The sequence below is a fragment of the Moschus berezovskii genome, chromosome 4 (assembly GCF_049115385.1).
Source record: "Moschus berezovskii isolate FMDL1 chromosome 4, NW_MosBer_1.0, whole genome shotgun sequence".
Classification (NCBI taxonomy): Eukaryota; Metazoa; Chordata; class Mammalia; order Artiodactyla; family Moschidae; genus Moschus; species Moschus berezovskii.
The window spans coordinates 77,189,229-77,261,317 of record NC_142463.1 but is presented as its reverse complement, the minus strand read 5'-3'; positions in this window follow the sequence as shown (position 1 = coordinate 77,261,317).

Here is a 72,089-nt window from a genome sequence, read left to right as displayed (position 1 = left end):
ATTCTGTCCTTTGGGCTCCCACTGTGGCTCCATTCCATGATGGATCACACCCAGTGACATTTGTGGAAATGTCTGTCTCTGGTTTTAGACTGAATTCCTGGTGATCAGAAACGAATCTTATTCATCTGTGTGTCTCCATTACCTAGCATATGCCTGGCACACCATAGATACTCAATAAATGAATTGTCAGAAATTATTGATTATTACCTAGAATACAGAGCACGGATTATAAAGCTAGGTTACAAGGCATGAATCTGTAATTCAAATAGATGCTACATTCTTTCTTTTGTATTTGCTCTCTCCCCAAACTCAACAACTCATTCATAATGTAAGCAATTATGTCATGAAGCAGCCAGCATTTTAGTATTTTCCATAGAAATTGCATCCTTTCATTGAAAAAAATATGCAACTGGGATAAAAGTGAATTCCAAGTCTGAGGGATAGAAATTAGCAAAATATTGTCTGGGGCACTGCCTGTGTATAATTGGGCTCATGGACTATTGCCTGTAACAACTGCAATAATGATACCTAACATTTGCCTTGCTCAAGCTGCTTTGTGCAAAATAATCCATTAGAGCAGGCTCACAGATCCAACAGCAACACACCACACCCCTAAGTCAACTGTGAGTTGTTGCCCGTGCTGAATTTTATTGCTCCTGATGGACTGCACTTTTCAATATCCTGCTTCCCACATCTGTGGCCCTATCGCTAAGAACAGAAAGGATATGCAATGCTTACTTTCCTAGTCAGAAATGTGATTTATTTTCAGCATAGTCAGTCTTACAAATTTTAGGACCCTGTGTCTGTGAGAAAGCATCTTTTCTATTAGTTTTTTCTTAAGCACTGATGAGAAATCATAGTGCAATTCTGTCTGAGCCTAAATTATGGAAATAAAGTGGGTTTTGAAAGCTGTGCTAAGTACTAGAAGCTTAGCACTATTAGGAGAAGATCTAGAAGGATCTTTCATGTTTGATTTAAGCCAACACACACCTCTGAACTCCTCAGAAATGGTGTTTGTTTCTAGTTTCTACTAAACTTACTTTTGGATGACTCAATCTATGTGTTAAGTCCTAATTACTCTCTGAGCACTAGACCTTAAATTTCAACAATATCATAAAGGAACTAAACCAGAGCTGATTTAATCTTCTCTTTTCTGAAGTCTGACATCTTTAAGATGTTCCTGGAAAAAAAAGCCAATTTTGCCTCTCAAATTACAAGCTAACTTTATCACTCCCTGGCTACAAAACACCTTCTGTGTTCTATAAGACTCCCCATTTCTGTTAAAAATAAGCGTTCCCTTGTAAGAGAAAGTCAGAATGTTAAGGGCAGACTCTGAGGCCAGTTGGATTGGGTTAGAGTTGCCAGGTAAAACACAGGACACTCAAAAATATTTGCATTTTAGAGAATCAATAAATAATTTCACTGTATGTCTAAAATATGGCATGGAACATACTTATACTAAGAAAATTTTCATTATTTGTATGAAATTCAAATTATACTAGATGTCCTGTATTTTAATTTGCTAAATTTGGCAATTGTAGATTCTGCCACTAATATCTACCCTTGGAAAGTTACCTAGCCTTTCTGTTAGGGTTGTTCAAGGACTTAAATTATGTAACATGTTAGACCAGTGCCTGGCATATTGTGTTTTATAAATGTTAGTTACTTTCATTATTCTGATCATCTATAGCAGGGATCAGCAAATTTTTCTATAAGGAGCAATATAGTAAATATTTTAGACTTTGCAGGCCATATGGTCTCTGTTGCAACTATGTGATTCTTCCATTGTAGGATGAAACCAGAAGACCTGGACAATCCCTAAACAAATGGCTGTGGTCATATTTTCATAAAAATTTATTAACAAAAGTAAGCAATGGGTCAATTTGACCCATGGACTATATAGTTTGCCCCAATTCAGACTAACTATGTAGTAATCTACTGCTCCTACTGCATCTATCTCCTTTTAAAAATTCTTATTATTGTACCCTCTTTCATTATAACATTTCCTATTTTAAAGGAACTTTTGATGGATCATTACAGACTACCTACTTAAAAATCCTAATGCTACCTAATATTTATAGAGTATATCTCATTTTTAAAGTGTTTCATATAAATACATATCAGTTCAGTTCAGTCGCTCAGTCGTGTCTGACTCTTTGCGACCCCATGAATCACAGCACGCCAGGCCTCCCTGTCCATCACCAACTCCCGGAGTTCACTCAAACTCATGTCCATCGAGTCGGTGATACCATCCAGCCATCTCATTCTCTGTCGTCCCCGTCTCCTCCCACCCCCAGTCCCTCCTAGCATCAGAGTCTTTTCCAGTGAGTCAACTCGTCGCATGAGGTAGCCAAAGTATTGGAGTTTCAGCTTTAGCATTAGTCCTTCCAATGAACACCCAGGATTGATCTCCTTTAGAATGCACTGGTTGGATCTCCTTGCAGTCCAAGGGACTCTCGAGAGTCTTCTCCAACACCACAGTTCAAAAGCATCAATTCTTCGGTGATCAGCTTTCTTCACAGTCCAACTCTCACATCCATACATGACCACGGGAAAAACCATTGCCTTGACTAGACGGACCTTGGTTGGCAAAGTAATGTCTCTGCTTTTTAATATGCTATCTAGGTTGGTCATAACTTTCCTTTCAAGGAGTAAGCGTCTTTTAATTTCCTGGCTACAATCAGCATCTGCAGTGATTTTGGAGCCCAAAAAAATAAAGTCTGACACTGTTTCCACTGTTTCCCCATCTATTTCCCATGAAGTGATGGGACCAGATGCCATGATCTTCATTTCCTGAATGTTGAGCTTCAAGCCAACCTTTTCACTCTCCTCTTTCACTTTACATATAGTGATACTTTAATTATATGTATAATTATACATACACACATACATAAATCTTCACAACAGCACCATGAAATAGGTTAATAAAAATTTCTCTTTGGTATTGCTTGGTTCTTTTCTTTAATAGATTCCACTTTTGTCCTATGCATCATCTTTCACTTTCTCCCATAATTCCCTTCAAGTTTCCTATATTACAATTTACCTGGACAAATTTCTATTCCCTAAATTTTACCCTGATTTTCATCTTTATGGGTTTCTACATGTTCTTCCCTTATTATAATATGCTTTCTATCCCCTCTCCTTGCCAACAGATTATATAGTCATAGAATGAGTAAAACTTAGAAAGATCGAATTGTTTAAAAAAAATACCTAGAGGTTGTCTCTGTTTTGCTTATTTTATAATTGTGTGAATGTATGTATATGTATGTTTACGTGTGTTTCTGTGTGTGTTCCAAATAGTCTGTACCTTTATCCATTTTAGAGTTACATCACTTCTTTCTCCAGCGCTTGAAAAGTAAGATACTAATGTTACTAAGACCCAATTTGGTATCGGGTTTCTTGATCCCAATCTGATTGCTGTTGTCAATGAGTGACTTGTTGCTCAGCACACTAATAGCTCTTCAATAAAGCAGGTTGAAAACCGGAGAGAGGTGGGTTCTTTAAAGGAAAAATTTATAACAGTTGAGAAATTAGAAGCCCTCTCTTATTACTATATTGCTGTCCTTTCATCTTTAGCCTTCTGATGTTTTCTTTTTATTTCTTCCCTGATGCCCTGAATGTATTACCAGGCATTTTAATGAAATGTGGCTAGGTCCAGCCCTGGCCAATAATTAACTCCTTCCCCTCTGTCAGACTGTTAGCATTTTATGGCATTTCCGGTCTCTGGGTGCTTAAGTGTAGGGCCTAAATAAGAAAGAATCTCTGACACCGTTTCCAGGATAAGCTGCTTCTAAATCGTCAGTGAAGAATTACACTTAAGAAGTCAAATTCAGATAGATTTTGGGGATGGGAAAGCAGAAAGAGCAGGAAGACAGAAGCTCAAATACAAAGGCCAGAAGCTCAAATTTTTGGCCAGCCTGGAAGAAGTACAATATGACTTAAACAGAAGATGAGGCTGAAGAGAAAACTGCCACAGTGATCACCACAAAGAGTGAGACATATGGCTCCAGAGTCTCAGGTGTGACAAGGATTGCAAATACTAATCTATAATCCTTCTCATCAGAAAGGAAATTTCACAAAGTGGGCTATGGAGTAGATAAAGTTCAAACTTCCAATATAGAAACCCTATTTTTCCTCCCGAAATATAGGTTGAGATTTTGACAAATTTTGCCACATGGGTGCCCATGTTCTGCACCCCACACAATTCAGAAAACATCGAAGACATCACATTTTAAATTGGCTCAATTAGGCAGCTCAAAATGTCTGCAACATAAATTAAGCAACAAATACCGCTGAGAGTCTCCATTTTGGTTTTAAAGTCTTGCCAATCATATTCCTTTTTTGTCTTCAAATGTCTATACTTTTGCATGAAGAGCACACTATTGTTTCTCCTAAGCACACTTTAATGAAATCTTTATAGCATTTTGCCATTAACTACAGTTTTAAAAACTAGGGTTTCAGAATATTTCAGAAGTAGGGAGCCCAACTGTCTTCATCTGCTCAAGAAAAGGTTTAGAAGAGGAGTCATTGTGCAATCAGTTTCTGCCACCTTATCTACCTTATCTGCCTTTCCTTGGAGAAGGAAATGGCAACCCACTCCAGTACTCTTGCCTGGAAAGTCCCATGGACAGAGAGGCCTGGTAGACTACAGTCCATGGGATCACAAAGAGTCGGACACGACTGAGCGACTTCACAAGACCCTTCTCTGTAAGGTGACAGCCAAGGAAGGCTCCACAGAATGCACAGACTGCTTGGTGGAAAGGCTCAGAGCAATGGAACGAAAAGCTGAGTAGTTCATCAGAGTCCCAAATAAAAGGTGTCCCTCCAAGCTACACAGAGAGAGCAACTCACCCCAGCAGCATGAATGGCATCTGAGGAGACGTGGCATCCCTCATGGTGGTTTGGTCCCTGATTCCCTGCTCCTGTTTCCTCCTTGTTGCAGTGTGTTGGAGTAGCACTGATTTTTGGTTTCCTGGCTTTCCTTTCTCCTTCCTATCAGCACTTCCATTTCCTTGCTGGAGAATAACCTCTTTGTACAGATTACAGTGCAGATGAAATCAGGTGTTCTGTCCAGTCATATCTTAACCTAGAGGCAATCACTTTATCCCAGCTGGGTCAATCAAATGGTTCTGGCTTAGAATGTGAAACGTGAGTACATGATACATGAATAGAAATGATGGTTCAGTTCAGTTCAGTCGCTCAGTCGTGTCCGACTCTTTGCGACCCCATGAATCACGGCACGCCAGGCCTCCCTGTCCATCACCAACTCCCGGAGTTCACTCAAACTCATGTCCATCGAGTCGGTGATGCCATCCAGCCATCTCATTCTCTGTCGTCCCCATCTCCTCCCGCCCCCAATCCCTCCCAGCATCAGACTCTTTTCCAGTGAGTCAACTTGTCGCATGAGGTGGCCAAAGTATTGGAGTTTCTGATGGTGGAGTCCTTTTATTCCAACATTCCAGCCGCAGGTTTGGTTGTAGTTTTGCTATGAGACCATTTCTAATACAATCTCAGTTTTACAGTTACCAAAAGCATCATGTGTTCATCTACTCCCAAGCTTGGTTTCTAGCCATTCTTTAAATCCCAGAGGCTTCTAGTATTTCTCAAGAATATCCCCTTTTGTGTACCTTAGTGAAAGTCAGTTTCTCCTGCAGCAACTAAAACCAACTGGCAGATTTTAGTTGGTGATTAGAATTTGCGAAGAAGTATCTACCATGTTCTCAGGAAAACTGTGTGCATGCATGTATGTGGGTGGGTGTGTGCTTGTGATGAAGAAAAATAACACTGATACTTTCACCTGGAAGTTGAAGAAACTAGCACATAGAGGTGAAATTTTTTTCATGCTATTCTCTACTTGGGCAGCTGGTTACTTCTCTACATTTCTATGCTTCCCCAGCAAATAATAAGGGAAAAGATCTATGGGAGATGCACTCTACTATGCAAATATTTCTTCTTCTCTTTTGAATCACCACCAGAGCCTGTTAGCAACATATTCTTGGTTCTTAATAAGGCATAGAACAGTAATAACTTGGGCAAACTTTGGGAGATGGTGAGGGACAGGTAGGCCTGGCGTGCTGCAGTCCATGGGGTTACAAAGAGTTGGACATGACTGGGTGTCCAAAGAAGTAATAACTTGCAACAAAATATTAGCTTGTTGCTTGCCACTAAGACCAAAAGAAGGTGAAATCTTACTAGTGGTTACTTCTTTGGCCACATTCACCCCCATTTCAATAACTCTTTCCTTATTCCTGTCTTCCAAACATTTCTCTAGTATTGGAGAATTGGTGTTCCACTGGAGGAGATATTTTCTGCAAAGCTTCAACTTTTCAAGCCAAACTGAGTCTTCATAAGACAGCCCAATACACAAAAGAAAATTAAATTCTAAACTTAATCATATTCTTCTGATTGTATTCTCCATCTCTTCCTCCCTAATAGTTTGATTAGGCAAAGTTTTCTACTCTAAATGGCATTTTTTATTTCTAGAAAAAGAAATTACTTAAAGAAGGAAAATATTTAGAAGTTCTAGATTCCTTTTAACCATACCACTAATTGCTAAGTGACGTAATACTTCTAGAACACAGGGAGTGAAAATATTGAAGAGAAATGAAAGTTCCTTAATGGGGCATTGACTTGCGATTAAACGAATACTTAGAAAACTCAAGCCCATCTTTGATTTAAAGTGAAAAATGGGAAGTGGGGAGGGGCTAACCATGAAGATATTTATGTAAAAAAAAAATCTTCGCTCAGTTAGCATAAAAAACAACTTAGGAAATCACCTTAATATCATTTGTAGAAGCATATAATAAACACATTGCTCTCCAGGGAAATCCCTAGAGGATACTAGCAAAACTGGGCACTGAGCCACATGTCAAAGCTTTCTGCAGGTATTTTAAGGAAGAAAGAGCAATAGGCCACTCCTTGCACTTCTAATTCCTAAATGCATCCCTATTTAGTTTTTGACATATAAGTTATTTTAGTCTCACTCTGAATTCTTCAATACAGAGCATGCAGTTGTATTATGCTTATAGGTTGAGTGTAATAATTCAATAATAATGACCTTAAGTGAACAATAACAAATTTGTAAATATAAATTATACTTTTCTTAAAAAGGAATTTTGAGATGTTTCACTCATCATGTTTCCTCCTAATTTTTAAAATATGTTTGGAGGTGTTCTGAAGACCCAAATTCCAGGTAAGCCCTAAGTTTTAACCTCTATGAGTTGTGGTAGAAGCTAAGGGAAGGGGGTGTGTGGGGATTACTGACTGTAAGGAGAGGGGTGATCACTCTCTAGATCACCATTCCTCTGACCCCAGTTGGTGTAAGAAAGCACCCACTGTGTTAATGGGAGACTGGCTGCCCTGGTCAGAAAAAAAGCACATGTGCTTACAGGAGCCTCAGTTAGCACAATGATTATTGTTTCAAGGGAAAAGAAGGAAGATTACACAAGCAAAACTTTTTCCAGGATGTTCTGATAAGTACGATAGGGAAATTCATTTGGGACATTAATCACTCTGTTCAGTTCGGTTCAGTTCAGTTGCTCAATCGTGTCTGACTCTTTGCCGCCCCATGGACTGAAGCAAGCCAGGCCTCCCTGTCCAGCACCAACTCCCAGTTTACTCAAACTCATCTCCATTGAGTCAGTGATGCCATACAACAATCTCATCCTCTGTCATCCCCTTCTCCTCCAGCCTTCAATCTTGCCCAGCATCAGGGTCTTTTCAAATGAGTCAGTTCTTCACATCAAGTGGCCAGAGTATTGGAGTTTCAGCTTCAACATCAGTCCTTCCAGTGACTATTCAGGACTGATATCCTTTAGGATGGATTAGTTGGATCTCCTTGCAGTCCAAGGGACTCTCAAGAGTCTTCTCCAACACCACAGTTCAAAAGCATAAATTCTTTGGCGCTCAGCTTTCTTTATAGTCCAACACTCACATCCATACATGACTACTGGAAAAACAATATCCTTGACTAGATGGACCTTCGTTGGTAAAGTAATGCCTCTGCTTTTTAATATGCTGTCTAGTTTGGTCATAGCTTTTCTTCCAGGGAGCAAGTGTCTTTTAATTTCATGGCTGAAATCACCATCTGCAGTGATTTTGGAGCCCCCCAAAATAAAGTCTGCCACTGTTTCCAGTGTTTCCCCATCTATTTGCCATGAAATGATGGGACCAGATGCCTGAATGTTGAGCTTTAAGCCAACTTTTTCACTCTCCTCTTTCACTTTCATCAAGAGGTTCTTTAGATCTTCTTCATTTACTGCATATCTGAGATTATTGATATTTCTCCCAGCAATCTTGATTCCAGCTTGTGCTTCTTCCAGCCCAGAGTTTCTCATGATGTACTCTGCATATAAGTTAAATAAGCAGAGTGACAGCATACAGCCTTGACGTACTCCTTTTCCTATTTGGAACCAGTCTGTTGTTCCATGTCCAGTTTTAACTGTTGCTTCCTGACATGCACACAGATTTCTCAAGAGGCAAGTCATGTGGTCTGGTATTCCCATCTCTTTCAGAATTTTCCACAGTTTATTGTGATCCACACAGTCAAAGGCTTTGGCATAGTCAATAAAGCAGAAACAGGTGTTTTCCTGGAACTCTCTTGCTTTTTTGATGATCCAACAGATGTTGGCAATTTGATCTCTGATCCCTCTGCTTTTTCTAAAACCTGCTTGAACATCTGGAAGTTCACGGTTCACATGTTGCTGAAGCCTGGCTTTGAGAATTTTGAGCATGACTTTACTAGCGTGTGAGATGAGTGCAACTGTTTGGTAGTTTGAGCATTCTTTGGCATTGCCTTTCTTTGGGATTGGAATGAAAACTGACCTTTTCCAGTCCTGTGGCCACTGCTGAGTTTTCCTAATTTGCTGGCATATTGAGTGCAGCACTTTCACAGCATCATTTTTTAGGATTTGAAATAGCTCAACTCGAATCCCATTACCTCCACTAGCACTGTTCATAGTGATGCTTCCTAAGGCCTCATCTTCCTCCCCTCATTTTTGTTCTCCCTTCTTCTCTGTTAATAATTCTTTATAAGAGCACATTCTGCAAATCTGAATTAGCAATGCCTATATAACCCCTCTGCTTCCTCCTCCTCCTACTGCTTCTTTCTCTTACTCTTTGATTCTCCCTCCCTACTTGAACATAGTATAATTAACAAATAAACTTGAAGCTGATGGTATGAATAAAAGGGAGTAAGGTAACTGGTATTGAAGAGGAAAAGTTAAAATTTTACATAATCTACTTCTCCTCTGCCTCTGTAACTCAGCTTGCCCCTTGCAAAGTCTAGGTCACGTAGTCTCAGAAAGTGGGGACTTGCAATACTAGGAACTGGAGTTTATCCCACTCACCCTTGTCCTGCTGTTTGCAATTACCCAGTCCCTGCAAACTTGCTTAATTATGCTTTTCCAAGCCAGGCATCCCTCTCCCCATCTTGACTGCTGTTCCCTCCTGCACAAAACCCCTTAGTTTAAACCAACCGATTAACAGCTAGTGTTGCCCACTGCAGTCTGTCTATAAAAACTCTGTAATCCCTTTGTTCAGGGCTCAGAGATAAGAGTGTTAACTCCTCTGGGCCTGCTGGCATAATAAACCTGAGTTCTCCAACTCTCCGAGTGTGGTGCTTGGTTTCTCGAGCACTGGTTTCTACAACAATATAAGATAAAATTAGAGTCTTTGGGGGAAAACAGTAGCCTCTTCATTTGAATCTTGTGAGGATCATTGTTTTTACAGTGAGCTCCACATCTTTTATTGTTGCTGTTCAATCACTAAGTAGTGTTCAGCTCCTTGCAACTCCATGGACAGGAGCACGCCAGGTTTCCCTACCCTTCACTATCTCCTGGACTTTGCCAAACATATCCATTGAATCGGTAATGCTATCCAACCATCTCACCCTCTGTTTCCCCCTTCTCCTCCTGACCTCAATCTTTGTCAGCATCAGTCTCTTTTCCAATGAGTCGATTCTTCACATCAGGAGGCCAAATTACCTTTTATACCCAGTATCACTTTCTAATACACCTTTTATGTATGGGGTCGCAAAGAGTCGGACACGACTGAGCGACTGAAGTGAACTGAACTGTGCTAAATAACACCAGTCCTGTCAGATTCTTTGTGACCCCATGGACTGTAGCCTGCCAGGCTCCTCTGTCCATGGGATTCTCCAGGTAAGAATACTGGAGTGGGTTGCCATGCCCTCCTCCAGGGAAGCTTCCTAACTCAGGCACTGAACCCACATCTCCTATGTCTCTTGCATTGACAGGTGGGTTCTTTATCACTAGCGCCACCTGGGAAACCAGAGTGGCTTGCCATTGCCTTCTCTGACATTTTTTATACATAGCATCATTTTTAAACTGTCTTTTCTGTTAGTCTTGGTTGCCAAGTTAAACCGTAAATTAATTATGCTAGTAAACCACTGCATAGGCATTATCTGCATTTTTTAAAATAGCTATAAAATTGATACTAAAAAGCACACACAGAGCATATACTTAATGATTAACTGATGGTTGATTGGTTTTATCAGTGGACCAGACAAAGGCTAATAAATTATAGATGAAAAAAAAATATCATTATAGAAGGTCAGAATTCAGGAAGATTGTATTTTAGAACAAGCTTTCTATTCATTCATTCATTTATTCAACAAAGAGCTGTTGAATTTATTGCATTCCATCTGAGTTGTATTTCTATTGAATTTATTGTATTCCACTTAAAGTATTTGATCAGAGAGTAACATAAAGATGAAGGATAGTTGGGGTATTATTTGTATTGGGGTAAATCCCAGAGACTTACCCTCAGGAGCTGAATTAAATGGGATTCTAATATAGAAAGTGACTTTCCAGGACACTAAGAAGCTGTCATGTATATGAGGACCACCATTCAAATGAGAAGCAGTGGCCATCTCAAGAATCACAACTGGGGAGGGAACAATAGCAGCTTCTAGTGAAACCACAAAAGCTTCCATAAGAGAAAGAGGTAGTATTAAACATCCACAAGCTCAGAGGCTATGAAGTCATCTTAGGATAGTAGCTCTCAAAACTATTTTACTGATTGCCATTTTAAAATCAAGTTGGAGGAGAGAGCAGACAGTGAGAAGGGCTGAGCAGAGTGAAAACAAATGAGGAGGCCAACCATACCCTCTTCCCAGAAGGCTTGCAGCCTACCTTAGCCAGTTCCAAGTGGGGGAGAAGGTGTTAGGTTTGAAGTACTGACTAATGTATTGGACTAGACAATTTATAATCGCTGAATTGAGATTATACTTAGAGAGTAGTGCCTTTTATTACCCAGACATTATTAATACAAGAAAACTTATGAGATTTCCCAAATTTCTGCCTTGTGGAAAGGACAGAACAACTTACACCAAGGACATTTACAGGGCTACCCATAGAGAAGGCTGAAGATGCTTTTCTGATGACTCCTTAAAAATTCTGTTTCGTTTTCTTCTTCCCTGATTTATTATTCATACCCTCTCAGTTGTATCCATGCTATAGACACCATAACAGTGTTTTTTTCTACACTAAGAACATCACTCAGTTTCATAGCTTACAGACTTATCACAGGTGTTAATTATGAAGCCACACAAAATTACAATCACAAGTTTATACAGTCCCAGATCTCACAGGACCTGGCTCGAATGCTCAATATTCTCTATGATGCATATAAAACTGGCTGGGAAATGTTCCATGAGCAAGAACTTTGAACAATTTCTGGAAATGTTTCCTAAAAAAGAATTTTGCTTGACCTTCTTCTAAATGCTTCTATTCATCTCCATGAATTAGAATTTTCTTTTTAAAAAAATTAGAAAAAAAGTATCTCTAATTACTCTGCTTTAGTAAGTAATTAAAAAATGAAATATAGTGTATACAACCAGGATTGGCTATAGGTTAGGCTGCTCCACTGTGACTAAAATAACTATAATTTAAGCAAACTGAAAGTTTCTTTTTTTCCCTTAGCAGTTTGAGCTTTGACAGTTCCGGTCTGATTGATGGCTCACTGCATGGAATTGACACCATGTTCCTTTTACCTTGCTTTACCATCCTAAACACAGGACTTCCCTTTCCTGATCTAAGAGAACTGATCCAACTCAGTGTTCATATTCAGATTTCAGCCAATGGGAAGGGGGAGAAAAGGAGGCAGGGACAGACTCTTTTCCTTTTAAGTATAGGAACCAATAGTTATAAATATCATGTTTTTGTTCACATTCCATTGGATAAAACCTTCTCACATGGCCACTGCTAGTTGAAGAGGAATCTGGGAAATGTGTTCAGCTGAAGTCTTATTAGCCTAGAGGAGGGAGAACAGATAATGAGAGAATGCCTGGCAGTCCCTAATTTATATAATGAGGATAGGAAGAAATCTATCATAAATTTCATTTCAAATCACATGCCTGGTTTAGAATAGCTCCTACAGAAAGTAAAGCCTGGACAAGGATTAAAATGCTGGTGCTTAGATTGGAAGCTATGGACCAAGGGTGTTGAGTGAAGATAAAATGGGGAAATGAGGCAAAGAAAACATCAAAGCAATAAGGTGCTTTGATGCATCACTATGGTTTGACAAGCATTGTTTCTTCATTATATGAGACTTCTCTAAAGAGTTGACCAGGGGAAAATGCATCTCAGAGCAGTCTACAAACAGGAGAATGGGAAGAAAGGAAAGAAGCACCTGCCTGTTTCCTGACTACTTTTCACTTTCTAATAGTTAAGATTTAACTCACTAGGAGCTAATTCTCCTGAACTTCTACATTGTCTCATCTGGCCTCTTGAAGTTTGAGAGTCAATTTGGTGTAGGTGAAGCCTTAAAAAAGAGAAAAAACAGGCAGTTGAGGAACCTTAAAAAGGTGTCTGACTTTTGTATCTAATATAATACATTAAAGGAAGATATCTAATGCTTAGTCTCCATTCCCGATGCCTCTTTTTATATGGAAGGGTTTCCATTAGAGTCACAGCATCCACTAGAGTTATTTTCACCTTTCTCCCACCTTTCTCACTTACTCAGCTTCATGGAAAGAAGTGTGACTTATCTGACAGGTAAATCGGATGTAAGAACTGGGCATATATAGTTCAGCCACATCCCCATGTGTTTTTTGGTGATTTGCAGTCTACAGATTGTATGTTCTCTGGTGTACTTAGTGCCATGCAGGTAACTCGGTGGTAGAGACCTTACCCCTGGGGAAGCTGGATAGCTTGCAGTTATCTGATTGGGGATGTCAGCCTCATTCTGAGGTGGAATATTGGGAGGTCTATTATTGCCTTGGATTAAACTGCATTCTCCAATATCTGTTTTATTCATAAAGGTAATAATTTTATTTCCACTTGCCTTTCCTTCTGAATTACCTCAGAACCTGTACAATAGAAGGGAGTTGATCTATTAGTTCACTGAAAATCCAACAGAAAGGAAAACAGCAATCATTTTCTCTACAATCTGACTTTTTGCTGCATTTTAAGAGAGGAGGAAATTATATATGGACTTCTTGTTTTTATATTATTGTAGTTTTAATTTATTGAGATCCTGAGTATTCCAGGCACTGTGTTAAGCACTTTATGAAGAGTATTTCATTTAATCCTTACAATAGACTTGAGGGGTTTGCAGATAGGCAAGCTGAAACTTATTTCCAAAGATTCATTAATTCATTCAATGCATATTTATTGCCTACCTACTACGTGCCAGGACTAAATAAAAAAGCAGGCAACAATTATCCTCATGTAATAGAGAGTTTAATTGAGGGTTTAAAAAATATGTTGTGATGCAATGATACTATTTTCAACTATAATTTGGAGAGCAGATCAGAGGAAATCTGAATGGATATTTTTTAATCACTCAGTGAAATTCTTCCAGGATCCAGGTGAGACAAGCTTGTAATTATTTGGTACAAAGATGTGTATAAAGCTGAAAAATATGTAAGGAAAGAACAGATTATATTTGAGGCATGATGGAGAACAAAGTGTCAATGATGGCACGGAGATGTCAAGATAGGGTAACTAACCAAGAGTCAAGAAGCTGGTGCATCTGTTTACAAATCCAAACTCTTTCCATTATAAAAAAAATAACCAGAAATATTTCACCTTCAGAACAGAGCTTTACTATGAGAATCCAGTAATGTGCTTGACCAGGTTTACAAGGAGAGGTTCTTTCTCTCCTTCTTGTTTGCAATAAATGTCTACCTTTTAAAAGCATATCCAGACCATTTTCCTTTAAGAGTTTTCTAAAATATATGTTACTGAGATAAAAATCAATACAAAATTGCCCTGAGATACAGTCAGGCACCTTGTCAAAAATCATATAATGGCTCTGAGTTTCAGGTATATCCCTTTCTATGGTAATTAAATAGTTCTATGAAAGCCAGAATATATTTTGTGGACTCAAGAGGACAGAACTATTTAATGTGACTATAGCTTTGAATATTTGGTGGGGTTTTTCATATTGACCAAAGTCCTAGTAGCTTATTAGTGGCTTATTAGTAAAAGGTAAGACAGAAAGAAAGGTGTAGTTAACCAAAGGCTGGTTTTGATTTAGTGGATCCTATTTTCGCATCTCCTTTTCTCATACTGCAGATCCCCAAGACAGATATAACTTGACCAAAATACCTATTGTGCTCTGCAGCTGTGTGATGGATGCTTTCCTAGTTACGGATTCACAAACACTACATCTTAGCTAAGCTAACAAGGATTTTTTTTTTCTTAAATGAGGCAGAATAGTTAAGTGAAAGTCCCTTAATTTGAGCATGAGTGCTCCATTCCAATTAAGCTTGAAGAATCAAAGAAAAAAAGACTTGATTTCATTTTTTTTTCCAAAGTGAAAAGCAGTCAGCACACTAAAAGACGAAAATGGTACAGTAGCATCTGTAAATCACACATTTTTATTTAGAACGTAGGTCAAATATGAAAAATTTTAAAGGATGCTATGAAAAAATGAAGCTAATATAAAATATAATAAATTAACAAGCAGTTGGGACAGACACTAGCCAATGCAAGTGCTCTTTACCTTAAAACAGAAAATGTTCAAAGGCCATCAGCAGTGCCATTTTATTATTGGCAATAATGTACTGTTCATGGAAGTGTAAAATCAGAAATTTGTGTACAATTGCATGTGTACTTCTGTGTGTGTTCAGTCATGTCTGATTCTTTGTGACCCCATGGACTGTAGCCCGCCAGGCTCCTCTGTCCATGGGATTCTCCAGGCAAGAATACTAGAGTGGGTTGCCATGACCTCCTATAGGGGATCTTCCCAACCCAGGGGTTGAACCGGCATCTCTTGCATCTCCTGCTTTGGCAGGTGGATTCCTCACCATTGTGCCACCTGGGAATTCCGTGTATAATTACCATTACTTTTATTAATGTTTTTTCTGATTCTGTTAATAAAAAAGTCAACATTTCTGGAAACAATTTTACTATCTGAGAAATACAAGACTATAGCAAGTTAATCCATGCTACCTGTATTGCTGGCTTAGTCTTATTGAGTTAATTACCACTGGGCTTTCCTGGTGGCTTAGGCAGTAAAGAATCTACTTGTAATGCAGGAAATGTAGGTTTAATCCATGGGTTAGGAAGATCTCCTGGAGAAGGGAATGGGAACGCACTCCAGTATTCTTGCCTGGAAAATCTCACGGACAGATGATCCTGGCAGGCTGCAGGCCCTGGGGCTGCAAAGAGTTGGACATCACTGAAGCAATTTAACACGCATGCATGCATTAATCAAGGTAGGCTAGAATATGCTGGGGAAAGTTTTACTCAGAAATCTTAGCCACTTAACACAAAAGGCATACGTTCGTCACTAAAACTGTATGTGCAGCTCTGGTTGGGAGTGGGCGCACAGTTCAGTTCAGTTGCTCAGTCATGTCTGACTCTTTGCAACCTTACGGACTGCAGCACGCCAGGCCTCCCTGTCCATCATCAACTCCCGGAGTTTGCTCAAACTCATGTCCATCAAGTTGGTGATGCCATCCAACCATCTCCCCCTCTGTCATTCCCTTCTCCTGCCTTCAAACTTTCTCAGCATCAGGATCTTTTCCAATCAGTCAGTTCTTCAAATCAGGTGACCAAAGCATTGGTGCACAGGGGGCCACTAAGGGACTCAGGATCACACGGATGCAGCCTATCTTGTGATGCTGCTACCTCCAACGCGTGGATTCTAGTGCCTGCCTCTCACTTTTCCAGACCTACATCATTTCCACTCCCAGCCAGCGCTCATCATCCAACCTCAACAAGGGATGCCAGTAAAAGCAGAGAGCACACGGATTATTTAGTAAGCACTACTGTATTTGTTACACTACAGTAGTCAGGTTTGTGCAATATAAGATTGACCAGATGTCAAACTTTGATTGATTTTTTTTAAAGAATTTGAGCATGATTTTACAAGAGGAGTGTTACGAAGGTTCAGCATTAAAAAGAGATTCTGTCTAGGCTGGCAAGGAGGTGCAATGAGCATGGTTATCACAGAAGACTAATGCAAAGTAGTGGATGAAAATGAAGCAGTTAAGGGAGGAAAGAAAAATTAGCAGTCTAAGATTTCACACTCATGGAAGCAAGCTAAATAGACCAATTAACCAAGATGACCTTGAAAGAATAAGACAAAATGAAAACTAAATACAACATCTTGAGAGCCTTGGTGTCCTCATGAGAAGTTCTGACTTCCCTTGATGAATCACTGGATGATTTTGAATAAAAGAATGACATATCTGTAGGGAAACCAAGGCTATTCCAACTATGGATTTTAAAGTGAGTAAAATCAAGATTTTATGAAGGAGATGCAATAGTCTGGAAATGTGTTAAGAATTTGAAAACAGAAACAAAGGTATGAAAAAGATGAAATATAATTTTGGCAATTTAGTGAATATGTATGTAATTCAAAGAGTAGGAATGAACTGTGATGTCCCTGAGAGTTGTATAATCACAGACTTGAGGAGTTTGAAAGGAAAAAAAAAAGGAGGAAGAGTGCAGAATGTTACAGGGAAAGAAGAGTGTGGAGGAAAGAGTCTTCTGCTCCTTGCCTATTTAAAATCTAAAATTTAAACTTGCATCTAAATATGAATGGTGAAAAATATTTTTCTCCTTTTCACTTTTCATCACAATAATAGTGAAAATAGCAATAGCTTAAACTGGTTGCAGAGCTCTATAACAAGTGCTTAACATGCATTATAGTTTTATAATCACAGTATATTATAATCCAGTTCATTACAATAAAGTATGGCTTACATGTGGCAAGTAACTTATCAAAATCAATCAACTCATAAGCTGGATTTGATAAACCAGATAAACTTCAGGTTTATCTGAAATCAGACTATCAATGAAAACTTTCTTTTCAACCTCTCTGCTTTTCTATTTTTATTTTTTCCCCATTTTCTTTTTTCCCCAATTTTTTCCATCTGTATATGTCTCATGCCTCACTATATAGTTCCAAAAGCATCCCCTCCCCCCACAAAAAAATCAGGATATTTTGCACAAATCGATTTGAGAGAGATGACTTAATTAACTAGGGAGTAAATGTGCAGGTCCTAATTTTTCCTATTGTAAAGGTTACTGGGGTTTACTAGGGAAATGAAACAAAGAACGAATGGAGGACATGAAGGTCTCCACATTTAATTTAGACATCAAACTGTGTCTTCACAATTCCTAAGCAACTAGCTGGGAAACAAAAAGGGCAACTTATTAATTGAGTTGAAATGGCTGGGGATGCATAATCCTTATACAAGTTATAAATTCTGGGAAATAAAAAAATAATTGGTGATCTTGGAATTGGAATTGTAGAGAAATTACGTAGTACTTATTCTTTTTTTCTAGTCTTGTCCAGGCTTTCATATTTTCAGACATTTGCCTTGTACATTGAGTTTTTATTTCATAAATTAATTAAACTCTATGGAATAAGATTTCATTCATTTTGTTGCTTATTGTTATAAAATATAATATTACCCAGAGTATTTCAACTGCTTGATCAATTTCCACTTGGTGTCTCCTGGATATTACTTTAAAATGACTAAAAATGACTTAAAAGACAGTTCAAATTCTTTTTCCCACTCCCCAAACCCCAACTTGTGCTTTTTACTTCCCTCATTTATTAGACTTCAAAATCTATAATAACCTTCACAAATATTACGGCATAGGCAGTGGACAAAATATGATGAAGATGGCAGAAACATCATTGTCAATGCACTTCACAATACCCAGGTGGTATTATGCTGTTTGGAAACCCAAAGAGGAACAGCGATTTTAAAAGTAGGTTACCATTTTTATTGACCTCTATCCTGAGTGCAATATTTTTGTTCTAAACAGTAGAACTAGCCCTTATAAAAGAAAATCTCTTCATGTTAGGAATCCCAGCTGCCTTGTTTTCCCCAACTAAGTTATGTGTAAAACATAAAGAGAATTCTTAGATCTGCTGGGAAATAGGGTTGCTAGGGTGACTGTTAAAGAAAGTGAGCCAGAAACTATCAGAGATCAATAAGAAAAGGAAGGCACTAGGGCTCAAGTTAGAAATATTAAATCTTTGGACAAGACCTTTTTCTCTAAAGCTTAGAGATCTAATTGGTTTTCTTGGTTTTATCTCTCAGCAATGGTTACCTAACACACGGACATCTCTTTTCAAATCATACACGTATTATCTCTCTTCCTTTTTGTGCATTTCTTCAAGACAGACATGAAATGAGTAACTGGGAAAGAGGAGCCACCTTTGGTGGTTGTGTTCCATACCTCCTTTTATCTCATCATTGGTCCTAAAATTTCTCTCCTTTGCTTATTTCTTTTCTATCACCCCTTCAAGAAGATCAACGCCCCTAAGCTTCAAACTAAAACCTCTTCGTACTACACAAAACCAACCCCAAACATATAAAAAATAGTACAATGAAATTGGAAATACCCTAACATTGTTGGAAAAGTGTATTTCTCACTCTCCACCATGGTCCAGTGGAGGAGTAAAGAAACAAGGGAACGGGGTGAGGAGAAGGAATACCGCCTCGTAAAATCCCTGACTAGAAGTGATACATGTAAATTCCATTCAGAAGAACTCATCATTTGGCCATACCCAGACAGAGGGAGCTGGGACTTATATCCCTGGTTGGGCAGCTGCATTTCAGTAATAATATTATAGTATAGATTCTATACCATGAAAAGGAAAACAGATTCTGATGGATGGCTGACTTTCTACAGTATTATTTAAATAGTAACAATAGTATAATATAATAAATGTATGATTCTCTGGGCTTCCCTGGTGGCTCAGTTGGTAAAGAATCTGCCTGCTGTGTGGGAGACTTGGGTTTGATCCCTGGATCAGAAAGATCCCCTGGAAAAAGCAATGGCAACACACTCCAGTATTCTTGCCTGGAGAATCCCATTGACAGAGGAGCCTGGCGGTCTACAGTCCGTGGGGTCACAAAGAGTTGAACGCTGACTGAGAAACTAACACTTTCACTTTTCATGATTAAATTGTGATGTTATACTACAGCTTGACTGATTTCTTTTGCCTGGTTAATAAATGAAAAGTATATGTATTGTATACTTATAATGTGAGTAGACATGATTCTCAGTTTTGGAGATACAGTAATGAATAAAACAGACAAAAATCACACCCCTCATAAAGTTTATAAACTTAGTGAAGGTATGTCAGAAGCTAGGTAAAATTTATACTAAATTCTGTAGTTTAATTAAAAGAGGTTAAGTGCCATGAAGAAAAATAAAATTTAGAGAAAGGGATAGCAGATGTGGTAGGTGCTTTCAATAGGATGGTCAGGTAAGACTATTGAAAAGAGCTATTTGAAAGTGATTACGGAGAGAGTCACATGCTACCCAGGCAAGAGTATTTCAGGTGATGGTGTAAGAACAGCTGGTAGGACAAGAAGCAAAGAGGCTAAAGCAGGGTAAATAAGAAGGAGGGTTCTAGGGGACATGCTCATGAATGAAAGGAGGGTAGCTCAAAGCCCTTTACCTATAGAAAGGCTTTGGCTTTAACTCTACAGTAAAAAGTTCATTTGAAGGTTCTGAGTGGAAATATGCTGTGTTCTGCCTTGCATTTTAACAGAATCACTCTGATAGCAGAGTTGAAAATACAGTAAAGCAAGACAAGGTGGAAGCTTATAGACCAGTGAGGAAGTTATTAAAATGAAGCAGGCAGGCAATATTAGTAGCACAGATCAGGTTGCCAGCATAGGTGGTGGTGAGATATAGCTGGATTCTGGATACATTTTAAAAGTAGACTCAGAACAATTTGCTGAGAGTTTAGATACAGGCATGAAGGAAACTGAAGAGTGAAAATAACTCACAGGTTTTGGTCTCAGCAACTAGAAGATGGTGTTGGCATTGGGACATTGAGGAAAGCTATGTTTCAATCAGGTTTGAGGGATGATATAAAAAGTTCTATCTGGAACACAGTCAGTTGACATGCTTATTAGTCGTCAAAGTAGAGAGTAGGCCTACAAATGGGGTATACAAATATGAAGTTCAAGGGAGAACAACTGGAGCTTAAAATTTGGAATCTCCAAGTTATGAAAGGCATTTGCACCCATGAGACTGAATGAGACCACCATGTGTGTGAGTGTTCATGGAGGGTGTCCCAGGTCTCAGCAGTGGAGAGCACCAGTGTTGATTCACTGGGGCAGATAGGGAGCTATGCGTCTTACTGTATCCTGCACATCTGAAAAAGTGAACCTCAAGTCAACTAAGGTTGTCAGCAGCCGATGATAGTCCCAACCCTGAAATGTCATTAAGAAATGTCATTAAGAAAAATCAATGAATTATTTGCACTATTTCAGCAAACCCAGAAGTGCTGGAGTACACTTCTCCCAGTGTCATTCCAGCCTCACTCACGGGCCAAAGGCCAGAGACACAGAGACTGCAGCTGTCTGAGAGGGCCAGCAGCCACAGAACTGAGACCTGTGGCCACACGTCCTCCACTGCCTCTGTGTCCAATGCAGGCTTGTGCTCGTGCTCAGTCAATCAGAAGCATCCAACTCTTTCTGACCCCATGTACTGTAGCCCACTAGGCTCCTCTGTCCATGGGGGTTCTCAGGTAAGAATACTGGAGTGGGTTGCCATTTCCTCCTCCAGGGGACCTTCCCAACCCAGGGATCGAACCCAGGTCTCCTGCATTAGCAAGCAGATTCTTTACCACTGAGCTACATGGGAAGCCCTAAGTTCTAGTGTCATACAATTAATTATAGATACATATTTTCTTGAAATTCATTTCGTCTAAGAAATTCAGATTTCTGACAAGTTATGATTTTCAGTGAACTTACTTTTGATTCATTCTTATATAGAATAATGGAGAACTTCCCAACACTAGCTTCTCATCATAAAAGTGCAAATTTCCACAAGGCAGGAGTAATAGTACAGTCATTTTCTATGAAGCCATTATCTGGATCAGGAAGAGAATAAAAAGAGAACAGATTTTCCAGGCAGAGACAAAATCACTGTCTGCAAAATTTAGTGGATTCCAGTCTAAAAACCTCAAGCTTAAATAATTCAATTAACTATTCAGCAAGTCAGATTCCATCTTCCCTTCCGAAATTTCACATATCTCTTGAGTTTCCTCTCTCTCTCTAATTAATGGAATTTTAAGCCAGTAATGTCCATGTGGAAAACACTGTGGAAATTAAATCACAAACAAGGATACTCATGATGACTAAACAAATTTTTGAAAGGAGACTGGGAAGAGTATATAATGATAATTTATTATAGCCAGTACTTACATGATGCCTCCTATTTGTTAGGCACTTTACTACTGGGAAGGGTATTTATTTTTATTTTATTTTTATTATTGCTAGTACTCACAAAATTTTTTCTATATTAGGCCTTTTCATCAATTTAACATAATATTCGTAATAATTGACCAAAGCAGGTAAGATTATAATCTACATTTTATAGATGAAGAAACTCAGACACAAAGAGGTTTAGTAACCTGCCTAAGACCACACAGATAGGAAGAAATCAGGATTTGGACCCAGGGTATACTGCTCCCAGCTTTTATCCATCATGCAATGCTGCCTCTGAAAGTCAAAAATTTGAATCACTCAGTCATATCCAACTCTTTGCAATGCCATGGACTATAGCCCGCCACAATCCTCTGTACATGGAATTCTCCTGGTGAGAATATTGGAGTGGGTAGCCATTCCCTTCTCCAGGGAATCTTCCCAACCCAGGAATCAAACCCTGGCCTCCCACATTGCAAGCAGATTCTTGGCTGTCTGAGCCACCAGTCTGACACATGATTAGCCTCGGGTTTTTCATTCTTTCATTCACTGCCCATTTATCATGCTATTCTTTGACCTTTGTCTTTCTACATGTTGATTAAAAAGATTTCCTTGAAAGAGTTCTAGCGTTTTTGTCATTCATTGTCACAATAGATGGGTACAGTGGCAGTGACTCATTAATGGTCATTCATTCACTTATTCAATTAAAAAATACTGATTATCCAGTTTGTGGCAGAAATTAAATTAGGTGCTAGGTTTTGTCCATCGAAAGACTGAAAAGAGGCATTAGACATGTAAACTTGATTAGAATTTAGTTTGATAAATGACAAAATCTGCACTGGATCCTTTGGGAGCAAAGAGAGGAGGGACAGGAACAAATCATACTAATCCCAGGTCCTTGAACAACTATGGGAGTCAGCCAGCTGATGGAGAAGGAAACATAAAGTACAGGCAGAGGGCATGTAGGAGCAAATACAGGAGGCATAAACAAGTACAGTAAATAGGAAAAATTCCAAGTAGTTCAGCTTTACTCATATTTCAAAATTATTGAGCACTCACTAGGTGTCATGCACTGTGTTAAATCCTGGGGACTCAAAGAAAAATAGAACATAGTCCCCACACTGGATGAACCTATTTGCTGGGAAGCAATGGAGATGCAGACATAGATAAACGGACTTGTAGACACAGCAAGGGAAGGTAAGGGTAGGATGGACTGAGTAAGTAGCATCAACATATATACACTATAATGTTTAAAACAGACAGCAAGTGGGAAGTTGCTGTATAACACAGGGAGCCCAGCCTGGCACTCTGTGATGACCTAGAGGAGTGGGATGGAGCGGACAGGAGGGAGGCTGAAGAGCAAGGGAATATATGTATGATTATGGCTGATTCACCCTGTTGTAAGGCAGAAAGCAATTATCCTCCAATAAAATTGTAAAGCAATTATCCTCCAATTAAAAAAAAAGAAATTTAAAAGCAAGTCATGGTAACTCTTGGAAGAGGCAAGGTGTTTTTCGGCAGATAGTGTTTAAAACAGTTGCCCTTGTTTAATTCTAGCTTCTCATGAACAGCAAAAAGTCAGTACACTCTAACACTTGGGGACACAGTTCTTGTTTGGAGGATATACCAATTTCCACCTTGTGTTGTCTTCCTATCACAAGAGGAGTCAGGGACTTAACTGGTGGGGCACTGTGACCCTGGCTATGGGGCTTTGATCTCATTCTAATGGCAAGGGGAGGCTTTGAAGGGACTTAAATCTGAAACTGACATGAGATGGAAATATCCCATGCTTTATGTGTTTTAATGTGCTACTCCTTTAGCTCTAATGTCTGTTTTAAAAAGAGTTTAAAATATGCAAAATGAATATCAGAATCATAAAACAGTAAACTTCATATAGCAATTTACTATAAAACAGAAGCTTAGATATAAAATGATGAGAGGAAGATAAAACAGATATATAAGTTACCCTTAACATCTGTGCTGAACAAATTTAAAATATCAGAATTTCAGATGCTGAGAATAACAATCATGTTTGCTAGTCAGAGTCTGCTTTGGTCCATTTGAGAAAAACATGTCAGTCATTCTTAATGGGCTCTGCAAAACCCTATCCTTGTCTTTGCAAGACTCTCATAATAGTTACATGATAAGCCCCACTGTGCTTCACAGTAAATCAGAGAGTTCTACAGCTAAGTTACATGATAGGCCTTGCTATATTGAACAGTAAATCATGGAATTCCTCAATAAAGTTACACACTAAAACTCCCTAGCTTATTTATTTTTCCCTTTATGGTATTATCTCCCAGTGGCAGATGAAGGTCAGCAATATGGCTTCTGCTCACCTCCATCCCTTATTCCCTTTGTCATTCACATTTCTGGAGACAACTCCAAGCACCTCCTGTCACACCCAGAGAATGGTGAATGGAGAATGGTGACTTGCCAGAAACCCAAAAGACCTCAGAACTGGAATCCTCTTTGATGGAATGGTAAGGGTGGGAAACAGGTATGAAGAAGAGGTATGTGAAGTTAAACCCTTTGTTGTTGTTTTGTGCCTAAGATGCGTTCAACTCTTTGTGACCCCATGGACTGCCCACCAGGCTCCTCTGTCGATGAGATTTTAAGTGCAAGAATACTGGAGTGGGTTGCCATTCTCTTCTCCAGGGGATCTTCCCAACCCAGGGATTAAACCTGAGGCACCTGCATTGCAGGTGACTGCTTTACCTGCAATTTTTTATAAGCTGAGCCATCAGGAAAGCCCTAGAACCCATTAGAAGGAGTAAAAACTATGAAGCTTTAACCTTCCTTTTGTTCATGAGAAATTAATGGAATAAAGTAATAGTAACATCAGTAAGGGCTCCCCAGGTGGGGCAATGATTAAAAAAAGTATCTGCCTGTCAATGCAGGAGACACAGGAGACTCATGTTCATTACCTGTATCAGGAAGATCCCCTGGAGGAAGAAATGGCAACCCACTCCAGTATTCTTGCCTGAAAAAATTCCATGGACAGAGGAGCCAGACGGGCTACAGTCCATGGGGTCTCAAAGAGTCACACATGACTGAGTGACTGAGCACCCACCCAACATCAGTAAACATTCTCTAATGGTAACTTAATGATTATAAACTGTTACATTATCAAGATAAAGTTTCATTTCCCTAATGATATTATGAATATTATTTAATGCATACCTACAGATATTGAGCATTTTATCCAAATTTGAAAGGGTACTAATGGAGTCTGGGAGAAAGAATAATCATAGTCTGTCTACCCTCCCCTCATCCTCCTCAGGACACCGAGTGATCATAGAAATAATAAACTATGCTACTCAGTAACGGGAAACATAGGCACCAACATGAATCTGTGGACTAGCAAGAACTTTTATCAAAGGGTCTACATCTTGAGATGGATTCATTTTGTCTAGTTATATATAACTCACATACACAAATATGGTAGCATAAAATAAACACAGCCTACTGAGATATTAAAAAGGCAAACTAGTGTGCATTCAAACCCTCAGTTCAGTTCAGTTCAGTCGCTCAGTCGTGTCTGACTCTTTGCGACCCCATGAATCACAGCACGCCAGGCCTCCCTGTCCATCACCAACTCCCGGAGTTCACTCAAACTCATGTCCATCGAGTCGGGGATGCCATCCAGCCATCTCATTCTCTGTCGTCCCCATCTCCTCCCGCCCCCAATCCCTCCCAGCATCAGAGTCCTTTAAATCTCAAATACAATTATCAGTTTTAAAACATTAGATGTCACATCTAGCTTCTCAGAAAAGATATGCAAGCAGAGTAATGCCCTGCCCGCTCATATTACTAAAACTTCATTACTCCACAAAATAGCTACAGTACATTTGTAAGTATATTATTATCATAAATAATGAAGCCCAAACAACGCTGGTCAAAATAAATAAGCACAGTACATTTTGTACTTTAATAATCTTGTTTTGACTGTGGGTTTGGGGGGAATTTTGTTGTTGTTGTTGTTTGTTTTGTTTGATTCTTATTTAGTTAATGGCCAATTTCCTCAAATTGGTAACCCACATTTTTTTTTCTCAGTTGTCAATTAAATTTAATAAGAACATATTGTGTAGTCAAATGATCTTATGTAAAATACTGTCAGTGCAGCATTATAAGGAAGAAACTTAATAGGAATTGCAAGCTTGATAAATTCAACATTCAGTATTTTACCTAGAATGCATGTGTGTATTTTTTCTTATTATTTATCAACACGTTTCTCAAAAACTCAGTCAATTTAAGTGAAGGTCTTAAGGCTTACACTTAAGCTTTTAAAAGACATACTATATTTTTATTACAGAAAGAAAAATAATGTGCTTAATTTCAGTGATCCATATATAGGAAGTAGTGATTAGGAAAAAATGCAGCAGGACAAAGATTCAGTATTTATATGTACGCTTCTCCAAGCTTTTGGATGGATAGATATACAGATAGACATACAGAAATACAGATACTCATAACTGACAAAAACAAAAAATAATCCACAATAAAAGAAATAACTACCATTTGTTAGGCATTTCATGGATCAAGATCTGAGCTATGTGTATTTAATATATATAATCTTTAATCTTAATAACTACACACTAGGCACATTTTTGTACATGGTCAAACTGAGGTTCAGGGTAATTAAGTAATTTTTCTAATCTTGCACAGCTCTTAAGAATCAGAACCAATAAGCTATAATGGAAAATAATTTTAAAAAAGGATACAGATATATACATATATATATTATGTAACAATCAAATTGGCTGTATGCTTGAAACTGACACAATATTCTAAATCAACTATCAGTTCAGTTCAGTTCAGTCGCTCAGTCGTGTCTGACTCTTTGAGACCCCATGAACCACAGCACGCCAGGCCTCTCTGTCCCACACCAACTCCCGGAGTTCACTCAAACTCATGTCCATCAAGTCGGTGATGCCATCCAGCCATCTCATTCTGTCGTCTCCGTCTCCTCCTACCCCCAATCCCTCCCAGCATCAGACTCTTTTCCAGTGAGTCAACTCGTTGCATGAGGTGGCCAAAGTATTGGAGTTTCAGCTTCAGCATCAGTCCTTCCAATGAACACCCAGGATTGATCTCCTTTAGAATGGACTGGTACTTCAATTAAAAAAAAAAAGAGCCAGGATTTAAATTTAGATTTACCTAGCTATGAAGTCTGTGTCTTATGCCTAAACTATACTTTGCATCCAGAGGGGGAAACAATGACAACAATGAGAAACTTTATTTTGGGGAGCTCCAAAATCACTGCAGATGGTGACTGCACCCATGAAATTAAAAGATGCTGGCTCCTTGGAAGAAAAGCTATGATCAACCTAGACAGCATATTAAAAAGCAGAGACATTACTTTGCTGACAAAGGTCCACATAGTCAAAGCTATGGTTTTTTCCAGTAGTCATGTATGGATGTGAGAGTTGGACTATAAAGAAGGCTGAGCATCAAAGAATTGATGCTTTTGAACTGTGGTGTTGGAGAAGACTCTTGAGAGTCCCTTGGACTGCAAAGAGATCCAACCAGTCCATCCTAAAGGAAATCAGTCCTGAATATTCATTGGAAGGACTGATGCTGAAGATGAAACTCCAATACTTTGGCCACCTGATGCAAAGAACTGACTCCTTGGGAAAGACCCTGATGCTGGGAAAGATTGAAGGTGGGAGGAGAAGGGGATGACAGAGGATGAGATGGTTGGATGGCATCACCAACTCGATGGACATGAGTTTGAGTAAGCTCTGGCAGTTGGTGAAGGACAGGGAAGCCTGGTGTGCTGCAGTCCATGGGGTCGCAAAGAGCCAGACACTACTGAGTGACCGAACTGAACTGAACTCATTACCTGCCTCGTCCTAGGCAGAGCAGTGGGAAGACAAAGCTCTTTAGCGCGTGCCTTTATGTGATGGGCTAGTTGTTTCAAATTATGTTAAAAAAAAGAGAGGGTAGAATGGTTACTTAATCCTACTACTTAAAAGTTTTTCTGCACACAGGGAGCTTGTGGTGCCTGAGGAAAACAAAACCAAAATAAGCAACAAACCTTATGAAATTTCCTAATTTGGAGAAAGAATTTCTAGTTAAAGTATCATTTAAAAAATCCTTTTTCTTTCTTTTTGGTATGTGTATACAGTATTAGGGCTTCCCTGGTGGCTCACACGATAAAGAATCTGCCTGCCAGGCAGAAGACCCAGGTTTGATCCCTGGGTCTGGAAGATCCCTGGGAGAAGGGAATGGCAATCCACTCCAGTATTCTTGAGAATCCTGGAGAATACCATGGACAGAGGAGCCTGGTGGGCAATAGTCTGTGGGGTGGCAAAGAGTCAGACAGGACTGACTGACTAACACTTTCACTTTCATCCAGTATTTAGCTTATCTGTATTCAGATTCAGATTGTTTTCTTAACTATGTGGCTTGGGGTGAGAATGTGGGAGGAAAAGTGAAACATGTAGAAACTGTTTCTTTAGTAATTCAAATTTCTATATATTGAGTTGTTTACTCATCCACATTCAAAGCAGATTTTTCCTTTTTCATGCACCACTAGTTCAAAAATAGCCATCATCAGGACACTCCTGGGACTGGCTTAGAATACAGTGGGGTGTTTTTCAAGGCTCTTAGCCATCTCTGGAATTTGAAAAAGATGGCTAGTAGATGCCTTTTTTATTTTAAATCTAATCATTTTCCTCATTGCAACCTCATCAGCTTGGAGGAAGTCTCAGCCTCTGATAATGTCTGGGCTAGGGAGATGTTACACCACTTCCAAATCTTGGCAATGCAGTAAGAACCCTTCCTCCAGGAGGGGTAGCAGGAGGGGAAAGGAGGATATGACCCTATCTTCTCCAATTTTAAGAATTAGGTCCCGGGAGTAGCATTTGGTGGTCTGTGTTTCAAAATGAGCAGGGTCTCAAAGGATAGGTGGTTTCATTAAGGAAAGAGAAGAATTTTCTTTAACTATGCCAACTGGTATGTCCCTTTTACTGAAGAAAGGGCAGCTCATGAAAAGAGAGGGGTCTGGGGAATGTCAGCACACTCATGCAAAGGCACTGAACTTTGGTGCAGAAGGCAGAAAGGGAAACCAGTGAGTGATCAATCACCCACCTGTCAAGTGAAGGGAGGAATGCCTTTGAAAGATTTGTGCAGACAACCCCCTTTTGGGCACTTTTTATGGACAATGCTGAATGTCTAAGGATAATCAGATTTTCAGGTAGGTATGCACTGTCCAAAATGTTTCTAGAAGTATATCAGCCAGAAAGTTTTCATTGTTAAAATTTCCCTTTTGACCCTAAGTCCTTGCACACAACTGCCATATTATTTGACTGGAAATATTGCCTTTGTTATGTCACTTCCCTGCCTTAAAAATCTCTAATGGCTTCTGTTTACTTAATGAGATAAAGTGCACAAGCTTCAGTCTGGCATTCAAAGCATTTCACTCTCAGGCCTCAGTTGACACACCCAGCTTTATAATCTACCTTGCCCACATTTATCCACTATAATCATATACACCTATTCTCTCTCCCTTGAAAACACCCAACAGATCTCATCTCCATGAATGTGCTTATGCCATTTCATCCTCCTAATCTGTTCTTCCACCTCTTTGCTCCTTTCACAGATGCAGAGACCCCCTAATGCCTTGTTTGAACTCACCACCACTGCAGTTATCTCTCCCACTCTGAGCTCCTGTAGTATTTAATATCTGGGAAATTCATTTTGTCCTGGCTGCTTGCAGGATTTTACTATCTTCATGAAAATGGTTATTTTCCTTTCTTAGAATTTTGTAAGCACTTTTCTACTCACTTTTCCTTTTTCTTTTTTTGTTAATTCCCTCACCTCCAGCACCTAGAAGAGTGTTTTGAATTCAACAGATGCTCAATAAATGTTCATGATTTGAAAATTCAGGCTGAAAAAAGAAAGAATGCTAAGGAAGGAAGTTAAACGTATTGAATAATGATTAAGTTTAGTTTTCACAAACATTTTTTTCACATAATTTTCAAAGCAACTCTGAGAGGTGGGTAATGTTATCTCAATTTCACATGTGAGGAAAGTGAAGCTCAGAGAAATGAAAAGACACGCTAATGTGTCTATAAGCCAAAGGAGGCTATATCTGTCCGTTCACTTCTAGATTCCAAATGCCCAGCACAATATCTTGCACAGGAATAGTTTCTGTGCAATAAGTTTGCAATAACCAACTTTTTAAAAACTAATAAATTTATGTTGGAATTACGTTTTCTTCTACATCCAAGTTCTGTATTTATGATATGAAAAGGTTTATGGATTGAGTAGATTCAGACATATTTATCAGGCAGAAAAGTAGCTTGATGCAGATTTGCTCCTCATGAAATTTGAGGAAAGTGTTAACTCTAAACAGCAGGGAAGTACTAGAAAAACTTCCAGTGCCAACAGGGGACATAAGACAAATATATGCAACTTCAATAATGATTTAGGTCATTGTTTTCCAAAATTCAATCCGAGGAACTTTCACAGCATATCATTGGGTGTTCTCTTACTTCCATTCTTTCTTTATTGTGTATGAGTTTGTGATGTTCTGCAATCAAATGTGTTTGGGAAATGCTGGTGTAAACAAAGTCTTTTTACTATGACTTTAAATGTGCTGATACATTATGACTCTCCGGGGAGGAATAGAATAATGTGTATTTCCCCACAGGATTTAGCCACAGAACTTTTTTCTCACAACTCCAAGACTAGAATTTTATAAAACAGGCTTTGAGAAACACTGTTATGAGTATGTATAGTATGAGATATTTCTTATTAGTTTCTAAAAGAAGTAGGGGTCTATTGTGATAAATTCCTAAAACTAAGAATGCTGTCAATACTTGCATTATCTCCATACGTTCTTTAGTGTGTTGGAGGGAACGGGCAGTATGACCACGGGCCTAAGGTGTTTCTACTCTTATTTCTTGGAGCTTAACACTTCGTGGTTTATTATTTTCTCCCATTCATTTGGGACTCTGGCTGGGAGTGAGACAGCTCAGATGTCTATATACTGTGTGCAGTGAATGTTTACTGTGCTTTTCTAATCATAGTCCTTTCCTATTCTTTTGGTAATGGCCTCCACTTTCTTTGGGGAGCTGTCTTTCTTCACCCTTGTGTGATTCTAGTGGGCTGGCCAAATAACAAACAAGGGGCTGGGCAAGTATTATTAATACTAAGCCAGTATTAGTCTAGTAGACAGCATGTAGTCCAAGCCAGGACAGTCAGAGGCCTTCCCGAAGCTCTTTTGATTTGGATCTTTCACGCTATGTTCTAAAAGTAGGAAGACTCTGTCTCTGGAGCTACCAGTGACCACATTCCCTTATATCAACACAAATTTTAAGAAGATAGCTAACCACAGGAAAAGACTGAACACATTCAGAGACAAGTAAGGATAAGGGGAAAGAAGAGAAGAGTGGAATGAGAGAGAGCAAGAATGAGAGAAAGAGAAAGTGTACGCGAGGGGGCATCAGCTGACAACATTTTGTGAATTCCTGCCTTTGGTCATATCTGAAGCATGTGTTTCTTCGGACTTCCCAGTTACATGAGTCAGTGCATTGTTTTTTTCTGCTTAACAACTCTAAGTTCTCGTACTACCAACAAAAGCAAAGCTGGTCACTACAATGTCAAGGTGGTTTCAAATGGTGTGCCAGGGAAATATATATTCTCTTAGCTAATTTGGTAGTTCGCTGGGTGCAAATGACAATACACTGTAGGTTTTCAAATTTCTAAAAATAGTACTATTAAGACAAGACCTTAAGAAAAATATGATCCAACTCCTGACTTTGCAGATGAAAAGATGAGGCATAGAAAACTTAGGGATAAGTGATTATCCCTAAAAATGTAACATCAACTTAAAGAATACAACCAGGACTAAACTCAAGCTCTATGTTCTTTTCCATTTTAACATATTTTCTAACATAATTCCTCTTTTTATTTTCCATGATGAAAATGAGTAGGAAATGACATTGTATATTAGGAACCAGTTTAAGTTGGTAGAGAGAATATTGGATTTTGAGGAGGAAGTCTGAGTTTGAATCCCAGGTCTGTTATCTCTTTAGGCAGGTTACTTAACCTCACTGAACTCAAGTTCTCTTACACAGAAAATGTGACTAATAACATACACCTTACATCCATCAAATAATGATTTCTATAAAAGTACTTTGCAAACACTGAAATATAATTCAATAAATACTCTAAAAATTACTCTCTGTCATCATGAATATACTTTATTTTCTTATTTTGTAGAATGAAGTTTTTACCACTCATTTCAGGGGCAGTTATCCCTTTATCCATATAGGGTAATGACCCTATATTTTGTAGTAACTGTTTGATATTACTCTCATACTGGGAAGGTCAGCCAACCTACTAGCCATAAGGTATGTTTAATTCTACATGTGCATTTCAAGACAGTAATAAAAACACATGCTGTAATTGATAGGATGTGCCAAATTTTTTTGATCCATATTCCTTAAGGCAGGGTCAACTGACAGAATTCTGTTTTCTTAGCAACCTTAACACCTGATGGAGCCTTGATTTTTCTAAATAAAACGTCACTTTCATTGAATACCTTCCTACTACAAATCAGAATGATAATTCTTTTAAGATTATCAGAGGAGGAATGGGTACAAACTGCCAACCTAAATCTCCTTGAAAAATTTTCATTCCTATTATCTCAAATGATATAATTATAGAAAATAATTGGATATGTGAATGTGGCAAGGAAGTGATTTTATAATTATTCCCAAAATCAATTGCCTTTTCTATAGTAGATTATTTCTGTCTACATCAACAACATCAGAACCTTGTAACTTGCTTTGATCGGTGATATTTGGGTAGAAGTGACATGATACTTTTGCAGAAGCTTTAAAAAGCATTAAGTGACTCTGCCTCTCCTTTACCCTCTTCCGTGATACTAAGAGTTACCCAGCTTAGGGATGCTCCTTTAGCCTGAGTCCCAGACTGAAGAGCCAAAGCCAGCATTCACTGAAGATATAACATGACTGAGAAATGCACCTTCATTAATGTGAGCCTCTACATTTTGAGGTCTTTTGTTAGTGAAGCCCAGCTTGACCTAAGCTCACTGACACAGTGTGTGATGACATGTTAAATATCCTGAGCTTCCATATAGCAGTGATATTTCCTTTTCAGTACAGATGGGGAAACTGAACTAAAAGAAAGAAAGCCAACCTTGAGGAAAGTAAAGAAATATGCACTGAGGAAAGTAAGTATTTGTCAGTATTTTACTGCTGGCTCTTTTCATTTTTCAGTTGAATTTTTAAACAGATAAAATTCAGAGATTTTTTAATGATGGTCCTAAATAGTTTACAGCTTCAGACATGGAATAAAAGTATCCAAATCATGCTAAATTGAGGACTCTAATATCAATCCATAGACATTTTAATGAAAGTAAATCACCATCACACAGTAGCATTCTTATTGTATTTGGCCAGAAAGAATAACTGCAAGTGCCCTTTTGAATCCCCCATCATAAATCCCTTCACTGGGCCACTTTCCCTCTTTATTTGCAAGCACATCAGTACAATGTCACTTGGCCAACAAGAACTTTCTCTAAAAGGTTTGACAAGCCAAATAGTATGTAGAGTCTAACAGACAGTAGATTTACAATCCAATATGAAATAGTTATCACTTTCACAAAGAAACCTAGGCAATGCATATCTGAGCACATAATTACAGGGTGTTTATCTCTCATTCAAAGGCAAAGGATGAACATGCGTGCCCTTCCCCCAGAAGAAAACTGCTTTAAAACATAAACGTCAAAGTTTGCCTCAAATGCCTTTTAGACTGTGTATCTCCAAGAAAATCCTCAAATGAAAACAGTGAAGAATATGTTAAATAATTTCTAGTAAACCTAACTTACTGCTGAATTTCTCTGTCCAGGAGCATAATATCAGCTCACCACAAACAATGCCTTGTTTAAGTAACACACATTCCGTTCTAGTTCGTTCGTAAGTTCTATCAAGAAAAAAACATAAAATCATTAAAGATAAAGAAGCACCAATCCTCTAAGCTGCTTTGTTGTATTTATATCTTAAGAAATTGTACCTTGAGTCACGAATTAAAAATCAGTTGTCAGTTTCCCTTAATAATTAATGCCAAAATGAACAACTGTTTCAAGTACAACACATTCCATTTAATGTTAAACAGCGTTATATTTACTGTAATTCCACCTTTCATCCTAATGTCAACTTCTAAATCTTTAATGCTTTAATCACACTTCTTTTTCTGATATCCCTTGTGAGTTCCTCAAACCAGTGCCCACTCCTTTGTGATAAGGTGGGCATTTTATGCTGCAAGGGTTAGTCAGCAGCAATTGTTAATTATTAAGGAAAACAAAATACAGCTGATGGAAAATTGTGTTTGTTCCCAGCAGGGCATGTTACCTTTAATCTCCACTGACACTGAGGCAAGTGAAGTCATAAAAGGGAAATAATGCATTTCAAGAACATGGCCCCATAGAAAATTAAAGAATTTCCTATAAAATTAATGAGCCTAATTACAGATAATGTCCACATTTTCCTTTCAGTAAGTTATCCGCCTTTCTGACAGAGAGCTGGAAAGAGGGGAAGCATGGGGTGAGTTCCTAAGGAGCTGCTTAGTTGCTGGTTAGGTGGAGCAGGAGAAGTAATAAGAAAGTCAAACTTTATATCACTTCTGTTTCTCCTGGAAAATAATGAGAGGATGAAAGGCTAATATTTGTTAAGAGTGCTGTCTGCAAGGTAATGTACTAGGTGAGGTATTTCAGTTCCGTCATTGACCATGTTTGGGAGCGTTGGACCATTATTTCACCTGAGACTTCATTTCCTCACTTTTAACATGGATTACTTTGAGAATCAGTTTAAGATATTTTATGCAAAGCTCTTCATGAAATGCTTGGAACCCAAAAACCCTGCACTAAATATTATCGAATAGTTGTTGAATTGTCCCTGCAATTCTGAGGATTAGCTACTATTATCCCCACTATCATTATCTTCCAATGTAAGCAGCTAGTATGCAGAGGACCCAAAATGTGAACTTGGTTCCTTCACACATTCAAACACTTCAAAGGCTGAACAAAGATTATGCCCTTCATGTGGAAAAAGGACCATTTCCCACCCCCCAAAGACAGTTGAGTAATAAGTTGATGAAAATATATTACTCTTCTTCAATAGGTAAGTTTTTTTTTTTAACTTAGTGTTTACAGAAATTCAAGTGGGAAAGATAGCTATATGGCAATTTCAAGAAGGAAGAGCCTCAGTGAATGAATAGCCCTTCAAAGTATACTGAACGTCCATATTCTTAAATGCCTGCTGTGCACTGCTCAAAACCTGTAACCTCCTTCAGGGGTCAAAAGCCACAATTACCATCATAAAATGAGTCTGGAGTAGTGAAACTACAATAAAGGCAATTGGACATAGCCTATTAATGCTTTGAAAGTTTTTAAGAGTTGACTGAGCTTTGTGGTGCTTCTGAGGAGGAGGGAATCTTATTGGGCCAGACTCTTTGGGACTCAGGAATTGAAACTGAAAAGAATTCTCACAATAGTCCTAATGTTAAAAAAATTCCTAACCATATTGGTTCATAAACTATTTTGAAAATTTGTGGAATCTTATGAATAAGGAAAAAATGTACATAAGTACTTCAGTATCCTGTATGGATTTTGCTTTTGATCTAGTGAATTTTAAGAGTTTAAAGTCTCAGTTAGGCTTTAAGTCAGAGCAGGTCTTTTTATTCTATCCTCAGCCTTCCCTGAGGAATGGAGTTGCCCCTGATGTGCTCAGTGGTCCACAGTTGGCTGCTGATTGACCACTGTGGGGCTGGGTGTTCCAAAAACATAATATCTGCTCAGAATTTATGAATTTGAATCCAGAATATCTGGCCCAGCCTAATGACAAAGACCCCTCAGAATGCTTACTTCTTCAATTTAACCCTTCATACATGCTAGTCCAGTGAATAACTTCTAATAATATATCTATATGAAATATATCTTAATATGAACTTTTTATTCACGAGGTTAAGTATATATAAAGGCATTTTTATAAACTATAAGACACCTTGCTTATTTAACTTATATGCAGAGTACATCATGAGGAACGCTGGGCTGGAAGAAGCACAAGCTGGAATCAAGATTGCTGGGAGAAATATCAATAACCTCGGATATGCAGATGACACTACCCTTATGGCAGAAAGTGAAGAGGAACTCAAAAGCCTCTTGATGAAAGTGAAAGAGGAGAGTGAAAAGGTTGGCTTGAAGCTCAACATTCAGAAAACAAAGATCATGGCATCTGGTCCCATCACTTCATGGGAAATAGATGGAAAAACAATGGAAACAGTGTCAGACTTTGTTTTTTTGGGCTCCAAAATCACTGCAGATGCTGATTGCAGCCATGAAATTAAAAGACGCTTGCTCCTTGGCAGGAAAGTTTTGACCAACCTTGATAGTATATTAAAAAGCAGAGACATTACTTTGCCGACCAAGGTCCGTCTAGTCAAGGCAATGGTTTTTCCCGTGGTCATGTATGGATGTGAGAGTTGGACTGTGAAGAAGGCTGATCGCCGAAGAATCGATGCTTTTGAACTGTGGTGTTGGAGAAGACTCTTGAGAGTCCCTTATACTGCAAGGAGATCCAACCAGTCCATTCTAAAGGAGATCAATCCTGGATGTTCATTGGAGGGACTGATGCTAAAGCTGAAACTCCAATACTTTGGCCACCTCATGAGACGAGTTGACTCACTGGAAAAGACTCTGATGCTGGGAAAGGTTGGGGGCGGGAGGAGAAGGGGACGACGGAGAATGAGATGGCTGGATGGCATCACCGACTCTGTGGACATGAGTTTGAGTGTACTCCGGGAGTTGGTGATGGACAGGGAGGCCTGGCGTGCTGTGATTCATGGGGTCGCGGAGAGTCGGACACGACTGAGCGACTGAACTGAACTGAACTGACTGAAGACACTATGCAAGCCACAATGAAAACTCCTTGACTTTTCATTTTAAGAAAAAGAAAAATGACAAGGAAATGAACACTTTCCCTTTTTTTTTTCATGTTATCCTTATAGCAGCTCTCAATAATAACTTTTTTGTGCTTAAGAAAACACACATCATATAAATGTAAAAGTTTCTGTTTAGTATCCTAAAAATGTTTACCATACTTCTCAATGATGCAAAGATTAAATAAATTGCTGAGGTATGAAACTTGGGCAGAATATTCCTTAATGAAGATATTCCTTACTGACTTTAGATTGATATTGTGCCAATAAGGGGGAAAACAGCATTCAGCAGCTGCACTTTCTCAGCTGTAGGAGAATATTCCATAATGATCAGAAACTGTGCAACATAACAGGACAAATCTTAGTTGTTAAAATCATGATCTTCAGATTTAGATACACCTGAGCCCAACTCCCACTCCTAGCACTTACTAGGTGTGTAACCATGGGAAATTGACTTAATGTCTCAAAGCCCTATTTGCTTCATTAATTAAAAGGAAGCATATTTCTCATGAGGCTGTTGTGTAGATTAAATGAGAGATGCAGGTTAAGTGCTTGGCATAGGACTGATGCATAGTAAGCCATCTGTGTATGTTATCATTTGTCCTGTCATTTATCATGTATTTATTACACATCTCCCATAATCCCTTTAATGGTTCTTGAAAACTGAAATTCCAGGAGAGCTAAAGTAACCTATTACAATAGGCTACTCTGTCTTTTTTGAGTTTTATCTCCTTTTTCTTGAACTTTAATCTCTTGGCTCTGTTTCTAATACTATGCATTTCTATGCATACTATGCATTCTAATACTATGCATTTCTCCTTTCATTTCTCCAAACAGAGCAGACTTTCTGCTCAGCATTAAGGGAAACAGAGGTAAATAGGGCAAAAATGCCTGTTTTGATGACCTTGATATTTAGTGAGGCAGAGCAGAAAACGCCAGTGATTACCTTACACAGGTGGTACTGGAGCACAGAGAAGGAGCAAGGAGGAGACGATTCATTTGCTGGGGTGGGTGAAGAACTACAAGGAATATGACATAAGCAGCAAAGTTATCATGTGCAGAGGTAGACAGGTGAAGCTAGCCAGGTAGCCGTAAGGCCAACCATGAAGGTATAATAACCTCAATGACCTGAATGTCACTCTGCAGGAAATGAATAATTAATGATGTGGGGATGACGATGATCTAAGGGAAAGGGGGAAGTGGAAGATGACTTATAAGGGTGAGGCTGGAGTCATAGAGGGCCAGGATGCCAGGAAGAGCAGAATTATGGGAAGAAAATGACTTCTGTCTGGAACACACTGAGCTGGATTGTAAAGATGTTGAATGTCATCTGCTTTTTTTCCCACCTAGAATGGGAGCTTGAGATATAGACCCATTATTTTTCTCCCAGGCCTGACGTAGCAAAGGGTGACAAACTGGGTGGCTTAAAATTTTATTCTCTCACAGTTTTTGAGGCTATAGGTCTGAAATCAGTGGGGTGGCAGGCTATGATCCCCTCTGAAGGCTCAAGGGGAGAATCCTTCCTTGACTTTTCCTGGCTTCTGGTGGCTACCAGAAATCCTTGGGTTCCTAGGCTTGCAGATGCATCACTCTAACCTCCACCTTCACTTTCACATGACACACTCCTCTCCTATGTCTTTGTGTTCAAATATCCTTCTTCTTTCAAAGCTATCAGTCATTGGATTAGGGCCCACCCTAATTCAGGATGACTTCATCCTAACTTGGTTACACCGGCAAAGACCCTATTTCCAAATAAGGTCATATTCACAGGTTCTGGTGAACACGAATTTTGGAGAAACACAGCAGTACAACCCCTACATCCCATTTATGAGGGCGTCATCAGTGGTTGATGGGCTTTGAAGACCCAAACAAATCATGCACACCACCTGTACGAGACCACCACTTGATAGAGGCCACTGGAAGCGCAGAAACCACAATACGTAAGAATACCTTTGGTGTCTTTGTCCATCCTCCTGCCCAGATCCAATAGACCTTAGGAAAAGAAATGCTCCAGGGGTCTACATAAACCCTTGGGGTAGGAAAGGAAAAGCAAGAAAGTTGACTAAATCCACACTTCTTATTTAAAAGGTAGAGGGAGAGGTGTGAATTAAATATGGGATTAAGATCATACGTTATATTGGACTTACTTTTAATAACTGACAATGGCTTAAAATTCACGGGATCGTCCCAGATGTCATAAGGAGGCAAAAATTAAGATTTAACACGGTAAAGTGAAAGTCAGTTATTGGCAAATAAAATGCACATCTAAACCCCCAAATATAGACAGAAGGTTCCTCTGATTACAGGCATTAAGAGATGTCTAATTAGGCTGAGATGTCACAATGAAGCCAGGGTCAAAGGCCTTAACAGAGCTGACAGGAACAGAGGAAAAATCTCAACAAGGTGCTTTAGTCTACTATGTCTGTAAGCCAGGACCCAAACGTAGCCAAGGAGAGAATTTCACTCCGAGTGAAGATAAGAAAAGTTCTTATGTTCATGAAGCCAAAGCAAGCCCCAGAGGACTTGTATTACACTGACCTCCTTCTCTACATCTGTCTTTGCCTTTTTACTGTCTGCAAAGGAATTTAAGTTTTACACAATAATATTCTCTTTTCCTCCTCATAGCACTCTCTTTCTCTACCCCAGTCATGATGGTTTCTGGCAAAGAACATTCATCCTTTTTTAAAATACTCACTGTCACCTTTCAAATCACTCCCACCTCCCACTCCTTAGCTGACCCCCCCACCCCCATCAACCACGATTCCCTAAAGACACCCTTTTCAGGCAGAAGAGGGTACTAAGAGTCAAACAAGAAAACTAAAAAGTGAAAAAGAATATTGGAGTTGATTAAAATGAGGAAACTTTGTTTAGCAATGGTTTCAAATCCCCTCTGGTCATCAGAGTAGGTATTCCAAGCATACTGTTCGAACTGGGGTTTACCATCAGCCACGTTTTTAAAAAGTCTACTTCTCTAGTGTTACCATGCCAGCTGGAGTTACTTATTTCATTCCAGCTCAGTAGGAATCCACAGGCTGCATAAAAATACATTAAGGAATATTTATAAGATGGCAAACCGGACCAAATGTATGGGAAAGAATAATATTGTGCATTGCTCATTACAAACATGATTATTTTGTGTATGTAACGGATGTGTTGTTAAGGCACAGTGGGTTGTTTGAAGTTTACAAGTTTGTTATGGATTGATTTATTCATGAAATGCTTTGTTTCTATGACAACTTTATTGGTTTGCCTGTGGTCTAAATACATATAGGCATGGCAGGAATTCCACGGTACAAAACAAATTACACACTCCCCCCTGAATCACTTGCTGCCTTTAGGGAGTGTAGCAAAAGGATTTCCAACCAGGGCAGACATCACCATACAGAGGGCCAGCATTAGAGAGCTCACATAATAAAGGGGAAAAAGGCTTTTTAAAAAAGAACAACTTAAAAGTCTCCAACGGCCTCCAACTCTGCAATATAAGGAAAGATGGAAATGAGCAGCAAAATGTCCAAACCAAGATAAGAGAAACACAGTCTACCGGCAATGCATGAGGTTTTTATTTAAGAAAAAACAGTGATCAAAGACCCATATTTCCTGCTATAAATAATACCCCTTGAAGGATACCATTAATATTCACAACAGTTGTGTAACTACAAAAGACACTGAGAATTGTTGTTTAGAGAAAATAATAATGGGTTTTGGGAAGATAAAAGAGAAAGATGGAAGGGAAAAAAGAGAGAGAGAAAGAAAGATATTACTGTGGACCAAGGATAATCAAGGAGGGTAATGGCTCTGAGTTATCCAGTGAAACTTAAGACAGGGAAATCATGCCTGAGGAGACTTAGACCTTTTGAAAGGTGGAAATGAGAGGACAGAATTGAGATAATTTTCCTCATATTGCCCCAGAAAAGCATACCCATGAATTTATGGGAGAAAAATTAAAATGAGGAAGATTATTTAGAATAAAATTGTTGCTCTTTATAAATCCAAAGAATGCCATGTTACATAGTGGATAGAGTCTTATATTCAGTGAGGTAAAGTAAATTTAGAAGAAAAATACACATGAAGAAAGATGCATTTACCCAAAATCATTATTTTAAATTTTTGTAAAAGCCACTTCAAATTTGCCTGCTCTTATTCTCATTTACACAGACTTTTTTGTGTGTTGGTAACTCACTGGAAAAGAGTCTGATGCTGGGAGGGATTGGGGGTGGGAGGAGACGGGGACGACAGAGAATGAGATGGCTGGATGGCATCGCTGACTCGATGGACATGAGTTTGAGTGAACTCCGGGAGTTGGTGATGGACAGGGAGGCCTGGCGTGCTGTGATTCATGGGGTCGCAAAGAGTCAGACACGACTGAGCGACTGAACTGAACTGAAAGGTAGAAGATTTATTTTGAGGCATAGAACTGCTGACACAACCTTCTATTAGAATCAGTCCCTTTCTCCCGTTTCTCTGCCAATGGGCTGGATTAGACAACCATATCTCTAACAAATGGGCTGGATTAGACAAACATATCTCTAACATGTGACTCCACATCACAGCCATCACAGATTAAGTCTGAGTTGAATATCTAATTGAGGGGAACCAATCCACTCAAGTATTATTAACGAATTAGTTCCTTTCAATAAATTGCATATTCAAAAAATAATGGGGAGGGGGCAGCACAAAATGAGGTCATGTCAAGTGAGATGTGGGGCAGGCATAATCAGCAATGGTGCACCAATGCCATTCTCTAGAGAAAAGCAGAAACAATACAGCAGGTGCACCCGAGAACACAGACATATATAAGCCACTAAAGAGATGAGGGAAATGGAGAGAAGAGATGTCAGCCCCAGAGGGCTCTAGTTCCCTGTTGGTTGCAACTTATTTCTCTGAAGATACTATGTCTTTTCAGTAAATTGTTTCTTTGTGCTGCTGTTCAGTCACTCAGTTGTGTCTGACTCTTTGCAACCCCATAAACATCAGCATGCCAGGCTTCCCTGTCCTTCATTATCTCCTGGAGTTTGCTCAAATTCATGTCCATTGAGTCGCTGTTGCCATCCAACCATCTCATCCTCTGTTTCCTCCTTCTCTTCCTGCCTTCAATCTCTCCTAGCATCAGGGTCTTTTCTAATGAGTTGGCTCTTCGCATAAGGTGGCCAAAGTATTAGAGCTTCAGCTTCAGCATCAGTCCTTCCAATGATTTCCTTTAGAATTGACTGGTTTGATCTTCCTGCTGTTCAAGGGACTCTGAAGAATATTCTCCAGCACCACGATTCCAAAGCATCAATTCTTCGGTGCTCAGCCTTCTTTATGGTCCAACTCTCACATCTGTACATGACTAATGGAAAAACCATAGCTTTGACTAGACAGACCTTTGTCAGCCAAGTGATGTCTCTGCTTTTTAATACATTGTCTAGATTTGTCAGAGCTTTCTTCCAAGGAGCAAGCATCTTTTAATTTCATGGCTGAAGTCACCATCTGTAGTGATTTGGGAGTCCAAGAAAATAAAGTCTATCACTGCTTCCATTATTTCCCTATCTATTTGCCATGAAGTGATGAGACCGGATGCCATGATCTTAGTTTTTTGTGCTAACTTGACGGAATTTTTTTCCCCATGCAACTAAAGAGCTTTGGTTAAACTGTATAATCTTATTACATCATTCCTAACAATGATTCATTTACCTCTTCCAAGGAAATACATTCTATGCTATAGCAACTATGGATACAACCTAATCACAGAGGTTGGGTAACCAATGTGTAAAAACACTGTAACATGCCCCCCATATATTATCAGTGTATTTGTTGTTGCTGTTGTTGAATCGCTAAGTCGTGTTCAACTCCTTTGCAACCCCATGGATGGTAACCCACCAGGCTCCTTCTGTCCATAGGATTTCCCAGGCAAGAATTCTGGAGTGGGCTGCCAGTTCCTTCTCCAGGGGATCTTCCTGACCCAGGGACTGAACCTGTGTCTTGTGTTTGTAGGCAAATTGTTTACCACTGAGCCACCAGGGAAACCTATCGGTGCATTGCCTAGCTGTAATTAGCTGACTACCTTGATGGCCCAACTGGTTTAAACATTAATCAGTGAGAAAATTTCAAACCAGTGTGTCATTGATCTTAGTGGTACAAAGCAATGCTGTATACATTTTATATATTACATAGGTAATACTAGTCTTTATTTTTTGCATTTGATAGAGTCTAGTCGAATGAAACATCCTAGAAACAATCTCGTTCTAAAAAGTTAGAACCCAAATACATTTATATTGTAGTTTACACAAATTGTACTTGTGTGATTGAATCGGGAATGTGTGCATGCATGTGTGCTCAGAAGTATTCGACTATTTGTGACCCTACGGACTATATCCTGCCAGGTTCCTCTGGTCATGAAATTTTCCAAGCAAGAATACTGGAGCGGGTTGTTATTTGAATTGGGAATATGTTCATATATAATAATTGAGAATTCCACATTTTGACTTTAGACTTTGGGTGTTGTGACACCACAAAGGGCTTACACATTAGTCTTATGAAGTTACTACTCCCACAAAGTACTAGGAAATCACCACTTACATACCAACATGCTTGTCTTGAATTCAAACCTCTCCCAGATTTGGAAAGAAATCAGTAAATATATTCATGACCATGTCTCATCAAAATCACTTTCATAGTTTGACTCAAAACCACGGAAAAAAAATGAGTGACTTCCAGGGGAACTGAATACTGAATTTTTCTTGGGAAAATTAAGTGCTTTTCTCCATCACTGGCTCATTTTTATTTTAACAAAGATTGTTTGAGGCCCTATAATGTGCACACGCTTTCCTCACTTTGGAGATCATCCATCATCCAGTGAGCCAGACAATAAATAAGTAAATCAATCAATAAAATCCTGACAAATGATGATAAGTGCTATGTGGGAAACCAATGTGGGGTCGAGACAGGTAAAAATAGTGAAATGGGAGAAAAATTACTATAGATAAAATAGTTTGACAGTGATTTTTTAAGTTGAGATCTGACTAGTGAGTCTGGCACATGAAAAGCTCTTTATTTTTATTGAGTTAAGGGGGTAAGCATGCAAAGATGGGAAGAAATATTCTAAAATACAGGGAAACTAGATTTTAAAAGGATCTTGAGGCAAGAAGGAGTTTTGAATGTTCGAAAAATAAAAGTAGTAGTCACAGCTAACACTGTTCTAAGTGCTTTATTTCTAACACATCCTTTGAGAAAAAGACCATGAATGTGGCACATGAAAAGCTCTTACTATATATTTATTGAATAAGTGGATTTTTAAAATAACTGACTACATTCTATTGAAGTCTAACTACTTATCTGATGCAAAATATAGGATTATTTTGAAAGGAAAGGGACCTGGCTTATAAATACTGTAGAAGGTACTCAAGATGTTAACTAGACTTATTGTGGTAATCATTTGGCAATATATATAAATCAAATCATTACACTGTACAACTGAATCTAACATAGTGAAAGTGAAAGTGTTAGCTGCTCAGTCATGTCTGACTCTTTGCGACCCCATGGACTGTATAGTCTGTCAGGCTCCTCTCCACAGAATTCTCCAGGCAAGCATACTGGAGTGGGTGGCCATTTCCTACTCCAGGTGATCTTCCTGATCCAGGTATCAAACCTGGGTCTCCCACATTGCCACCACACCTGAATCTAATATAAGGTTCTATGTCAATATAATATAATGTTCTAATATAATGTTTAATATAAATGTCTAATATAATGTTCTACCTCAATTAAAAAATAAGAAAGCTACCCAATGACACTGGTCTGCACCCTTGCTATTTAAACAAAAAGTACTTTTCTAAATAATGAGTCTCTTTGAGGGGTTCAGCTTCTGGAATATATTTTTACTTCATAGTTACAAAGAAATCTGTCCAGATAAAAGCTCTCACAATCACATCGCACAACTCCAGGGGGCACCATTCACAACCTATTCTTTGTGAATGGTGCTCACTGGAATTTTGTAAGGCAGTGGCCTTGCTGATGAAGCTGTATCTCCACAGAGGTCACTGGGATACAAAGTAGATGTGTCTGGCTTACATAATCACACTTAGCTCTGAAGATAAAAAGAAAAGAGAAGAAAAGTCAAATCTCCTTAGAAGAGGCTCATAGAGAATCCTTCTGGGGAACACATAGCATGTGAACATTTTATCTCAACACTTTAGTGCCGGAACCATTTTGCTAATTTGACATGGGAAGCACTAATAAGATAAAAAGCTCAGGCATCCTCATCCCATTAGCACTTCCTCTATAGTTTTTCTGACCCATATTCTGACCTGATCTCTCCCATATTCCCCATGGCTTGTATTGTACTGATTAAAACCTTCATCCTTTTGAAAAGATGTTGGGGAATTGACTGGATTTAACTAAAATTTCCAGCTTAAATTACCATGTGATTTTAAGCTGATCAGAACCCATTTAACATAGGCACAAGTGGCCAAGGCAGGGGATAGACAACAGAGTAGAGAAAGTATATAAACAGAAGGAGCCAGTTAATAGGCAATTAAAGCTTCATTGCCTTCCCACCACCACAAAGCTCCTTATCTAGGCTCACAAATGCAAGGAAGAAAGCCAGCCAGTTGAAATCACTGCTTATTTTGCTTGGCCTTTTCAGAGTTTTCTTTTTATTTTTTTGTTTTCTTAGATTAATCTGCATTCACTCACAACTCATATCTTTCAACCCCCTAGCCTCATCTCTGCCTGAACTATTTTAGAATTTCTCTTTATCAGAAATATTTTGATCTCTCCTCATTTCAAACATGCCAGTTTGTTTTAAAGAAAAATAATCAAAAGCTATGGATTTATTCATCCCTAACACTCTAAGTGAAACATAATCCTTCTTTGCTCTTTTCCTTGCCAGGGTACATAGCCAGGCTTCAGTTATTTCCTGTTTTAATTACCACAACCACCTTCTTCTTGGCCTTTCTTTCCCATATTTTCTCCTTCTTATTCTATTTAGATCATACTGCCAAATCAATTTTCCTTGCACGTTAGGGACCATGTTGGTCCATGTTCCCTGGATCTTGACACAAGCTCCTCTGACATTTATACTCCAACTACAGACTCTGTCATGTTCAAGGCTTCTTTCTCCTACTAGCACTTTGTTTTCTGCTTCAGCATTAGCTGCTTAGCACTTGGTCTTTTTTTTTTTTCCTGTTTCTCAATTGGGTGGTAATTTCTGTAGGTAGGAGGCATGACCCCTTTTATTCTACTTGTCAAGTGGAGTACAGTAGTACTGGAGAGGAGATCTAGAAACAGCCCAGCCCAAGGATTCATTTCTGAGAGGAACAAACTAGGACACAAAAGGTGCAGGGAACTGCTTCCCAGTCATCCTGATGGACACTGTTGCAGAGGCCAGGATAGAAGCCTCCCAGTTCTTCCTTAGGGCTCTTCCCTTCCACTAGTGGTTCCTAATGTTTCTAAGCATGAGAACCCCTTCTTGATGTCAACATCTTTTAAGAGACTTCTGGTTGAAAACAGTAGCTTGAGAACATTTATATATTTTTCTTTAAGAAAATCCACCTACAATTATTGTAAAGAATACAAAGATGGGGCTTCCCTGGTGGCTCAATGTAAGGAATCCGCCTGCCAAGCCAGGAAACATGGGTTTGATTCCCTGTGCGGAAAGATCCCACATACCACGGAGCAACTAAGCCTGTGTATCACAACTACTGAGCCTCTGCTCTAGAGCTCAGGAACTGTAACTACTGAGTCCATGGGTTGCAACTACTGAAGTCTGTGTGCCCTAGAACCCGTGCTCTGTAACAAGAGAAGCCCCGGTAATGAGCAGCCTGAGCACCTCACCCGTAACGGGAAAGTAGCCCCCACGAGTCACAACTAGAGAAACGTCTGCATAGCAATGAAGATCCAGCACAGCCAAAAATAAATAACCAAAATTATTTTTTTTAAAGAAAGAATACAAAGATGTAAATCCATAATATCTCATGGAGAGAAAGAAGGAATCCGCAGATGACAGAATTTCATCATCTGAAAAGTGAAGAGTTATTTGAAGGATAATTGCTGATGAATCAGGGAAGGAAAAAATGATAGCCTAGGGCTGGGAATCTCTAAATATTTCTGAATATTTTAAATAAACAAACACAGTAACACACACATTATATATATATATGTATATTTATGTCTTATTTATTACTAAACTTTCTAGGCAATTACATAACAGCATGCTTGCGTGCATGCTTAGTCACTGAGTTGTGTCCGACTCTTTGTGACCCCATGGACTGCAGCCTTCCAGGCTGCTCTGTCCGTGGGATTCTCCAGGCAAGAATACTAGAGTGGGTTGCCATGCCCTCCTTATATAACAGCATACACTGGTTTTTAATAAAAAAAATTATATTTACAAATGCACTATTTTTAAATTGAGCGATTCTGTGTTAATAGAAATCACATTTTTTGAGTGAACAAATGCTCAAAAGGTTAGTTCAAATTCAGGAGTTTATTAAAGTAAATTTTTCATTTATTGATCAAATTATATTTGCATACACGTGAAACACAGTATGTATGTATAAAGGTCATGTTTTCAGTACACAGATACTATTTGATGTCCACATGGTTGACCAGACTCCTTAAAATAACTTGTTAGTTATTGCACTCTGGGAACCACAACTCCAGACTATTCTGTCAATCTTTTAAGAGACTGAACTGCTTGAATGCAGTTAGGATTAGAAAAACAACAGAAAATTCTGATTCTTCTTGGCAAAACATGATACCTTAGCCAATGCAGGCAATATTTCTTTGTAGGACCAAATGCCAGTAGAAGATTTACTTGGATTAGAGGAGATTTAAGCATTTGAGAAAGAATGTAGAAGCCAAGGAGCCAGTGAGTGGAGAGGTTATTTACCTATGGAAAGAGAAGTAGACTTCATTCAATGACAAAACAATGTATTTGAACAATGCAGAAAGCTCATCAAGGTCATATTTATGGGAGTGGGCTTAATAGGTGTTAAGTCAGGATCTATTTCCTTTTGAAAAAGTAATTTAAATAATTCAATTTTGACCTTTATTTACATATTTTAATAAAGCTTTAATTATTTAGGATAATTTCAGATAATTCTCCTGAATAAATTAGATAATTGTCTTCATTCTCAGATTGGTAATGAGAGCTAGATGCATGTTATAGGATGCTCGGAGCTGGCGTGCGAGGATGAGCCAGAGGGAGGATAAAGGGAGGAGGGAGGTGGGAGGGGGGTTCAGGAGGGGGAACTTATGTACACCCGGGGTGAATTCATGTCAATGTATGGCAAAACCAACCAATATAATATTGTAAAATAATTTGCCTCCAATAAAAAAATTAATTAATTAATTTTTAAAAAATTAAAGAAAAAAAAACTTTAAAACCTTGAAAAAAAAAACCAAACAAAAACAAAAATGAATAACACTATAGGCAGCATACCTGTTTTCTCTTATGCTTTCAGTTAGGCCCAGCCTTTCTCTACACCCAAATAAAAGGGACATACATTCCAGTCAACTAGCTCCAGTTCTGGCTTTCAGATTCATGCTCTTGTAATTCCTGTGTTCTCACCATCTTTGTAATGATACTAAGTCTATCTTGATAGCTTCCAGATCCTCAAAGTCAATCTGTTAAAAAATGTTGACTAAAATGGCTCAATTCTCTATTTAAGCCAAAACATTTTTCAAAAGAAGAAAATCTCCCTAATATGAAAAATCTTTATAGACCTTCTTTCTGATGCAACTCTGAGTTGCTCTGAGTTACTACTGAGTTACTGATGCAACTCTGAGTAACTCTGAGCGATTATCACTCTCAACTTCTTTAAAAGCACATTCCTCCCTCCCCCCCTCTCTCTCCCTCTCATCTCTCTTTTTCACTGCCTAAATTTTTTTGGCCCTCGAATTTCACCATGAGGTATGTGGGCTATGATCATGTAAGAATTTTGAAAAAAATTTTCACAGCGCTGACTGTGTCTATCTCCATCAGAGAGATGAAGCAGATACATTTCTATGTAAGTGTAAGTAACAAATAAGAAAAGTACACCCAAACTCTATTCATTAGATGTAAGAAATAGATTGTTTACAGTCAGACCAATAGATAAAAGGACACCACCTGAAGGAGCAACCCAGTGACCCAAACTTTAAGCAACATGAAATTTTTAGAAATAGTCACTATTTTCTCTTTGTACCTGACAGTTGTCAGCAAAAATGAAGATCATTATTATGGCACTCAAGCACACTTGTAGGCATAGCGTAACTGTTACAGGGTTATAATGGTACCACTCTTCTGCAAAACTTTGGAAATATTTTACTGTTGTTTTTATCAGTCAAAATAGGTTATGGTAACAAAAAAAAGCAAAGAAATTATTTCTATTTCATGCCACAAGTCCATGGGATCTGGAGATTGGGATTGTAGGGTACAGGCTCTACTCATCATAGTGACTCAGAGATCCAAACTGATGGGTGCTCTATCTCAACACACATGTCTATGTGCACCTCAGTAAGGAGAAAAAAGCATACTGTATGGGAAGGTCCTACCTGGAGATGCCACATAATACTCCTACTCAGGAGTATTCTTAAAAAAAAAAGTTCATCAGCCAGAACTTCAAGGAAAAAAAAATCCACTGATTTGCAGTGTTTTCAAATATGAGTGTAAATTCATATTTACACTCAATATGAGTGTAAATACACTGTGACTGATTTTAAGCTGAATATGGATTTAGAAAGAAATTCAAACCATCATATAGCATTTTTACAGTATAAAGACGATAGATAGGAATACCCTCAAGAACATCCATGCCAAGAAAAGACAGTGAACTAATTAGGAAGTGATGCTTTTTGAGTATTTATTACCTTACATGTTTAAACTGAATTTCTTAATTTATATCATTTAGTTGTTAATAATGGCTATTTTCAACTATTAGCTCCCCAAATTTGTGCCTTGTAAGAGTCAGTACAAGCCAGCTTCAGGGCACTACTGTGACCAGTTTATTAGGGAAAGCAAATAAGACCATTCCTGTCTTTAAAGGTAGGAGGGAATACAGTCATGCTCTACATGTAGAATGACTACGTTAGTTTCCATGCTAGTTTTGACTATCCATTTAAAATCATATATATTTTCAAAGTTCTCATGAGAAATTGAAGACAGGGCAAATTAGTTGAAGTTAATTAGACTTAAGCAGAAGAGTAGATGATCCAGGATTACTCAGTGGATGGCTCAGTTAGCTGACACTATCAACTACTAGAGGACCAGGAACAAATTTATTCATCTTTGAACTCAGTTTCCAGAGCGGTACCTGAATAGGTTCTTAATAAATGTTTGTGTGAATAAACTAAAGCTAGTAGTATATACTACTTTCTGATTCATGTTCAGACAGAGGAGCCTGGTTTGGTACAGTCCATGAGGTGGTGAGAGTTGACACAACTTAGGGACTGAAGGACAATAACAATTTGCAACAAAATGCTAAAGAATCAGGATGTCTATGCACTGTTAAGATGCTAACATATTAGATGTAACTACTTTAGAATGGAAGAGCAATTTCTTTTTTTTTTTTAATTTTTATTTTAATTGGAGGCTAATTACTTTACAATATTGTAGTGGTTTTTGCCATTCATTGACATGAATCAGCCATGGGTGTACATGTGCCCCCCATTCTGAACTCCTCTCCCACCTCCCTCCCCATCCCATCCCTCAGGGTCATCCCAGTGCACCAGCCCTGAGCACCCTGTCTCATGCATCAATCCTTGACTAGTGATCTGTTTCACATATGATAATATACATGTTTCAGTGGTATCCTCTCAACTCATTCCACCCTCGCCCTCTCCCACAGAGTCCAAAAGACTGTTCTTTACATCTGTGTCTCTTTTGCTGTTTCGCATATAGGGTCATCGTTACTATCGTTCTAAATTCCATATATATGTGTTAGTATACTATATTGGTGTTTTTCTTTCTGACTTACTTTGTATAATAGGCTCCAGTTTCACCCACTTCATTAGAACTGATTCAAATGCATTCTTTTTAATGGCTGAGTAATATTCCATTCTGTATATGTACCAAAGCTTTCTTATCCATTTGTCTGCTGATGGACATCTAGGTTGCTCCCATGTCCTGGCTATTATAAACAGTGATGAAATGAGCATTGGGGTACACATGTCTCTTTCAATTCTGGTTTCCTCAGTGTGTATGCCTAGCAGTATGATTGTTGGGTCATATGGCAGTTCTATTTCCAGTTTTTTAAGGAATTGCCACACTGTTCTCCATAGTGGCTGTACTAGTTTGCATTCCCACCAACAGTGTAAGAGGGTTCCTTTTTCTCCACACACTCTCCAACATTTATTGTTCGCAGACTTTTGAATAGCAGCCATTCTGAGGCATGAGATGGTACCTCATTGTGGTTTTAATTTGCATTTCTCTGATAATGAGTGATGTTGAGCATCTTTTCATGTGTTTGTTAGCCATTTATTTCTTTGCATTGATCGCTGAGTAAGGCTTTCTTACCTCTCCTTGCTAGTCTTTGGAACTCTACATTCAGATGCTTATATCTTTCCTTTTCTCCTTTGTTTCTCGTTTCTCTTCTTTTCACAGCTATTTGTAAGGCATCCTCAGACAGCCATTTTGCTTTTTTGCATTTCTTTTCCATGGGAATGGTCTTGGTCCCTGCCTCCTGTACAATGTCACGAACCTCCGTCCATAGTTCATCAGGCACTCTGTCTATCAGATCTAGTCCCTTGAATCTATTTCTCACTTCCACTGTATAATCTTAAGGGATTTGATTTAGGTCATATCTGAATGGTCCAGTGGTTTTCCTTACTTACTTCAATTTAAATCTGAATTTGGCAATAAGGAGTTCATGATCTGAGCCACAGTCATCTCCTGGTCTTGATTTTGCTAACTGTATAGAACTTCTCCATCTTTGGCTGCAAAGAACATAATCAATCTGATTTCGGTGTGGACCATCTGGTGATGTCCATGTGTAGAGTCTTCTCTTGTGTTGCTGGAAGAGGGTGTTTTCTATAACCAGTGTGTTCTCTTGGCAAAACTCTATTAGCGTTTGCCCTGCTTCATACACCCTCTGGATCATGGAAAAAGCAAGAGAGTTCCAGAAAAACATATTTCTGCTTTATTGACTATGCCAAAGCCTTTGACTGTGTGGATCACAATAAACTGTGGAAAATTCTGAAAGTGATGGGAATACCAGACCACCTGACCTGCCTCTTGAGAAACCTGTATGCAGGTCAGGAAGCAAAAGTTAGAACTGGACACGGAACAACAGACTGGTTCCAAATAGGAAAAGGAGTACGTCAAGGCTGTATATTGTCACCCTGCTTATTTAATTTATATGCAGAGTACATCATTAGGAACACTAGGCTGGAAGAAGCACAAGCTGGAATCAAGATTCCCGGGAGAAATATCAATAACCTCAGATATACAGATGACACCATCCTTATGTCAGAAAGTGAAGAGGAACTCAAAAGCCTCTTGATGAAAGTGAAAGAGGAGAGTGAAAAAGTTGTCTTAAAGCTCAACATTCAGAAAACTAAGATCATGGCATCTGTTCCCATCACTTGATGGGAAATAGATGGGGAAACAGTGGAAACAGTGTCAGACTTTATTTTTCTAGGCTCCAAAATCACTGCGGATGCTGCTTGCAGCCATGAAATTAAAAGACGCTTACTCCTTGGAAGGAAAGTAATGACCAGCCTGGATAGCATATTAAAAAGCAGAGACATTACTTTGCCAACCAAGGTCCGTCTAGTCAAGGCTATGGTTTTTCCCGTGGTCATGTATGGATATGAGAGTTGGACTGTGAAGAAAGCTGATCGCCGAAGAATTGATGCTTTTGAACTGTGGTGCTGAAGACTCCTGAGAGTCCCTTGGACTGTAAGGAAATCCAACCAGTCCATTGTAAAGGAGATCAATCCTGGGTGTTCATTGGAAGGACTTATGCTAAAGCTGAAACTCCAATACTTTGGCCACCTCATGCGACGACTTGACTCACTGGAAAAGAGTCTGATGCTGGGAAGGATTGGGGGCAGGAGGAGAAGGGGACGACAGTGAATGAGATGGTTGGATGGCATCACCGACTCTATGGACATGAGTTTGAGTGAATTCCGGAGTTGGTGATAGACAGGGAGGCCTGGCGTGCTGTGATTCATGGGGTCGCAAAGAGTCGGACGCGACTGAGCGACTGGATTGAACTGAAACTGACACATTGGAGAAGGCAATGGCAAGCCACTCCAGTCCTCTTGCCTAGAAAATCCCATGGACAGAGGAGCCTCGTGGGCCGCAGTCCATAGCGACGCTACTAGTCGGACACGACTAAGCGACTTCACTTTCACTTTTCACTTTCACCTGTTGGAGAAGGAAATGGCAATCCACTCCAATGTTCTTGCCTGGAGAATCCCAGGGATGGCGGAGCCTCGTGGGCTGCCGTCTATGGGGTCGCACAGAGTCGGACACGACTGAAGCGACTTAGCAGCAGCAGCAAACTGACACATTACAAAGCCACCAGAGTTTGTAGAGGTGTCATTTTGTAAGTGCCCTTTCCTCTACACCTGCATCCAGGCTATCACATGTTCTATCAATTCTACCTCCAACGCATATTCTAAATTCATCTCTTCCTTTCCACCTCTATTTCCATCTTCTCTCACGTGCAGTATTGCAGTCGGTTTAATTGTTCTCTCTTCATTCATTTTTACAAGTCATTCTCTAAAAAGCAGCTGAAAGAAGCCTGGCATGACTCTGCCCTCTTTCAGTCAGTTCAGTTCAGTCGCTCAGTCGTGTCCGACTCTTTGCGACCCCATGAATCACAGCACGCCAGGCCTCCCTGTCCATCACCAACTCCCGGAGTTCTCTCAAACTCACCTCCACTGAGTCGGTGATGCCATGCAGCCATCTCATCCTCTGTTGTCCCCTTCTCCTCCCGCCCCCAATCCCTCCCAGCATCAGAGTATTTTCCAGTGAGTTAACTGTTCTCATGAGGTAGCCAAAGTATTGGAGTTTCAGCTTCAACATCAGTCCTTCCAATGAACACCCAGGACTGATCTCCCTTAGAATGGACTGGTTGTCCTCTTTAAAACATATCAAATAACTTGTCACCCATAAAATAAAATCCACATTCCATGACAACACAATGCCCAACATGATACAGGATCTCACCCCAGTTTCATCTCGGGTCACTTTCCTCCTCATTCACTAAGTTCCAGTCACAGTGATTTCCTCTTGATTCATTCATTAAACCCTCTGAGCATGTTCCCACTTGAGGCCTTGGCACATACAATTTTCTTTGCCAGGAACTGTATTATCTCAGTTTTTCATCATACTGTCGTTTTTATCCTTCAGAAATATCACATCCTCAGTAAAGCTTTGCTTTAGCATTCAATTCAGAATGGGCAGCCCCCTTCAATTCTCCAAATGTTCCGACACTCATCACATTATTATAATTTATAATTATATAGTTATTTATATCTATTTTAAAAATATATTTCCTGTCTTCCCTCATAAGACTATACATTTTTTTAAGGACAGAAGTCATACCTTTTCTGACCATTATCGTATACCTAGAATCTAACTCAGGACCTGGCAGTAAGTATGTGAAACTCATGAATGGATGTGTCATTCCTGACTGAATGAATTTATACCAAATTACCCACTTAATTTCATAAGCAAGAAAAAATAGAGAAGAGACATATTTATAACTGTAGTAGAAACAGCAGGGACTATTTCAGAGATTTACAGCATATCCACTAAATGATTATGTTGTACAATCATTAAAATGATTTTTATTTAAAAAATCATGTGAAATAGAGAAACTACTTATGATACAATGTTAAATTAAAAACCAGGGTAAGACACATTGAATATGATTAAAACCAGGTTGTAAAAAGATATATGGGAAAGCAAGAGAAGGGAAATGTACAAGTATGTTAGTGTCGCTTTATTGGGATCATAAGATGTCGATGTTTTCTCTTGAGCTTTTTTTATATAACAATAAAAGACAAAATAGAAAGTCTAACATTTTTATGTCATTAGTTTACAGAGTAGTTACATAAATATTATTTTAAATGATATTCAGTAATCCTACAGGGTGTTTAGAAATGTACATGAAATTTCCATTTTACAATCAGGAAACTAAAGGTCACATAGATTGTTAGTTGCCAAAGTCACGCCATGGCAGTGATAGAGCCAATATTCTAACCAAGGTAGACTCTGAGATTGCAATTTCAAAGCCCTCTCTAATTTAACTCACTGTATGTGTGCATGCTAAGTTTGCTTCCGTCCTGTCTGACTCTTTGCAACCCTATGGACTATAGCCTTCCAGACTCCTCTGTCCATGGGATTCTCCAGGCTAGAATACTGTAGTGGGTTGCCATGCCCTCATCCAGGGGATCTTCCCAACTCAGGGATTGAAACTGCATCTCTTATGTCTCTCCTGCATTGGCAGGCAGGTTCTTTACTGCTACCTTAGTTCACTGCCTTCTAGATAATATATTAGCGCAGTAGAACACTGAAGACCATTGTCTAGTATGGGGATGATGACTATGATGCCACCTTCCACCTCCATACCACAGGAGAAACTGCTGAACCACTGTGCCATTCTTTCCTGCTCAGCCCAGAGGTAACTGCAAAATCCTTCTTAACACAAAACTCCACCAGTCACTAGTAAAATGATACATGTTGACTATTGAGAATCCAAGTCATCTAAAAAAATAAGAGAATAAAAGCAGGACAACTGCATAAAAGAGAATGAGGCCAAAAAATACATCAAATTCACTGGACATGAAAACAAGTAAACTTAGTGACTGAGTGATTTTATGAAATCATCATTTGGGCTCAACACAGCTAATGGGAATAATAATCAAACTTTACTGAAATTCTGAAATGAAATGGTCAAGGTGGACAAGATATTAGCAATAAGTTACAGCAGAGGACATGTTATATATTATTTGGCATATATGTTAAAGTTGCAGCAGGGATTGAAAGCCAATGATAAGAAAAAGAAGTGCTACAGAGTAGAGTTTAGGAAATGGAAACTTCACTGTGCTATCTGAAAACTTTCATATGGGTATAGGGGAACTAGAGATAGACTCTGGTGGCTCAGATGGTAAAGAACCTTCCTGCAATGCAGGAGAGCTGGGTTTGATCCTTAGGTCAAAAGTTCCTTTGGAGAAGGGAATAGAAACCCACTCCAGTATTCTTGCCTGGAGAATACTATGGACAGAGGAACCTGGCAGGCTACAGTCCATGGTCACAAAGAGTCAGACATGACTGAGTCACAAACACTTGCATTTTCTAAAAGAGGAGCATTATCCAAATAAACAAAAAGAAAGATATTCCAGGTGAAGAAGTTGGCCTATATTTTGTGTAGAGTGCAAATTCTACACTGTAAAAGTAGAACAGACAAGATATCAATACAAAAATGAGTAGAACTCTAGCCATACAATCACAGAATTTAGGACTGAAGAGGAATTCCATGTACTACAATCATTATTCTTGGTTCCATCCCCTCACTACGAATGAGTCTAAGGATCAGAGAGAGGACATTCTTTGATAGTGCTCATATGTCAGTTAGAATAAATAATATAATCCAATTCTCTCAACTCCCACTCTAAAACTTCATCCACTTCCCTATAGGACTTTTAGTTAATTTGGACATGAAAAATGGTAGAAGGAGATGTAGCAATTGCTCAAATAGATAGCTTGAATTTTTTTTTTAAGTAATGGAGAACCACAGAATATTTAAAGCACTACGGTGATATAATGAAAATGTTATGTTATAAAAATTATTCTGAAAGTGGTATTCAGGGAATGTAAGGATGACAGAGCGTACATTGGAGAATTTGTAACCATCCATATCTGAAACAGTAAGGGCTTTACTAGGGTGGTAGTTGTAAACATAGGGAAAAGCCCAAATAAAATACAAGAAATACATCTACAAGATACAGTAGATATCTTGAAAATAATGGGGAATTCAAATTCAAGTGTGTGTGAATGTATTAGTATATATAATTACATCTATATATTAGATGCTAAGTTGCTTCAGTTGTGTCTGACTCTTTGCAACCCCATGTACCCTACCCCAACAGGCTCCTCTGTCCATGGGATTCTCTAGGCAAGAATACTGGAATGGGTTGCTGTGCCCTCCTCCAGAGGATGTTCCTGACCCAGGGATTGAACCCAAGTCTCTCAGGTCTCCTGCATTGGAAGGGAAATTCTTTACTGCTAGAACCACTTGGGAAACATATATATTAGAATTTTAAGGGGTCAAAAGTAGCCAGGATCTGTTTGATAATAAATAGTCAGAAAGGTGATGAATTTGGTTTTGACATTTTGTATTTTGGTAAATCCACAACCTCTGGAGAAGGAAATGGCAACCTATTCCAGTATTCTTGCCTGGAGAATCCCCGTGAACAGAGGAGCCTGGTGGGCTACATTCCATAGGGTTGCAAAAGAGTTGGACACAACTGAAGCAATTCAGCACACAAATTCACAATACTAAATGAAAACATCCTCAACAGTAAGAAATTTTAAAAATTCCTTTTAAAAGAATAAAAAAGTTGAAGAAACATTTGAAATGAAATGAGATCTTAGCTAAAGCAGAATCTAGCTAGCTATTATCAATAGAGTACTGAAAGTACCTAGGACAAAGTATATTGAAGAGCATGGGGGCTTCTAAGTGAAAAAAAGGACAAGTGCTTTAAGCGTTTGGGAGCTCAATAAAAATTGATTTATTTTTTAGCACCTCACTAGGGTAGAGAAAACTATATTATTTTGAGGTAAAATGACAACATTAGAAGGCTCTGCTCTTCATACAGACATTTTACAACTCCAAATGTCTCTTCCATCTGTCACAAAAGTAGGTGGAACATACTGTACCATCTTAGAAATTTGAGGGCATTTATATAAAAAGTACTTGGGCAAATGGCAGTTTCTATCACAGTAGAAACATATGTAAAATTGTATAGTATTCTGGGAGAACTTTCCTTAGAATAAATTTGCTAGAGCAGTAGTCACAATCTGAAAGAGGCAAAGGAATTTCTGAGTCACATTTATGTTAAAGTATATAAACCCATTTCTGTATTTTGATCCAGAGGAATGGGTAAGGAGAAGGGGGAACGACTGGACAAAACAGTTTCCTGGGTGAAACTTTTGGAACTGTGGTGAAAAAATTAATGAACTCTCCTAGGGAGTGCTATAAGCTAGAGAGAAAGCTATAATTTTAGTACATTGACTCAGGGCAGATGGCGGCTTCATACTGGGATACCAGTCCAGTCTCTCTGCTTTGCAAATGATGGAGTAGTTGATAGACTTCTATTTCTTACCTTAAATCTAGAGTTTCTAACTCAAGTCTTTCACCAGCATTGAATTTACCTTAAAATTTCAGTGTAATGCAAATCAATATATGTGAGGCAAAGATAGGAAAAAAAAGGAAATATCTTATTTCTAGCATATACTTCTTTTTGATTGGTATTTAGTAATTGATAGTTTTAGCTGTAATTTCTGCCTCTTTTGTTTTAATTACACCTGAGTTTTCAAAGCATTTCTTATGGAGTATTATTTTATTAAACTAATTTAGGGACTTCCCTCGCTGTCTAATGGTTGATACTTCACCTTCCAATGCTGGGGGTGTGGGTTCAATCCCTGTTCAGAGGCTAAAATCCCACATGCCTCATGGTTAAAGCCCAAAACATAAAACAGAAGCAATAGTGTAACAAATTCAATAAAGACTTTACAAATGGTCTACATCAAAAAAAACTTTAAAAAAATTAATTTAGAAAGTTTGACCTACTTTAAGTTCTCCTTTTATTTTTCTCTGGAAATTAAAATTAGATGTTTGGCTCTCTGTTTAATAAACACAAACATTAAGGAGTGTGGTTTGTACATGAGCAACAACTTCTGTTTGGTAATTGGCACTTATCCTCTTTCTGGAGAATCACATTTGTACAGCTCAATTTAGAAACACTTCACTAGAAACACTGCCAATCCTAATATTATAATTTTAATATTTTTAAAAGCCACTGATTTTAAATAGCAGAAAGAAAAAAGTCATGACAGCTAAAAATGACATGGAGGTGAAACAGCTAGAATACCTCACCTTTCTCTTAAAAAGATAGTAAAATGACAGTGGGATCAGAGACGTTTCTTCATTCACATTTGATAAGCTCTAGACCTTACAGGATGTTCCAAATGCATTGCCATTTATTTCTGATAGAATGACTATAAAGTTCAATACATATTTTTAGAATAAAAGAAGGGGAGAAGAGAGTCTATATATATATATATACATAATATTTTTACAGTGGAAGTGTACAGATTGAGTTTTCCTTTTAAAGACATGAAATTCAGAAAACTAAAATGAAAGCTTTGTCAGGTGTAAACTTTATAATGAAATATTTAGCTTGATGCCAAGTCCAATGGGCTGCCAATTCACATATCTATGTTCAGTTCAGTTCAGTCGCTCAGTCGTGTCCGACTCTCCGCGACCCCATGAATCACAGCACGCCAGGCCTCCCTGTCCATCACCAACTCCCGGAGTACACTCAAACTCATGTCCACAGAGTCAGTGATGCCATCCAGCCATCTCATTCTCCGTCGTCCCCTTCTCCTCCCGCCCCCAACCTTTCCCAGCATCAGAGTCAGCAACTCTAATATTTTTTTAAAGAAAACACCTTTTAAAATGCTTTCATTTATTCATCCACTTGTCCCCAAAATGAGACCCAAGGGATTGATGAGTGACCAGTATCTGGTAGCTCTGGGTAAACCAGATGACAGACTTCCACTTGTGTCTTAGCATGTAACCAAAGCACTACCAACTGCCATGTAACCACAGGGCCACAACCTGCCACAGAACAGACTTACCACTCAGCTTTGAAATGGTAGCAAGTTGCTGTTAGCTGAAACCAATAAATGACATTAACTTTACATTTGTGACTTGGCTCCATGCCTACAAATACAGAGGCAGTGATTGTGTACATGGATTGTGGAAAGACATTTTGGGTGCTTAAACTCATATTTGCAATGCATGTAGTGTATGTATTTGTAAGCATGAAGTATATGCAAGCTTTGTTTTATACACACACACACGTATGTATGTATATATGTGTGTGTGTATGTATGTACTTTGTTTTGTTTTGTGTTGTTAAATAAGAAGAGGGTTTTACATTTTTTTCCCTTTAGGTTACAGCTGTCAATTTGGTTTCTAAAGCCAGGTTGGTGTCTATGTCTGGTGTTTTGCCAATTTATAGCAAAAGCAATAAAATGGGCTTTCAGTTTCTCACATTGGGAGGGCCTCACATCTCCTGGGATGTTAAGTCCAGGAACCTTTTGCGCTGTCTATAAAATACAGACCTAGTAATTCAGCAACTGTGGAGCTGTCATCAGCAAGAGAGGGAGACCTAGAAGGAAAGGGAATGAATATTCATATAACAAATGCTGCCTAGAGAAACTGGGAAAATAAATGATAAACCAACATATTTGGCTGAGGTGTTACACATGATTGAAAGCAAAGACATTAAAATATGGATGGGTGGAAGGCATTTCAGGAGGAACTAGTCACCAGATGGTAAGTAATTCTAAAGCTCTTGTTCTTTGTATCTCTGACTTGGAAAAACGGTCATAGTGAAATGACCTCTGAAAAGGGTACTTTTCTCGAGGATCCTCAGATATAGAGGTAAGTCCACACTGATGCCAAACAAAAGGTTAAGCAGCACATTTGACTGCTTTTTATCCAAGGTATGAAATTCTTTGAAAACCAGGACATAGAAAGAGCTATTTTTATGAAAAAGTCATCCACATTTATTGTTTATGGAGTGAAACAGCACAATACAAAAGACGTAAACCAAGACTTTACCTAGTGATTCCAGAAGCTTGTTTCCCATACAGAGTTCTGGCCCAAGGCATTTTAAAATTAACTGACTGGGTTAAGGGAAAGGTACCTTTATAGCCTGAACTGGCTAAAACTGACCATAAACATGTCTGTGATAGCATAATAAACTTTCACTCAAAGCCACTAGGCCAAGTAACTCGATTGTGAAAGTTACATTGTACTTGAGTCTAGAGTTCAAAAGCAAATAACACGCTGTGGGCTTTGTTCCTCAGAGAGAGTCCCTATTAATTTGAAGAGGGTATGCATTATGGGATTCAAGGTTCATATTAAGCAAATTTAGGGGAAGTCAAGTCATAGTCAAAGATGACGATTTATTAGTCTGGTTTTTTGGCTTTCTGGCTTTTTCTCTCCCTCTTTTTCTTTCTGTTTGGACCACTGAACAGCTTCTAGGCTCTAGCTTCTGGAAATCAAACCAATACATATTAAAATAGAAGCCTAGCCTCTTCTCGATTTGGTACTTGCCTTTTGTGTCCTTTAAACTATTAGAACACAAATGTGAAGCTGAAATCTGCCATCCACCACACCAGAAGCCCAAATTTTGTGCCTGCTCTCCTCCTCAGATTGGTCTCCACTGAAGATTTTAAGTTCCTACTGAGATAAGTATCAACTTTTTCCATCCACTTAGTTGGAACTTCTAAAACCTTTTGGAGTCAGAATCCACTCAGCTAGGTTAAACGGAAAGTGATTCTGACCCTGCTACCAACTAGGCAAACTAAGTCAAGTCCCATAAAATCCTTGGGCTTCATCTTCCTCATCTATGTAAGTACTACATTCCTACTGAGGTTCTTTCCCATTTCCTAAGTTCTTTGATTCTGTAATGATATTCCAAAGGTTAAGATCATTCTCAAGAACTGCACTGTTAGAAAAGGATTTATTTAAGTAGATGTTCCTTAGAGGTGAATAGAAACATCAAAGGAGGTTTCCTTTGAGTGTGTGGGTCATATAAATCCAAGCATGACCTGAAATATTTGGAAACATGATTACAGATATCACTGTCCTTACTGACTGTGACTGCTATGTCTCTGGATGGGAAACTAGAATCATTTAATTATGCGGTGAAGTCACTCAGTCATGCCCTATTCTTTGCAACCCATGGACTGCAGCCCACCAGGTTCCTCTGTCCATGGGATTTTCCAAGCAAGGATACTGGAATGGGTTGCCATTTCCTTCTGCAGGAGATCTTCCCAACCCAGGGATCGAATCTGGGTGTCCTGAACTGCAGGCAGATTCTTTACTGACTGGGCTCTCAGGGAAGCTGTTAATTGTACCTTTTTCAAACACACAGAAAGGATGGCCATATTGGTAGAGCTTACAACTGAAGATAACTTTTGCTAATATGTGGAACCACCTTTTCCTTTTATTACTGACCACCAAGTAAATCTGTCTAAAACTATTATTTGCAATTTCCTAAAGATACTACATAGCTGGAAATAGCTTTTCAAGTAATTCTAGAATATTTTTATTGGAGATGTTACATTAATATTGGTATCAATGGCATTATCACTGTTAGTATTCAGCTGTCTTGGGTTTTGTCATTGATAACTTGAAGCCTAGATAAACTGAAAGCTTAAGCCTAAATAAGCAAGAGAATTGTTTGAAATATATCAGTTTCAAAGATATCAATCTCCATAAAGTTTTTGGAGTAATTTAGAAAATTACCAAAATTGAGATGCTGAGTTTTCAGTTCTTGTATAATTAGTAATAATTCTTTCATTTTCATAGACACAAAAGCATTGAAATACTTTTAATTTTACATGTCTTATATCAATGGAGAGGCATATCCATCACTTAAGCCTTATGCTAACTCTCTTAACCTTCACATCAACTGTTTTTAGCAATACAGAAACTAACTCTGATAGGTTAAGGAATTTGCAAAATGCTACAATTTTTATTCTAACAGAAGTTTACCTGATTGAGCTTTAATTTTAAAAGACTATAATTTTGTCATTTATTCTTTCCCTGGTAGCTCAGCTGGTAAAGAATCTGCCTGCAATGCAGGAGACCCGGGTTAGATTCCTGGGACGGGAAGATACTCTGGAGAGGATAGGCTACCCATTCCAGTATTCTTGGGCTCCCCTGGTGGCTCAGACGGTAAAGAAACTGCCTGCAAAGCGGGAGACGTTGGGAAGATCCCCTGGAGGAGGGCATAGCAGCTCACTCCAGTATTCTTCCCTGAAGAATCCCCATGGGAAGAGGAGCCTGGCAGGCTACAGTCCATAGGATCGCAGAGAGTCAGACATGACTGAGCGACTAAGCGCACACACACATTATTATAGGAACTGATGACTCAGTGGTAAAGAATCCACCTGCCAACGCAAGAGATGCGGGTTTGATGCCTGGGTTACAAAGATCCCCTGGAGAAGGAAATGGCAACCCACTCCAGTATTCTTGCCTGGGAAATCCCATGGGCAGAAGAGCCTGGTGGGCTATACAGTCCATGGGGTGGCAAAGAGTCAGACATGACTTAGTGACTAAACAACAACCTACTAGGTTATGAGAATTTGAAGTCAACAGAACAGAATCCCTGTCCTTTAGGACATAACAGCCTAGAGGGGGAGACATTCAGTAAAACAATTTTTATCATAGTGTGGTGAGGGTTATAAACCAGAGTAACATCATAAAAGAGAACCTAACTCAGGAGGGATTAGGGATGTACCAGAAGGCAATGGCACCCCACTCCAGTACTCTTGCCTGGAGAATCCCATGGACGGAGGAGCCTGGTAGGCTGCAGTCCACGGGGTCGCTAAGAGTCGAACACGACAGAGCGACTTCACTTTCACTTTTCACTTTCATGCATTGGAGAAGGAAATGGCAACCCACTCCAGTGTTCTTGCCTGGAGAATCCCAGGGACGGCGAAGCCTGTGGGCTGCTGTCTATGGGGTTGCCCAGAGTCGAACACGACTGAAGTGACTTAGCAGCAGCAGCAGCAGCAGTCTTAGAGGTTGAGAAAGAGTTGGGGGGGGGGGGGAAGAGCATAGATCAGGGGGCTGAAAAAGAGTTCTGTTAAAAACTAAAAGAGTTCTGTATATGATAAGTAACAGATACAAGGTCTGTGTCGGAAAAATGACCAGAAAACCAGGTTAGGATCAATCTCAAAGAGTATTTTATACAATAGTGATAAGTTTGAATGTTATTTGGAAGCCAACAATGAGATATTGATGGATTTTAACCAGTCATGACAGTACGGAGAACAGTTTCAAAGGAAAGAACTGAACTTAAGATCAGCTAAGAGTCTACAAAAGTCAGTCGATTAAATGATTAGATCTTGAACTCAGAAAGTGGCAATGAAGATAAAACGTCATGATGTTAGGAGAGTGAACACATTTGATAAATATTAAAAGACCACAGGGACTTTGCTGGTGGTCCAGGGTGGTCCACTTTCAATGCAGAGGGCCTGAGTTTGATCTGTGATTGGGGAACCAGGATCCCATGTTCTGCATAGTATAGCCTAAAAATAAAAACAATAACAATAATAAAATAATTTTTTATAAAAGAAGTTTAATTTTTAAAAGTTACAATACATAAGATCTGGATATTGAGTGAGCAGTTATAGAAAAAAAAAGGGGGGGATATGGAGAGACATTTATGAACATTTTAGGTCTCTAGTTAGCCAAGGTAGAAAACAGGGAGAAAAAACCAATTTGGAAGTAGTAGTAGCTCCATTTTAAGCTCCATTTTAAGTGGAGTACCTCCACTTAATCTTGAGGTACTCATGGGACCCCAAAGAGATCTAAACCTCTATAAGATGGGGAAACAAGTCTATTCAAAGCACTTGAATATTACAGTCTGGGACAGATGTAGTTCTGGGAATCGTTCATATTTAAGTATAGAGGTGTAGATTTTCAAAAAATCCAGAGAGAACGTACTAGTGGGAAAAGAGTTACATACACTGTACTGAGAAACAGGAAAACAGTCTTTGTTGGAGAAAAGGGAGCTGCTAATGGCATGTAATGGTAAGAGCATATCTACCTCTAACATTTGTAGGACAAGAGGACAAAATAAGTATACAAAACCCTACCTCTTTCTCTTCCAGTCCTTAGTTCCACCTGCCACTGATGCAGGTATATGGGTAGCAGACACTTCAGTTTGAACATCCAAGTTCCATCAAAGCCTGCTCCCATACAAATGCCTCTCTTTGCCACTGTTTGGGCCCAGGGGATATGCATACTGGCAGCAAAGTCTCAGGTGAAGACTGTCATAGGGAAGAGGCTCAGTTTGGTCCCAGAATTAGAATTAGAGTGATTGAGCAAAGAAATACATTGGCCAAGTACCCAGAGAGTGGTGAGTCATGTGGAAGTGTGGAAGAAGCTCCCAGGGTCGTGTCTCTTTTGTCCTAAGACTCCTCAGCCTTTTGAAAGGGTCATATCAAAACAGACACAAAGAACAACCTCCAATGCACAAAAGCAAGGGCAAGATGCCCCACATAGCCTGCTTTAGGGGTAGTATTGGACAAAACAAACAGGATGTAAAACAGAGATATTTTTACAGAGCAATAGATAAGGGTTTCAAGATTATAATATAAACTTCTACAGAGATGTCAAGTGAAAGATATGGTTTAAAAGCTAAAAATGTCAAAAGAAAGAGGTATTCCTCAACTGAATGGATATTCGATAATATTATTGTTGTTCAGTTGCTAAGTCATGTCCAACTCTTTGAGACCCCATGAAAGGCAGCACGCCAGGCTCCTTTGTCTCCACTATCTCCCTCAATTTGCTTAAATTCATGGCCATTGGGTTGGTGATGCTACCTAACCACATCCTCTGCTGCTCTCTTCTCCATTTGCCTTCAATCATTCCAGCATCAGAGCATTTTCCAATGAGTCAGCATTTCACATCAGATGGTCAAAGTACTGGAGCTTCAGCTTCACCATTAGTGCTTCCAGTGAATATTCATGATTGATTTCCTTTAGGATTGACTGGTTTGATCTCCTGTGTCCAAGGGACTCTCAAGAGTCTTCTCTAGCATGATAGTTCGAAAGTATCAGTTCTTCAGAGCTCAACCCTCTTTATGGTCCAGCTCTCACATCCATACATAACTACTGTAAATACCAAAAGTCTATGGATTTTTAAACCTTTGTCAGCAAAGTGATGTCTCTGCCTTCTAATATGCTGTCTAGGTTTGTCACAGCTTTCCTTCCAAGGAGCAAGTTTGTTTTAATTTCATGGTTGCAGTCACCATCCTCAGTGATTTTGGAGCCCAAGAGGAAAAAAAATCTGTCACGGCTTTCACTTTTCCTCCTTCTGTTTCCAATGAAGTGCTGGGATCGGATGGCTTGATTTTAGTTTTTTGAATGTTGAGTTTCAAGCCAGCTTTTTCCTCTCCTTTTTCACCGTCATCAAGAGGTTCTTTAGTTCCTCACTTTCTGCCATTAGAGGGGTGTCATGTGCATACCTGAGGTTGTAGATATTTCTTCCCAGCAAAATTGATTCCAGCTTGTAATTCATTCAGTCTGGCATTTCACATGATGTACTCTGCATGTAAGTTAAATAAACAGGGTGACAATAAACAGCCTCGTTGTATTCCTTTCTCAGTTTTGAATTTTGATCTTTTCCTGGGCTAGCAATACGTGGCAGATATTCTGTCTTGGCAGTGAGAGTGGCAGCCAGCCAGATGCAGCTCCCAATCAGTCACACTATCACTAGGGGAACAGTCATACAGTTGCCACCATTCTATATCCACACAACCACTTTGTTTCTCACTTTCAGTATAGCAATCAATAAATTATATGAGATATTCAATACTTTATTATAAAATAAGCTTTGTGTCAGGTGATTTTGCCCACCTGCAGGCTAATCGAAGTGTTCTGAGCACCCTTAAGTTAGGCTAGGCTAAACTATGATGATTGGTAAGTTAGATGTACTACATGCATTTTCTACTTACAGTATTTTGTGTTTATGATGACACTTATGGTGGGACATAACTCCATCATAAACTGAGGGATAGATGGCAAAGAAAGCACTAAAAACAATACTTAGAATCTAGTTAAGTAATATGTAAGCACTTGCATCACATTTATTATTGACTACACTGCACAAGACAGTCAATATTGTAACATTTTCTCTCCACTAGGATCATAATTTTGAGAATTAACCATACTTCAGTAATCATGGGGTCCTGTGAGCCCTCTACACCAAAATGCTCAATAAAGCATGGTCTTTCTATGGCCATGATCTTGATACACTCCCATCTCCAGTTTGGCTCAGATCATATAGCTGGTTTTCTGCCATTTATCTATTTATCACTCTTTTCTCTAGAATAACAGGAGTTTATTTTGTATTCTTATCCATTTTCTGAGGCCCTGACAAGCTCTTTAACTCTAGAGATTTCAATCCTGCTTCTTATACCAAGAGTACCTGGCTTTTTTCCATGTAGAATATACATCCAGCACAATGATGTTGAAAATCTGCCTGATGTATACAATGTCTGCTGGTTGCATTTTAATGTCCTATCATCTCATGATGTGACAGCAAAACCCAGAATCTGTGATGACTAGTAGGGTTTAATTTAAAAAAGAGAAATGGGTGAATTTAGGATCCATATCTATATCTGTAGAGAGGGAAAGAATAAAACTTTCAGGGAAAATACTCTGCTGTTGGGGAACAGATGGAGAGATTCTTTTTCTAGAATGTGTCTTTGCTCACCTGATACTTAAAAAAAAAGGCAGAAGAGTTCATAGGGCTCAATATCTGTTTATTTTGAGGTGCCTCACATAGCCCATTATGCAATTAGGTGCCCAATAAATATTTGTGGGTGATATGTGAACTCATGGGGAAATACTTTTAATAACAGAAATGTTTTCTATCTACAAGGATGGAGTATTTCTATAAGTGCCATAATAGAAAGCTATTTCTGGAGTGACCAATAGTTCCAGTTTACCTCAGACATTGCTAGTTTTAGCCCTGAGTCCTTTATCCCCAGAATCCTGAGTCAAGCCAGGATAACTGGTGACCCTGCATTGGATCTATATGTGAGGTACATATCTCCAAAATTATTTTTTTCAGGATCAAGAAGTTTTTAGGAAAGATGTCAGATTAGCCAGATGAATTTATTTCTCTCAGGACCCAAAATGATAGGGAGAAATTTTAAAGAAATTTTTAGACAAGCATCGTCTCACAGGGATAAAGCAAATCACCAAAGGCAGGAAAAAATATTTCAGAAAAGTTTTAGAAGATAGAAAGTAGACAAAGGAATAGTTAGCAGATCTGAGGAAGTTATAAGATAGTGCCAACAGAGGAATACACCAAGGAGACTTGAGGTATGAACTCTGACAATGTCGGGACTCTGAGGCACCAGTAAAAGCAAGGTGGGATTGGGGCTAAGGATGGGAGAAGTACCAAAAGTTTATATACTGACAGGTAGCAAGATGCCTTCCCCATCCCATGTAGCTAAATGATTAACATCCCTCCCCAGCCACAAACACAACCTCAGAAAAGAGAAGATATATTCTCAACATAGACTTAGGAACACTTGTGGTGGTGGACATAGGCATGAAATTTCAAGCTAACAAAAGTATCAAATGAAAGTCTGCATGGCAACAGGAGACATCCTTACTATCTTCTCTCCACCACTTCCAGAAAAACAATAACAGACTAAAATAATTTCTAATATGCAAGGACTCGGGATGTTAACCCCTCATACATCCAACTGGAGTATATGCACCAATAAAATTTCTCTTTCACGAAGAAAATAGAAAATATAAGAACCAAGAAGTGATAATTAAACATAGGATAAATGCATTAATAAAAGGAAATCCAGAATAACAGCCATGTAGCAGGCCTAACGGAGAAGGCAATGGCAAGCCACTCCAGTACTCTTGCCTAGAAAATCCCATGGACAGAGGAGCCTAGTGGGCTACAGTCCATGGGGTCGCTACTAGTTGGACAAGACTGAGCAACTTCACTTTCACTTTTCAGTTTCACACATTGGAGAAGGAAATGGCAAGCCACTCCAGTGTTCTTGTCTGGAGAATCCCAGGGATGGCAGAGCCTGGTGGGCTGCCGTCTATGGGGTCATACAGAGTCGGACACGACTGAAGTGACTTAGCAGCAGCAGCAGCAGCAGGCCTAAAAATTAGTCAGTATGAATTTGAGTAAAAATAATTTTTTAACAAAGGGAGAAAATAGGACTGATAAATTTTTGACATGTTTTGATATTTGAAAAAAATAACCTAGTGATAAGTGTATGATAGATGTGACAAAGAAATTTAAGATGTTCAAATATATATTTATAGTATAGTATACATGTGAAAAAATAGGACTTACTAATAACAGAAAAATGGTAAAAGAAATAAAACATTCTTAATACATTACATTCTGAAAGAGATGGGAATCCCAGACCACCTGACCTGCCTCTTGAGAAACCTGTATGCAGGTCAGGAAGCAACAGTTAGAACCGGTCATGGAACAACCGACTGGTTCCAAATAGGAAAAGGTGTACGTCAAGGTTGTATATTGTCACCTTGCTTATTTAACTTATATGCAGAGTACATCATGAGGAACGCTGGGCTGGAAGAAGCACAAGCTGGAATCAAGATTGCTGGGAGAAATATCAATAACCTCAGATATGCAGATGACACTACCCTTATGGCAGAAAGTGAAGAGGAACTCAAAAGCCTCTTGATGAAAGTGAAAGAGGAGAGTGAAAAGGTTGGCTTGAAGCTCAACATTCAGAAAACAAAGATCATGGCATCTGGTCCCATCACTTCATGGGAAATAGATGGAAAAACAATGGAAACAGTGTCAGACTTTGTTTTTTTGGGCTCCAAAATCACTGCAGATGCTGATTGCAGCCATGAAATTAAAAGACGCTTGCTCCTTGGAAGGAAAGTTATGACCAACCTTGATAGTATATTAAAAAGCAGAGACATTACTTTGCCGACCAAGGTCCGTCTAGTCAAGGCAATGGTTTTTCCCGTGGTCATGTATGGATGTGAGAGTTGGACTGTGAAGAAAGCTGATCGCCGAAGAATCGATGCTTTTGAACTGTGGTGTTGGAGAAGACTCTTGAGAGTCCCTTATACTGCAAGGAGATCCAACCAGTCCATTCTAAAGGAGATCAATCCTGGATGTTCATTGGAGGGACTGATGCTAAAGCTGAAACTGCAATACTTTGGCCACCTCATGCGACGAGTTGACTCACTGGAAAAGACTCTGATGCTGGGAAAGGTTGGGGGCGGGAGGAGGAGGGGACGACGGAGAATGAGATGGCTGGATGGCATCACCGACTCTGTGGACATGAGTTTGAGTGTACTCCGGGAGTTGGTGATGGACAGGGAGGCCTGGCGTGCTGTGATTCATGGGGTCGCGGAGAGTCGGACACGACTGAGCGACTGAACTGAACTGAACTGACTGAATACATTACTTATATTGTAAAGCCTTAGAAAAGCCTTACTTTTCTCTGCAGTGAACAATATTTACATAATCAAAGTAATGTAAACATTATAGTTTTAACTAAAAATTATTAAGAGTGCAAACTCTAAGGAGAAGTGAATGAAGTTGGAGTGTGTAGGAGAGAAAAGTCAACCATGACAAAGCACAAATGTATCTCAATAATAATAAATAATAAATTAGGCATAATTGTGGGCATAATAATTTGGACCTTATAGTTATGAATCAAAAAAAGCCCAAATAGTTGTGGAAGCTAAGCCTTCAACCATTAGTAGATAGGCTGGGGCAAAATGGGCACTCCAAGAGTAAGGAAAGTAAAGGAGGTAAGTCCCCGGGGTCAGAGAGAATTTGATGGGGCAGCCCGATTAGAGGTGAGGGTAGATTTGTACAGAAAAGTGAAGCCTTAGAGTGTTTTTTCAAACATGTTAAAAATTTTTAGTGTTCAGTAAACATTCATTATATCAGTAATAGACAAAATATGCTCTGAGGACCCCTGAAGGTCTTTGAGTCTCGTTCAGGAGATCCCAGGGTCAAAACCATTTTCATAATGATACTAAAAAGTATTATGTGCAAAAATCCTTTTACACATCCTTTCTTGCTCTGTGTATGGTGGAGATTTTCAGACTCTACATAGACTGTGATATCATTTCTCTGATGGCTATGTGCATTTTTTGTGTTTTCTTAAGGTATAAATATATGCATTTTCAGAGATTAACAGTTTGATATCAGCATTTCTACTGTGCAACTACTAGTTATTTCTGAGTATACTTGTTATAATTTTTTAACTTCATTATCTTTCCACAAATTACTAGCTTGAAACCCTAAAGTTTTCTTTGTGCAGAAATACATACAGAACTAAAAATACTTTCACCTTTATAGTACATTTTTAATATTGAAAATGTTTCTAAATTGCTGATCTTCTGCAACAATGTTATTTTTTAGTTCAGTACCATTTTATTCTAAAATAAATCAAGCTTATTTATAATATATTTTTATTATATTTTAGGTTGGCTCATTGACTTTTAAACAAAGATTAGAGGACCTTCTTTCTTAACCTGCCATTGCACCATCTATGTCTAAAGACACCATAAAAGATAAAGCAGACACATCAGAGTTCTCTGACTCATGGAAGAGAAGAATATACTCCAAAGGAAATAAAAAATCTGTATATAAGAAATTGAAAATATGAAAAAAAACTACCTTTCTCTCAACTTCAGAGATATTAAACATTTACCTTACCATTTATTGCACAACAGAACTTTTAGAATAGTATTATGGTGACATCATTTTGAGACCAATCATTCAGAATGTAAAGGAAAAGGAACTGAATATTTTATACATAGGATAAATGAACTTTGAAAGGTAAAAATGGTTCACCACTTTGCAGACCAGAAATGAATAACACACTAAAGCACTTTACAGGTTACATTATATTTTGTATTGGATGGTGACATTCAAACGACAACTGGAAGACTAACAAAACCTTGTAGAGTTGACAAGAAACTTCTGAATACTTGTTGGAGGAAAAGGCAGTAGAAGGAAACATGGCACTGTTAGTTTCCAACAATACAGTGCTTTGTTAAAATAATGACTTGTTGAAAATGTGAAGGCCGAGTTTACATCTCCTCTGAGGAATTATTACTTTTCAATGTTTAAGTGGACCAACGCACCAACAGGTTGGGACTGTTTGTTGTTTTGTTTGTATGTGTCTGGTAACAGCACTGTTGACCACAAACACAATGGTACTGATATACTGGTATATATATATATATATATATATATATATATATATATATATATATATATATATATATATAGGTACTGATATATAGTGGTTCTGATATATTCAAAGAATTTAATTTTTTAAATATTATGCTTTATTCTGGAATAAGTCATATTGTAAAAGAATGTAGTGCAGAAAAATTTTGGGGAAAATTTACATGGGTTGTGCAAAAGAATGCTGGGAAAAACTGCTAGTACCTTCTAGCATGAATCAAGACTGTGGCACCAAACTGTACTGACAGTCACTGTATTTGCCCATGTACTCCTGGGAGGAGGGAAGCAAAGCCAATTTCACTTAAGAATATCTTGGTACAGTAATAAAAACCACCATTTCTATAAATATCAACATTTGAGTACAAATGTTTAAAATGCTCTGTGCATGAACTGAGAAGTAAAACTCTTCTGGTGCATATCCAAGTAGGATA